This window comes from Ascaphus truei, chromosome 5 (genome assembly GCF_040206685.1).
Source record: "Ascaphus truei isolate aAscTru1 chromosome 5, aAscTru1.hap1, whole genome shotgun sequence".
NCBI lineage: Eukaryota > Metazoa > Chordata > Amphibia > Anura > Ascaphidae > Ascaphus > Ascaphus truei.
In genome coordinates this window covers 243,894,682-243,966,770 of record NC_134487.1, presented here as the reverse complement: position 1 = coordinate 243,966,770, position 72,089 = coordinate 243,894,682, and positions in this window count along the sequence as shown.

Sequence of the window (72,089 nt, the reverse complement as noted above, 5' to 3'; positions counted from 1 at the left end):
AAATAAGGGTACGGGGGGCCCACCTTCCATGGGTTACACCTGACCTTATAGCACTCTACCAGTTCAGGGATGCCTTGTGGAAAAGCTACAAAGTAACTGGCACTACCAAGGATCTCAATCACTACAGATGCATGCGGAACATGTGCACAAGGCAAACAAGGCATGCAAAAGCACAATATTACTCTGACAATCTCCACCAAAATACATCAAACCCAGCTAACTTCTGGAAGGTTATTAACAATATATTCCAGCCTCCTAACCATCAACAACCAAGTAATATCACTAAGGGGGATATTACTCTGACAAACCCCACTGACATTGCAAATGCATTCAATGAATACTTTGTGGGGTGTGCCACTAACTTATTAGCGAAACGCAGCACAAGTCCCAAACATATATCTCATCCTGGGAGTATCCCTACAGTCCCACCCCCTCCCAACACTGCCCACAATTTTCAATTTAGCCCAGTATCTGAAGAGGAGATTACACAAGCGCTCCTCAAAATAAAACTAAGCAGCCAATGTTGACCCGACTTACTACAATCTAGTTTCCTACGACTTGGTGCCCCAGCCATTGCCAAACCAATTGCGTCCATAGTCAACTCTATCCTGTCTGCAGGCCATATCCCTAAGACCTGGAAAACTGCCAGAGTTGTCCCAATCTTCAAAAGTGGGGACAAAAACACTGTCTCAAACTACAGGCCAATCTCACTTCTCCCAATTCTATCCAAAGTTATGGAAAAATGTGTCCACTCCCAATTAAGCGATTTCTACACCAAGACAAATTTCCCTAGCCAATTCCAGTCTGGGTTTCGTCCCAAACACTCCACCGTAACTACCCTGCTAAAAGTTTGCAATGAAATCCAGTGTGGAATGGAACGGGGACAACTCACTGGTGCAGTATTCCTAGATTTTGCAAAGGCTTTTGACATAGTTGATCATGTTATCCTGCTTAACAAACTCCAGAGCTCTGGAATAGGGAAACATGCTTTAAACTGGTTTTAGTCCTACCTATCAGGAAGATCCCAACATGTGTCCATCTCAGGCTCTAACTCCAACCCCCTGGATATCACCTGTGGTGTCCCGCAAGGCTCTGTTCTGGGGCCCCTACTCTTCTCAGTGTTCATTAATGATCTTCCCACACCTTGTAAGGAAGCCTCAATACACATGTATGCAGATGACACAATCCTATATGCACACAGCCATAGCCTCTCTGACCTTCAACACATACTTCAGTCTGACTTTTTGAGACTTGAAAACTGGATTTCCCAAAACAAACTGTTTTTAAACACTGACAAGACTGTAACAATGGTATCTGGGACAGAGACTAAATTTGTAAAGCTTCCAGTGACTGAGCTCCTGATTAGAACCAACGCTAACACCACCCTAACACCTGTCACTAGTTTTAAATACCTGGGCTTATGGTTTGACTCAAACTTAACATTCGGGATGCACATTGATACCCTGACAACCAAGACCTATGCCAAACTAGGGGTACTTTACAGGAACAAATCCTCCCTAAGTCTCCTGGTCAGAAAGCGTATTGCACAGCAGATGCTAATGCCAATTATTGACTATGGAGACATAGTATATGGCTCGGCTCCTCAAACCCACCTTAGCAAACCTGACACCCTCTACAATTCAATTTGTCATTTTGTTCTCCAATGCAACTACAACACACATCACTGCGAAATGCTCAAAGAACTAGATTGGTCATCACTAGAGTCTAGGCGCAAAGTTCACCTTTCCTGTCTCACCCTCAAATACTTTCTGGGCAAGCTACCCAGCTACCTGAACAAGCTCCTCACCCCTACCACATGAAGCACCTATCACCTGAGATCAGACTCCAAAAGACTATTCATGGTCCCAAGGCTCAACAAAGTATCCGGACGTTCCTCCTTCTCCTTCCGTGCACCCCAAAACTGGAACAACCTACCAGAGACTCTCACATCCACCACCAGCTTAAGTTCTTTCAAATCTAAGGCTGTCTCACACTTTAATCTGGTCTGTAACTGTTTAATACGCTCATAATATATATTTTCTTTAACTGTGCACGCAATGTCTTGTATATAATGTATACCTTGTTCATTTATGTGACTGTACTTGTAACCATGTATTATTTGTTTTACTCTGTGCCCAGGACATACTTGAAAACGATAGGTAACTCTCAATGTATTACTTCCTGGTAAAATATTTTATAAATATATTTATTTATCTTGCCTTTCGCTGTATCCTCCCCTCCAAATTCCGTCAACATGGCTGCGCGACGTCACGTAATACACATTGCCATAACAACGAGCTGCTCCGTGACATCACGCGGCATCTAGTTGACATGACAATGTGATGCATTATGGTGACGAGGCATCACGTGATGCCACATTGTCATGGCAACATGTCACCGCCTGACGTTAGTGTCTTGTTGTCATGGCAACGAGGAGGGGGGGGGGCATGACGTGATGTACATTGTTTTATAAATAATGTTTTAAAGAGTCCCGGTTTTTCATTTTGAAAATCTGGTCACCCTACCTAGCATGCCCTGGTGACACCTCGCTTCCTGGCTCATAGCATACTGTGATGCGTCAGCCGGCAGGGGATACAACTGGATTGTGTTCCGTGTGGACATGGTGCGCCAGGGGGACAATCAGAGAGGCGGGTCGCTCCTGCCCTGCCCCTTCCATCACCTCATCCACTTGCTGTCCACTTTGAAACTTTTAAACCCATTCACATGCTTGATAACCTCCCTGCTCCTCCTCGTCAGCTTCTTGAGCCGGGTGATCTCTATGATGCAGTGGCTTTTTCACGCCCCTAGTGCAGCATTTGCAGGTTTTTCATTTCTGGGGGGGGGGGGGGGAGACAAAAGTCTGCACAAGGGGTTAAAAAAATAAAATGATAATGGATAAGCTGCTAGTGCACTTCTGCTATACTGCGCTGTGCAGCTGCAATGAGGAGTGTGTGACCCCTGAGCAGTCAAAATGTCACCTAAAGTCCCTACCATATTACCAGCATTTTTGGTGAATGCTCGCTGAGCTCCATATACACAGAAGCCCCTGTCAGTGAGATCAATCAGTGAGCCGCCTGTTACAAGGAGACTGCCTCACATAGCCAAAAAAGACTTTCCAGCCTCTAACCACACAGATGATCTCTTTTAAAGAAACAGGAAGTGTCTCTCTCTCTCTCTCTCTCTGACACATAGATGAGTTTTAAAACGATATTCTTCCTTTCGACAGTAAGAAGCAATAAGATTCACTAAAGGGCACTGCCACAGACTGCAGTGCTGTGAGCTGCTGAGCTGTGCTTGTAGCCCCCATGCCTCAGAACGTAGCCTGCAGATCGCGGTTTTGCGCTGTGCACACACAGCCAGGACGTCTGCGCATGCATGGCGCCTTGATGCTTGCCGAAGCAAGCAAATTTGATTGTGCCGCTCGCTGGCGCGTCACATGGTTCGCTCAACTGGCCAGGAAAAGCACAGTCAGGCAGAGCGTGTGACGTCTCCGTGCACGAGCACCAGCATGCTCGCTCCCTGCCTGGCCGCAGCCTGAGGCCTCGTTCAGGGTGCCAGAAGCAGGAGTTGGAGGGCGGGCGTTCGGGAGGGAGGGCGGCAGTCTGCTGGGTGATGTGTGTTCATCCCCAGCAAACGTTTTCAGGAGTTGAGGAGGGGGCGGGGCTACAGACGTGAGGTTAGGTATCGAGGCTGCAGTCTTGAAATCATTCTCAAGAATGATTTCATTGGCTGCCGATGTCCCAGTGACGCTGCTGCAGCTTCAAAAAATAAATTTTTTGTTTATTGAAACTGTAGCCAGCGTCAACTCCGGGCTTCGGAGACAGGGCAGCTGCTACCCTGACAACCAGTATTCAATTTGAATACTTTGTGTCCCACGGCAGCTCGTATGGCAGCACACCCTCCCTCCAAAGCCTGCACCCTGAACGATGCCTAATGCTCCTTACAGGAAATGTCCACTGCCCAATGATGGTATCCGCTTGATATGCGAGCCGCTTGGGCGTATGGTTACTAGGGATCGGACCAGATTTAAAGTAAAGAGGGTTCCAGCGGCAGATAAGCTGCAGCAGAGGGTCCGCCAGTGGCATTTGGTCACCATGTAACAGCCGCAACCAAATGTCCCATTCAGCCCCCCGTGATGTAAATGGAAGTGGGGCGGGAAAAATAGCATACCTGGTAAAGCACATGCCAGCTCCCAGGGCAACCGACACAGATTTCCTGACAGTAACTGTGGGGTCTGATCTCCCAGTAAGTAGCAATGTGGGTTATCTCTTCTCTCTCAGTCTTCCCCCTCTCTCACTCCCTCCCCCCTATTTCTCCTTCTCTCTTTCCCCCTCTCTCCGCCTCTCACTCACTCTGGCTCTCTCCCTCCCCTTACTCTCACACACACCCACTTTCTTATGACCTTCCTCTCCCACTCCTCCCTTCTCTCTTTCACCTCTTCCTCTGTCCCCCCTCTCTCTCTCTCACCCATTCTAATCGTATTCCCCCTCTCTCTCTCTCTTTACCCCTTTCTCTCTTACTCTTTCCTTCTCTCTGTCCCTCTTTCACTCCTCTATCACCCTCTCCCCCCTCCCTCTCTCACTTTCCCCCTTTACACGCCCACTCTATTCCTCTCACTCGTCGACTTCTCTCTCATCCCACCTCTGTCTCTCCCTCCATAGTATTTCACACACATCTCCCTCCCTGTATTTCTCCCCTTCTGTTCATCTAGGTAGAGGTCCGTCCAATTGGCCGTTAGTAGAAATTGGGCTCAACTTCAAGCCGGACCTAACTTCCTGATTCAGTGCATAAGGATGGGCCCCCAGCAACTCTGCTGTACCGTACCTGGTATGGTTAAAATTAGCCTTTAATTATTGAAAAAGATGCCCAAAATAAAAACTACTGAAGGATTTCAAAATAAGTATATCATCAGGATAAAAAAAGGAAAATTATAGTCAAAACTACCTTGCAAAATATTTAACATTTAAATATGGTCAAACAAACAAGAGAAAAATGTATCACCAATAGCAAGGTCCAAAACCACACTAATGAAGACACTCAAGGGTATACACTGGCGACACACTTTATTCGAGCTCGGCTAGTCCCGCGAATTCGGGTATACTCGGGTGTATTCAGGTTTCTGATCGTTTTCTGCCAGAGTGCATTGCGTTATTTTCCGGCAGGGATTTAAGCTTTTTATTCTGGCGTGCTGAAATACTGCAATGCCGTGAAAATACACATGGTGGCGCTTGCGAGCTGTTCTCTGTGAAGCCGTCGCCTATAATGAATTGTAATGCAGTATATATACTGTATACATTATATATATACTGTATAACAACCCCTATCAGCCCTAACATACAGTACTGTACACATACAGTACTGTATATGCATATACAGTACATAAATGATTCTTTACTACTGTATGGGCGGCGGGGGCGTGATGTGTTTGCAGCAGAGAGAGATCCGCTGCTCTCTCTCTGCGCAAACATCCGCACAATAAAAATCATTTGAAATACATTTTTATTGATAGTGTACATGTGCAGGGGGTCTCCGGAGCTGAATCGCGTTGGTTTTAGGTCTGGGGACCCCGTGCCCCCCGAAATACAGGCCCCTTTAGGGGATACCGGCACCCCCTAAAGGGGCCTGTATCTCGGGGGGCAGGAGGTCCCCCGACCTGAAACCAGTGCGGTTCAGCTCCCGAGACCCTCTGCACATCTACACTATAAATAAAAATGTATTTCAAATGTATTTATTTGTATTTATTTATTTATTTATTGCGGGGATGCTGTGTGTGATTATTTTTTATTGTGTGTAGCGGGGGTGGGTGACGGGGTTTATAAATGTGAGTTTATAAATAAAATAAAGAACATTATTTCTAGGGGCCTTAGAACAGAAGTTCCCACGCCAATTGCGCGCTCATTGCTCTTTTGTTACAATGTTGCTGGTCTTGCGGGTTTGCAGTCTGGCAGCAAAAAGCAGTTTGTACAGTAGTACTGAGTGTGAGATAAATTAACCAGTTCTTTTATTGCTGAAGTCGCCACCAAAAACTTTTATTTACAATTACAGTACAAAAACCGTGCAACACACAACAACATACAGTATCCTTTGTTTAAGTACAGCAGGTACTGTAGGGTAAAACATGTACTGTACAGTACAGCACAATATTACAGTATGGTCTCACTGAAAGTCCTCCCCATTTTCCATCCATGGCCGATGCCTTGCATGGCGCAAAACGCCATTAATGCAGTCTCTAACGCCTCTCATTACAGGATCTGTAACAGGATAATAGCGCTGCATTTCTTCCACAATCTTTTTCCTTAAATTAGCAGGAAGGGCCTTTTTATGGCGATTCCCATCGTAATTTACTTTGAACACCCACTCGCAGTACAATGTGTAGGGAATATGGTGTTTAAATATGATCAAGGCATACTTGTGTGGTATACCAGCACTCCTCACCCTATACTTCTCCCTCAGCGCCGGTGGCAGATCGCACAGGGAGATGTCGGGCACTGTTTCTATGCGAGCGGGTGTAGGAGGTCTTTTGGGAGCGGGTGTACTTGAGGCGACGGGCAATGGTAGGGTGTCTGGGAGGAAGCTTTCCTCCGGTAGTGGTCGCCGGGTTGTCTCCTGGCGTGGTCTTGACGGGGTTGTCATGTCCTCCTCAATAGCATAGTACACTGCATCTTCTGGTGGAGGGGGTGTGCTTGGTGATGGAAGGGGGTCGAAGGTACCATGCATCACATCCATGTCACCCCCCTGCTCCAGCGTCGGGGAAACAGGGGCATTAACACCAAGCAAATAATGTATGCCCGCTATGTCAGCCTCTATCTTGTCCATCCGTTGATCCATCCGTTGCTCCATATGTAGCATCCGTTGATCCATCCGTTGCTCCATTTGTAGCATCCGTTGCTCCATATGTAGCACCGACTCCAGAAGCAGATCTAGCTTTGCCAGCACAATAGAATTCCCGGGGAGATCCACAGTTAGCCCATTCAGGATCCGGTCTAACGAGCTGCTTGTGCATGGCATCTGGAGATCTGGGGGGATGGGTGCAACGGAGGATGAGATGGGGGTTCCCTGGAGAGAAGCGGCATCGATGGAGAGTGGAGGAGGTGACCTGGGGATGCCCGGTACAGGAGAAGCTGCAGCGTCGTCGAAGAGGGATGGAGAAGGTGACCGCTGGATTTCCGGGAGAGAAGCAGAGTCGTCCAAGAGCAAAGGAGACAGTGACCCGTGGATTTCAGAGGCAGCAGCATCTTCAGATGGAACCGGAGAAGATGGGGGTGGAGAAGCCGGGCTGAAGATTTCCGGGAAAGCTACAGCAGAGTCGTCGAAGCTTATGGGAGCAAGTGGTCTGCGGATTCGGTGAGTTGGCTGCCATTCGTCTTGCGTACCGAGCACAGTACCGTATTTCTTCTTCACATTATAAGGCTGACGTGTTTTAAAACCCTTAGCCTTTGGGGTCAGCAGAAGGTTTTCTTTGTTGGCCTTAGCCTGTCGCTTTGCCTTTGGCTTGGAAACGGTAACTGCCTTTCTCTTTTTCAGTGTGGCAGGCACAGCAGAGGTGAGATGGTTCTTTCGTCCATAGAACCGGGGATGCTCCATGTAAGCGGGAGGCACAATGCAGTATCTGGACAATGGCTCAGATAAAGATCAGCAAGTGGTGGGCTATGCAACGTGTACAACCTTTTATGCATGGCGGCCAGGTACAGGTGTTGAAAGTGGGTGGTCTGTAATGTGAGTCATTAACATATAAATACACCATCCATTTTGTGGATTCACTGCACATTGAATACACATCGACTAAACATCGAATATACATTCTTGTGTTTGTATTTCTTTCTACTCGCAGCAATGCCTGTTAAGAAGATTTCAAAGGATCTCAGCATGAGAATGAAGGATATGTACACGAGCGGAAAACGAATTGCAGATATCCAGCGCTGGTTAACTGCTTCTGGCCTCGTTGTGCCATCAAGCACCGTGTGCTATCATGCACAAGGAAAAAACAGAGACCGGAAAAAGGCACCAAAGGTAACAAATGCGTAAGTATACTGTATTTATAAAACTTAACCAAAAAAAATATAGAAAACTGTAGTGTACATCTACAGTATACCGTATTTATATAGTATATTTATATCACAACAGTATATACTGTAGTGTACTGTATGTGTGGTCAATTTATATTTTTTGTGCAGCAGTATACACTTTTGGTATATTGCAATTCATCTTACAACGGAATATACAGTATATGATGTGTATTTATTATGATATAACAACAGTATACCGTATTTATATAGTATATTTATTATATTACAACAGTATATAGTGTATGTGTGGTCAATTTATATTTTTTGTGCAGCAGTACTGTATACACTTTTGGTATATTGCAATTCATCTTACAACGGAATATACAGAATATGATGTGTATTTATTATGATATAACAACACTATATTTATATAGTATATTTATATTACAACAGTACTGTATACTGTATATTTTGTCTATTTATATTTATAGTACAGCAGTATACATTTTTTGTATATTTATATTTACTGTATATTACAACATTACATGTACAGTATACAGTATACATTTTATATTGCTGCATATTAATAACACAATATAATTTCTTTGCATTGTAGGGAGACTACTCTTCTGGTGGACAGAATAAGTGAGGAGAATGATGAGAGGAGCGCATTAAGGGTTAAAAACACTCTGCAGGAAAACCACAATCTGACTGTATCCGAGAGCAGCATAAAGAAGATGAGACGCAGAATTGGATGGAAATATGGACGTGTGAGGTTAGTACTGGACAGTACAGGAGGTACTGTAAAGTAAAAGTGTTGTTTTGCAAACTGTACTGCGCTGTGACGCTAACATTTTTTATTCATTGTCATTACAGAGCGTACCCCATGATACGGGACGCAAACAAAATCAAAAGAGTGCTACAGGCCCAAGCATGGATCGACAGCGGTGAGACTTTCCAGGATTGCATCTTCACTGATGAGTCTACTGTGTCGCCGGAGAGATTTGCAAGATTTGCGTTCCACAAAAAAGGCCGCATAACTTTGAAGCCGCGGCCAAAACACCCTGTGAAGCTGCATGTGTGGGGTGCCATCTCTAGGCGTGGACCGGGATGCATTGTCGTCTTTGAAGGTACAATTTCTCAAATATAATGCCGCCTAATGCACTGTACTTGACTAGTGTTGCCTTACCGTATGCACTGTACTGTACTATTGAGCACTTTTCTTTTCTTGCTATAGGAATCATGAATAAAGATTTCTTCCAAGACAACATTGTGCCCGTGATAGTGCGATACATCACACGAGACTTTCCCAATGGTCATCGCTTTTACCAGGACAATGATCCCAAGCACACCGCGTCGACGCCGTATATCCTTGAGCGCGGCATCAACTGGGTGAAGACCCCAGCGGAGTAAGTGCAGTAGACCGTGTCCCATTTATGTTCCCCACTGTTTTTACTGTGTACTGTATCTCTTAAACTAATTGTCCTTTCTTTCCAATCACAGATCGCCAGACTTCAATCCGATCGAAATGGTCTTGCATCAGCTGAAGGACCACATCCGTAAAGTGGCGAAACCCTCCAAGAAGGACGAGTTGTATAAAGCCATAATGAGTTTTTGGAACGATGTACTCACCGTGGAACGATGCAATAAATATATAGACCATATTGCCACTGTGTTGCCCATTGTCATTGCGCGCAATGGGCAAGCATCAGGAAAGTAGTACAGTGCTGTAGTATTGTACAGTAAGTACAGTATGATACAGGTAAGTATGGCACAGATTTTTTCTTTCCCAATAGTCAGAGTATACAGTAGTTCCAGTATACAGTATAGTAGACTAGTTTGACAGTACTACAGTAACTGCCTACTAACTGCTCCATTTTTTTCTTTCCAGAGAAAGCTGCACCAGCCACCTACTGTACAGTAGTTCTACCATAATACAGTACGCACATACAGTACAGTACAGTAACTGAACAACGTTTTTGTTTTCTTGTCGTTCCAGGAAAAAGGATGCCCAAGGTGGAGGGGGGGCGTTGTGTTCCGTCAAATCTGCTTGTGCAGTCAAATGTACAGTATATAAACAGCAGTAATGATGTACACAAAACCTCTCCTCTCTCAATGAACTACTGTACCGCAGACACAATGAGGATACTGTTACAGTATGAAGGGAAAAAGAACAGGATGGGTTATTTAACATTATACTGTACTGTGCAATATTTACAGTATACTGTATATTTATATATACTGTATTTTTATTCTAAAGGTATTCGAGAATGTACTGTACTGTATGAGGACCTGGTGACTTTCAACCCTCTCAGACCCACAGAACGGATTATTTCACATTACTGTATATTTATCCTGTATATTTTCAGTAATTTAGAAGCAGTGGCTGTTCTGAACAGAACAGTTACTGTAAGCAAACGGATGCACATCAGATTTACATTTCCAATTCGAGAGGGGATTTTTCCAAAGCAGGCAGGCCTCCCTCTAAGGGAGGGGGATGGTGGGATGATACGCTGGCTGGCCTCCTGGTGAATCTTGTTACCGTAGCCAGCCCAGGGCCAGATTAACAAGACAATGGCTTGGATTGGATTAGCCAGACGATTGATGCTTGGCCAGGGAGGGATTAAAAACTCTAAGGGAGGGGGTGGGTGGTGTAGCTGTAGGATTGTACTGTATCAGTATTTCCAACGGCAGGTCACCCTAATAATTGCATGAATAAACCCCCAAAGACAAGGCCCAAATATAGTACAGTATACTGTATACTGCTTATACAGTACAGAGCTGTATACTGTATTATAAATAAATAATCATACAGTACTGTACAGTATGTGTTATTGTGTGTTGAGGTTTTGAATTGCTGTTAACTTGAAATGTTTCACCATTGTATTGTACTGTATTTGTAAATAAAAGTTTTTTGTGGCGACTTCAGCAATAAAAGAACTGGTTAATTTATCGCACATAAAGTACGTGAATACGACCGCAATCACCATTGTACAGTAAATGGGTGCATAGGATGGAACGACAGGTGCTAAAGGGGTATAAATATGATATTTATCAGTGTTGATCAAAGAGAGTTGATCAGAAGGATTCCCCTTATAAAGTATACAGCACTCTATTGTCATTCATACAGTATAGTAAAGGGTAGACAACAAATGGTCTTGCAGTATACTGTATTACTACAAATCTGTCAGGTTGACCAGAATCACTGCGGATATCGGAAAATAATACAATTTTATTAATTCTACATAGAATTAATAAAATTGTATTATTTTCCGATATCCGCAGTGATTCTGGTCAACCTGACAGATTTGTAGTAATATACTGCAAGACCATTTGTTGTCTACCCTTTACTATACTGTACTGTATGAATGACAATAGAGTGCTGTATATAAGGGGAATCCTTCTGATCAACTGTCTTTGATCAACACTGATAAATAATTTATCTCACACTCAGTACTACAAACTGCTTTTTGCTTGCAGACTGCAAAGCCGCAAGACCAGCAACATTGTAAAAAAAGAGCAATGAGCGCGAAATTGGCGTGGGAACTTCTGTTCTAGGGCCCCTAGAAATAATATTCTTTATTTTATTTATAAACTCACATTTATAAACCCCGTCACCCACACCCACTACACACAATAAAGCGGGCACTTACAGTACAGTATATATTTATTTCTCTTCATGTATTTATTTATTTATTTAGATTTATTTATTAATTGTGGAGCTGCTGTGCGTGAGGGGCCATGGCCAGGATGGGGGGGGAGGGTAACGGTACAGTATGTGGGTAGGGGGTGAGGGTGGTTAGACCTCACAGTATGCACATTGGGTCCCTCCCCCCCCCTCCCCACATTTACATACACTGCACGACATCAATGCAGGGAGGGAGATTTACTGGTAAGGCTTTAGGCCTTTATATCTCTCTCCCTTCATTGTAATCTGTTTAACAGAAACATTAGGGGGGAAGGGGCTTTAGGCCTTTATATCTCTCTCCCTTCATTGTAATCTGTTTAACAGAAACATTAGGGGGAAGGGGCTTTAGGCCTTTATATCTCTCTCCCTTCAGTGTAATCTGTTTAACAGAAACATTAGGGGGGAGGGGGCTTTAAACAATGCTGTGTATAATGTATAAGGTTTTTTTACAATTAGATAGATGTAATCCTTGGTATTGTAAGGGTTAGCTTTGGTTTTAAATTGTGTTTTCTGGTTGGGACTTACAGTATATATTGATTTTTGTTTACTTGATTGGTTAAAGTGTTTGTTTGGAAGTGTTTGTATTTACTGGTAGAGTAGCTTGCAATTATATTGTTAACATTCATTTGCAGAATGTACAGTATATGGTGCATAGATTTTATGCTATGCATCATTTACAGTATACAATGTAAATGCAATGTACTGTGTGGATTGGAATGTTATGTTTTATATTGTAAAATAAGTTAGGATTATTAAATGGATTATTATTATTATTGTCTGTACTGTATAAAGAAGCGTTATTTGTAGGACAGTATGATTTTGATAACCATTCTACATGTATTTGTATATTGGTTCATCATCTGTGTGTATATACTGTATAATATATATATATATATATATATATATATATATATATATATATATATATATATATATTATACAGTATATACACACAGATGATATATATATATATATATATATATATATATATATATATATATATATATATACAGTATATATATATATATATGTATATATATGTATACAGTATATATATACACAGTATATACTGTATATGTACTGTATAGGGATTATTATATATACTGTATACTGTATATATATATATCCAGTATATATACAGTATATACTGTACAGTATATATTTATTTCTCTTCATGTATTTATTTATTTATTTAGATTTATTTATTAATTGTGGGGCTGCTGTGCGTGAATTTTTTTTATTGGGGGTGAGGGGGGTGTTTGGCCCTTGGTGTGAGTTTAGGACTTGCAGCAGCAGCACAATTAATAAATAAATCTAAATAAATAAATAAATAAATGACAATAAATACATTTGAAATACATTTTTATTGATAGTGTAGATGTGCAGGGGGTCTCCGGAGCTGAAGCGCACAGGTTTTAGGTCTGGGGACCCCCTGCCCCCCGAGATACAGGCCCCTTTAGGGGGTGCCGGTATCCCTCTGCTCTGCTTGGTTTACAGGCCGCGATCACGTGATCGGGGCCTTTAAACGCAGAGGGATACCGGCACCCCCTAAAGGGGCCTGTACCTCGGGGGGCACGGGGTCCCCAGACCTAAAACCAACGCGATTCAGCTCTGGAGACCCCCTGCACATGTACACTATCAATAAAAATGTATTTCAAATGTATTTATTGTCATTTATTTATTTATTTATTTAGATTTATTTATTTTTTGGCGGCTGCTGTGTGTGTGTATTTTTTTTATTGTGGGTAGCGGGAGGGTGGGCGAATGGGGTATTAGCCCCAACGATGGTTGTTTAGGGCTTGCGGGGGGGGAGCGGGAGGGCTTAACCCCTTCATGACCGTAGCGGTATTAACTGCCACGGTCGTGAAGGGGTTAAGTGCACCCGCAACCCCCCCCCCTCCCGCAAGTCCTAAACTCACACCAACGGCCAAATACCCCCCTCACCCATCCCCACTACACACAATAAAGCGGGCACGGTGGGTTAACCCCTTCATTGCCTTAGCGGCTATCCGCTATGGTAATGACGCAGCATTTCTGTATTTTTAATAATATTGAGCAGGAGCAGGGGGGGTCCCTGAGCATTAATTTCTGGCTCAGGGAACCCCCTGCTCACTGTACAATATTATTAAAATACAGAAATGATGCTTCTTTACCATAGCGCATAGCCGCTAAGGTAAAGAACGAGTGTTTATTTATACTGTATATTGTATGTGTTTTATTGATACTGTACATGTGCAGAGGGTCTCCAGAGCAGAAGCGCACAGGTTTCAGGTCTGGGGACCCCTGCCCCCCGAGATACAGGCCCCTTTAGGGGGTGCCGGTATCCCTCTGCTCTGCTTGGTTTACAGGCCGCGATCACGTGATCGGGGTCTTTAAACGCAGAGGGATACCGGCACCCCCTAAAGGGGCCTGTATCTCGGGGGGCACGGGGTCCCCAGACCTAAAACCAACGCGATTCAGCTCCGGAGACCCCCTGCACATGTACACTATCAATAAAAATGTATTTCAAATGTATTTATTGTCATTTATTTATTTAGATTTATTTATTTATTTTTTGGCGGCTGCTGTGTGTGTGTATTTTTTTATTGTGGGTAGCGGGAGGGTGGGTGAATGGGGTATTAGCCCCAACGATGGTTGTTTAGGGCTTGCGGGGGGGGGGGAGCGGGAGGGCTTAACCCCTTCATGACCGTAGCGGTGTTAACTGCCACGGTCGTGAAGGGGTTAAGTGCACCCGCAACCACCCCCCCCCCCCTCCCGCAAGTCCTAAACTCACACCAAGGGCCAAATACCCCCCTCACCCATCCCCACTACACACAATAAAGCGGGCACGGTGGGTTAACCCCTTCATTGCCTTAGCGGCTATCCGCTATGGTAATGACGCAGCATTTCTGTATTTTTAATAATATTGAGCAGGAGCAGGGGGGGTCCCTGAGCATTAATTTCTGGCTCAGGGAACCCCCTGCTCACTGTACAATATTATTAAATCTCTCTCTCTGCTGCAAACACATCTCGCCCCCAGTACAGTATGTGCAGTAATTTACTGAACATGTACTGTAGAATAAATGCATAGTTTTATTTATTCGGGTTTATTACACAGTATACTGTTCGGCCGGAAAACATCAGCATACTGTACAGCACAATATTATCCATCGAAATCCCCCCATTAGCCGTTTTCTTTTCTGAGGAAAAACAAAATGAAAAGTTTTAATGTACAGTAATGGTCAGCCCCCTAAAGAAGTACCCAGCCAGCCCCACCAAAATAATACGGCAACAATACAGTACTCACCATACTGTACTACTGTATTTCCCATTCAGCTGGCGCCAGCGCCGGTCCACCACTGCCAGTACAGCTTTCTTCATCACCCACGTCGATAGTTTGCAGCGGGACTAGCCCACCTGTAGTCAGCAGGTGAGGCGGGAAATCGCTTAGGTACATGCAAGCTTCATCAAAACTGGCCGCGAAATCCGTCTCTGTCTCAGGATTGTCACTGACAGTGGGACCATCATTGGAAGCCGGTGCTGGTGCATTGCTTGGCAGGGACTGTCGCTTCTTAGTTGGTTTTAACACGACCCTTCGCCCTCCATGATCATAGATACGGGAAAAACCCTGTGACACACACCAATACCCTCCAACAAATTGGGGCTCAATACGGTGAAAACAGGGGTCACTACATAACTTTTTCCTTATTGCACGCTTCCACAAATGAGGAGTTGGCGAAAATTTGTAAAAGTCATAGTTTTCGATAAAATACTGATAAATTTGAACAACTGTTGCTATCTTATCCTCTGTTGCATTAATAGCGGCCCATATCAAATAAGCATAACTTCTGTCAGGTTTTTGGAACACGGGCTGCTGCACTTGAACACTCATGGTGGGTCTCTGAAGAATAGTGTACAGTAACTGAAACTACGTACACTGGTCTTTGTCTTTATTTAATACTGGTATGTAAAGCCTAAATTGATACATTTTTGCAACGTCTTCCTTCAGTCTCAAGGCCAAGTTACAATGGCACACTGTGGTACAGTATCTTTTTTAAACGAAACAACTGCAAGCCCACACATTACTGATTCGGCGCTTTACAAGTCATGAATTTATGCCATCTGGTGGACATGCGAAGCATTGCAGCCTAGTAAATCCTGATCATTATCATTTAACAGATCAGGCCCCCGTCAGCCAGGCATGAACCGTGGCTGGGAAGGCAAACGCAACGAAGCATGCAAGAGGTGAGCAGCGGCGGATTCCAGGTATCTGCCAGGTACAAACTGGGCATTTGCTCGAATAAAGTGTGTCGGTGTAGTATATCTAAAAATATCATATCATTTAATGCATAGCAAAATACAATAACAAAGTCAACACTCTTAAAATAATTTAAAAACAAACATCAGCACTAAAATCCAACACCATACCACATATTTTTTTTAACATAATGAAAGCCGGTGAAATAATCACAGCCTATACGAGAATTCCCATGTCAGTATTCCGGAATGGAATCCCTGAACACAGTACCATACCCAGGTACTGATCTATATAAATAACTCTTAATGTCATGGTATTGTTCAGAACACGACACATATCAAATACAGTGAAAAGTATATAGAAAAATCACTTGCCTTATCACGTGTAAATAAGAGTTCCCATATCATGTACTCCATATCCAAAAAAACAGCGTGTTCTGCCCATGGAAGGCTATGGGATGGCTTGCTGGTGTGCTGATGCGCCCGATGCACGTAGCTTCACCTCTCCCTTTGTACCTCAGAAGTGCAGCACATTTACATAAACATATTCAATAGATTTACAATTAGGATATTAGTTCATTGCAAATAATTATACTGATGCAGGTCTGTTTTTGTATAATTTATAAATATGGATTAGATTAAAAGTAATCCAGTTCCATTAAACAAATGTACTTCATAAATCCCTGCATAGCCACAAAGAATATCAATGTTAGTGCCGCTTTAATCCCCAGCATTTAAATAGTTATTTACAGAAGTCTCATTGCCGCAAAACCGGTAAAAAATAATTGCACCAGATTTATTAAAGGAAACATTCAAATTATACATAAGATTCATACAATATTCCTTTTACTTCATGAAACTGGTGCTGTTTTTGCACTGGTCCTAATTTTGCCAAACAGACTTTAGTCAGGGTCCATTTATTATCTAATCCATGAATTGGTCAGGATCTTTCAGACAATCACAGAGGAGAAGAAACCAATTGATATATTTTCAAGATATTCTTATCAGAGGTAGAAAAATTCTGGGGATCACCACGAAATGTGACAAGATTAGTTTTTCATTACTAGAACAACCATTCCCATACAATTCCTGCTGCTATGTATGTACATTGTAATCTCATAGACTTCTCCTGGTCAACATTTCACAGGGCAGAGGGATGACAAGGATGAATGGGGTTATTTATAAGTATGGTAGGTACTGTAGTAGTAATATATGTTTGGGGACTTAGAGGGGAAAAAGTATAAGCAATGTGGAGCAAAGATTTATAATTCATGTGTCCCTGGGTGTTTACAGAGTTAAGTCCAGTTGAGCTATTAACCATTGTTGATTCACATGCCCAGAGGGGTTAAATCATCCATTTTATTGCTTCAGCAATATATCATCAGTCAAGCACGGTGGTGGTACAGTACAGTATATTACAGTGTGTGATTCATAGAGATGGATGAGAGAGTAGTATATAATTTCCTCTCTACAGCTTGAAATTAATTTAAATGATCCATGGGGATCCTGGCAGCAATGATAATAACGACATTGATCATAAAGCATGATGTACTCACTCATAACTGATTAGCACCAATACCAACTTTAATTTATTTTAGATAAATTGATTTCGAATGGATTTTGCCAGATATATCATATTTTACATTTTCTTTGGTGTCTGTATTCCTATAAAACATATACAGTAATCAAAAAAGGTAAATAAGGAATTATTTAAATTTCATTGCAAGTTGAGCATGTATTCATCCGTGGGACAGCATCATTAATTCTGATACCTGGGTCTTGGCAACAAACAATTAATTCAATATGTTATATGTAAATATTGTCTAGAGTTCTTTGCAATTAGAAGCACCCTTGAGGAAGCTCATCACACAAGTGAACCGCATAGGGTGGTTTTACGCATGCAGCCACTGCTGCCCCTGCACCTTTGGAGAACATTACCGAAGCCGTATGACCTTCCCGTCCGCAAACGTCAGCAACCCGGAAGTGGGACTGCCAGCTAACAGAGGAGGATCAGGTGAGCATTCGAGAAGGCACGACTTTTAGACCCTGAGTGATCACAATAGGGTCTAGTTCACCTGGAGCATGTAAGTTGAATGTATCTGTCACGAGAGCTTGCGACAGGCTGTAATTGTACACCAAAAAAACTATATATATAAATATATATATATATACCTGGGTTTGAACTGGGACGAGACTTAGATATGATAAATAGAATTTATTCCTTGATAAAGGTGAACACAACAGATTATACAATAACAGGCAAAATATAGACACTTACGTAAAAGATGAAAATAATTAAAACAGTCCCATCTGAACTGGCAGTTTCATCCAGCAATCAGCCCAAGACATTGCATGGCGACCAAAAATGAAGACAAAGGATAGATGGGAAACAGCAGGTTATAAACCCTTTGTCCCTCTATCTGTAACATTAAGACCCTGGGATTGGTTTGCAATTATCTCCAGCCAATCTTTGGTGGGGGAACACATTTTAGGACAGGCCCCCCTGCTAGCTGGCACATCTGCAGTAGAACTCTGGGGGGTCTCAGACTTAACCAAAAGTTCATATTTACTGCAAATCATTGCATAACTCCCGCTCCGTAATACATACAGTCAGGTGAGATATATTACTGCATTCTGGGACACCTGACGCTCGTAGGAAGACCAAAAATTACATTGTAATATGAACATTAATAGAGATATTAATATCTGGCATTTAGCAGCAGTTACATATTCAATGTTTAGACTTCCCAAGATTGGCTTACTCTCGCCAATACACTTATGTAATTCTTAGCCAGTTCAGCCAAGGACATCTCATAGTATCCTTATATTTAATAAAGTTACTCACTTTTGATATCCTGTTGGGGAATACCTTTTGCTGGAAGGTGTGAATAACAAACCCTTCCCTTCCTTTTGCCTGCTTCCCGCATAAACAATTCCCCTGGGAAGCCAGGCTCAAATCTAGCAGGATATCCTATTTAGCATCCTACTGGCCACGTCAATAAACCTTTTGAAGTGGGCTTTTGCTTTTCGCATAACCAATTAGGTCAGTTACCTATTGATCAGGGCGATGTATCACACCTCTCTGTTGATATACACTTCCAGTGAATACTCATATGAGGCACCATTTGGCTCCTCATGCATTACAAAGACAGGCATTCTGCCTGTGTATTTCAAAAACTACAAAAAGTCACTTTATCAAAAATATATGTTTCTCTTATGACACCGTTATATTTTTAATATGTGTGTACTTGGGGGGTGACCCGGAGGCTGTACCCCAAGGCTCAGGGTCCTGGCTTACTCCGTTACCAAAATACCAGTTTTCAGGTAACTGTTTATTCAGCACTGCCTTTTGTCACCAACCTGGGTTTAAATCCCAGGACAAAATCAACTGCAGGGCAGTTTTAAAACACAGAGAACCAATATTTAGGCAAAAGCTTGCATTCCCCCATCTGCATCTATCATGTGGGGTTCTAAAACCTTCTCTGTTCACATTCAACTTCAATTAACCCTTTGAAGTCCAGATTTCCTTAAAGGACATAATACAGTGGGATTTCCTTAAACTGTAGCTCATTAACCCCTTAAGTCCCAGTGGGTGGGTTATGCAGACCCTGATCCAGCAACAACATCATTTACACAGGGGAATAAGCATTTTCATGTTATTTAGCAAGGGTTAAGTCACAGTTCTGGGCCTCAGCCCAGTTAACCCCTTGTCTCCCTGGCGAGGTTAGAGGGGGGCCCTTGGGGGGTAACCCCGTTAATCCCGGGCCAAACCCTCCCTACCGCCACAGTATCCACTGCTCAAATGTATTTTATTATATAAACATTATTGCACTATGTCTACCTCCTTTTCTTTTACATCATCCTGGGGAGGTTAATATACTACCACGTTCCTAAAGACCAGAACCTGACAATATTCAAAAATGCCACATGAGTGGGCATTCACATGAATTTTTGGATCACCAAATTGTTACATTAGCAAAGTTGCACTATATGTCTCTTTTTTATTTTATATGATCGTGGAGAGGCTTGTGCTTTTATGTTGTTGCTGTCTTGCCATATATAGATATTGGGAAGTATCTTCCTAAAAAAACTGCATTTCTCTCCTAGGATGATATTAATTTATACATTTTAGACTGAGCTTAAAGCTGCAGACAAAGCAATTCCCTACGTGTGTTTTTAAAAAAAAAATAGTTCTGTACTATGAGAAAATATTTATAGCATTTGTTTTAAAAATAACTCCGAATTACTTTTTAATGTAACGAGCATTTTCTTATTTCTATAGAAACCATTGACAAAGTCACATCCCCTTCCTCTTCTGAAACAGGCTCTGGCACACCCCTTTTTGAGCCCTGCCCTCTCTCTACCAGTGCACCAATTGTATCTAGTGATTGCCAGGTCACATGATCATCCCCACAGATCTTTGCATCTTTGGTTCTCTTCTGCTGCACTGACAGCCATTTAAGTGAAGCCCCGAGCCGAATTTCCGCCGATTGATTACAAGAGAACGGATCTATCGGCAACTTTGCTAATTACTTATCATTGTGTATTGTATTGATGCACATGTACTAAAGGGAACATTTTTTTTCTCATTTATAACGGCAGCTTGGACTGTTGCTTTAAAGTCTTTATTCACTTATGTATAGCTGGTTTTTTTACAGCTTTTTTTATTAACTATCGGTGTTTTTGGTTTGCTCTGGTTGTCTGTTTCACAAATTTTTTGAACCATGCAAGATATATTTTTGCATAGCATTATTTCTAAAAACATTATAGATGATGTATCAAGGCGAATTTGAAGCAAAACAGACCCAAATTGCATCATATTTATCTTGCGTCCTTTGCATTAATGTATCCAGGTCTTTGCTCCAAGTTTTGCACAGTGTGTGCTTTGGGAGTGTCAATAGGAGCAGTTAGGGAGAAGCTACATGATGCACAGATTCTAATGAGATGTACTGTATCAAACTTTGCATCTCCCTGTCACTTTTTTATCTTGTATCTGCATCAAACAAATCAGTCAGTTTCATTGGCAAAAAAATTTCTAATACTTTTTGTCAAATACGAGAAACACTTTCCATTTTCCGTTTGGGTCAAATGTAGGACAGTGTGTTAAAGTAAACTTCTATTCATGCTTTCTTTACGTTGTTATATATTGGGAGCATGAACCTACAGTGACTGTAATCTTGAATCCAATCCAAGTCATTTAATTATCCTGTTTTTTCTTAGTGCAAGTACAGTGACCCCAATTTGGTATCATCAGAATGTAGTGGCATATCTATAAGTGATTTTGTCGTAGAACAGATGCACAGAAGAATGGCAGGTTAGTGGCTCCAAACATGTGTCAATGTGGAAAAAATGTTTTATATGTTTTGGATGTGTGTTCTTTAACACAAAAAAATAATCATCCTAGAGGGTGGGATTACAGGCGTAGTTTGGATGTTCTCTGTGGGGCACATGTATAATATTAAACTCCAGTATGCACAACTTTTGTGACCCATCAATGCATATACAGTATGTATGTATGTATGTCTTTATTTATATAGCGCCATTAATGTACATAGCGCGTCACAGCATTAATACACGAGACAATAATATAAATAACAAATAATACAAATGATAGATCATGGGAATAAGTGCTTCAGACATAAAAGTAACATTTCGGAAGAAGAGTCCCTGCTGCGAAAAACTTACAATCTAATTGGTAGGAAGAACGTACAGAGACAGTAGAAGGACGTTCTGGTAAGTGTGTCTGCAGGAGGCAAAGCTTTATGTATCATGTGTATAGTATTAGCCACGTTGCTACTCATATGCTTCTTTAAGCAAGTGTGTCTTAAGATATATAGATAGGGTGCAAGTCGGGTATTGAGGGGAAGGGGATTCCAGAGGTGTGGGGCAGTCAGTGAGAAAGGTTTAAGGCAGGAGAGGGCTATAGATACAAAGGGGTAGAGAGAAAACATCCTTGAGCAGAACGCAAGGTTCGGGATGGTGCATAGCGAGAAATTAGGGCTGAGATGTAAGGAGGGGCAGAAGAGTGTAAAGCTTTAAAATTGAGGAGAATTGAGCATGAGATGCAGGATTTGATAGGAAGCCAGGAGAGTGATTTCAGCAGAAGAGACAATGAGACAAATTTAGGAAACAGTAGAGTGGTTCTGTCAGCAGCGATTAGGATAGATTGTAGGGGGAGACATGTGAGGGGCAGGAAGGCCGGAAAGATGCAGGTTACAGTAATCGAGACGGGAGAGAATGAGGGCCTGGGTCAAAGTTTTAGCAGTGGAGCAACATGGGAAAGGGCGTATCTTTGTAACATTGTGGAGGAAAAAGCAACAGGTTTTAGATACGTTTTGAATGTGAGAGGAGAATGTGAGAGAGGAGTCGAGTGTAACCCCTAGGCAGTGGGCTTGGGCTACTGGGTGAATGATTGTACTTCCAACAGTAATATGGAAGGAGGTAGTAGGGCCAGGTTTGGGAGGAAGTATGAGGAGCTCTGTTTTTGCCATGTTAAGTTTAAGTCAGCCGAGGGCCATCCAGGATGATATCGCAGAGAGACATTCAGAAACTTTGTACTGTACAGCAGGTGTAAGGTCAGAGGTTGAAAAGTAAACTTGTGTGTCATCAGCAGAGAGGTGATATTTAAACCCAAGAGATGTGATTACTGTAGGTCACCTAGAGAAAGTGAGCACAGAGAAAAAAGAAGAGGTCCCAGGACAGAGCCCTTGGGTAACCCCAAAGAGAGATTGATAGAGGAGGAGGAGGTGTTAGCAGAAGAGACACTGAAAGTACGATGGGAGAGGTAAGAGGAGATCCAGGATAAGCTTTGTTCCGAATACCAGGAGTATGGAGTATGTGAAGGAGAAGAGGGTGGTCCACGGTGTCAAATGCTGCAGAGAGGTTGAGTAATGTGAGCAGAGTATAATGACCTCTGTCTTTGGCAGCATGGAGGTCATTAGTTATTTTAGTGAGGGCTGTTTCAGTGGAGTGAGCAGTGAGGAAGCCAGACTATAGAGGGTCTAGGAGAGAATAGGTGCTGAGAAACTGAAGCAAGCGAGATAATACAAGACGTTCAAGGAGTTTAGAGGCAAAAGGCATGAGGGAGACATGTCGATAGTTAGAAAGACAGGTAGGGTCAATGTTGTTGTTTTTGAGTAATGGTATAACTGTTGCATGTTTGAAGGGGGAGGGAAAGGTACCAGAGTAGAGGGAGGAGTTAAACATGCGTGTGAGAATAGGGCTTATAGTAGGAGCAAGAGGTTTTAGGAGATGGGAGGGAATGGGGTCAAGACGGAGGTAGCGGGGAGCAACCCAATCTGATGAAATCAGCATTTTATGTGTCTTATTTCTTATGACACTGTGTAAGTGTTCATTTTTTAATTGTTTCTATAAAATAATTTCTTGTACTGGATTACGCTATGGATGTCTTTTCTCTCTTACCCTGATTGGCGAATATCCCTTAGTGACACCGTATACTATCCTATCTGATTGAAGTTCCTGCATATTCCATACACCAGAGTCAAGCTCATTGCCACTGATCTCTGAAACACCTTTATTTGATTGATACCACGTGAGTCTCCATTTGATCGAGTATCCAATATAATCGATGGTTACAAACTATATTTGTACTATGTTTTATTCATCTTTTATTACATATTGAACCTGCGCTCCCCCCCACCTTGAGATACTCCAAAGCCAGATAGTATAAATGGAATGGAGGGCTTCTACATCCAAGGGAGAATCACTCCCAAACTATCACTATAAAAAAAAAAAAAAAAAAAAAAAAAAAAAAAAGCGCACTCCCCTAGTGCATTATCTTCACAGAAGTGGATAATTAAAATGTATTATAACAGATGTAAGGTGGGCAATGCACACTTACAAGAATAAGAAGATTAAAATTCACATAAAGGTTTCTTTGTACTCAAGAGGATTAACCTTGTGATGATAAAGGGAAGGACCTCCAGATCAACTCACTTTGACCCATCTGGGTTTTTTTTGCTTCATTCATTGTAACATCGCCGGAAGAAGAGATCAGTGTATCTCGAAAGCTCGCACAAATAAAAGCATTTAGTTAGCCACAGAACGGTATCGTCTATTCATTTTTGATTATATACAGTATATATTGAGTGCCATTCTTACCTGTATCATACTTACTGTACCTGTTCTTACCTTTCTACAGTACAGTACATTACTACATTTTGGTGGCCTGCCCATTATGCTGTAAAAGTACGGGCAAGACGCTAGCTATATGATCTATATATTTATTGCATCGTTGTATGGTGAGTATGTTGTTCCAGAAACTCAGTATTCCTTTGGCCTTTTTGGATGGTTTCACAACTTTTCTGATATGATCCTTCATCTGATGCCATACCAATTCGATGGGATTCAAATCTGGTGATCTGGAATTGGAGGGGGAAAAAAAGGTGAATTAGTTAAAGAAATATAAACAGTGTAAAACAATGAGAAACAGTTACCATACAGAACACTGGAGAACTGGTGAACTTACTCTGGAGGCGTCTTTACCCAGTTGATACCGCTCGCAAGAATATGGGCAGAAGATGCTGTGTGTTTCGGGTCATTGTCCTGGAAGAAACGGGGACGAGATGGGAATTCATGCCTAATGTATTCAACAATCTCGGGGACTATTTGCTCTTGGAAAAATACTTTATCCATGATTCATAGAACAAGAAAAAGAAAAGAAAAATGTACCAAATACACTACAGTTGTACAGTGCATAAGGCTACAGCATGTGGCTTTGTGCATTATTCTATCCTCAAAGATGATGATGCATACCGGTCCACATCTAGAGATTGCACCCCACAAATGCATCTTCCCTGGGTGTTTGGGATGCGGCTTCAGAGATAGGCGTCCTGTTTTGTGGAATGCAAAAGTGGCAAATCTCAATAGCTACAGTTGTCTCGTCAGTCAAGGTGACATCCTGAAAAGTCTCGCCACTTTTGATCTTTGCCCGTGCCTGGTCCACTCTTTTGATCTTGTTGGCGTCCCTTATCATAGGATACGCTCTGTAATGACAAGGAATAATTTTACAGGTACAGTAAAACCACACTTGTACCTACTTTGTCACAGCAGACACTTACTTTACATGTCCATATTTCCATCACAATTTGCGTCTCATCTGCCTGATGCTGGTCTCAGATGCTCTTATATTGTGGGTTTTCTCCAGAGCAGTCATGACCCTTGCTGCGCACCTCTCATCATTCTCTTCACTTATTTGGTCCACCAGAAGCGTTGTCGTCCTACAGTGTAAAGGAAAACAGAACAATTTGTTACAGTAGGCCCCAAATTTTCTATAAAATAAATTTAATAATGACAAACCTTAAAAACTTGCCCGACAGATCAAGCATCCCAATAGCCTGCACGGATGGTACTGTCCCACACTCAGTCACTCCTACCACCCATTGTGACCAAGCACTGCCATCTACAGCACTTATACCCTCTTATAACCTCTTATGTTGTAAGTTCTTCATTGAGGTATTTCCTTTTCAATTATCTGATTTTGCTGCCCTTATTGCTTATTTGCTGCACTTATTGTATTATTATAATTCCCTGTACTGTATTCTTTGTGAAGCGCTGAGTACACTTTTGGCACTATATAAATAAAAACATACGGTACAGTACAAAACAATATGCAATGCAGTCCTTCTTCTACAGAATGCTTTTTTAGGGGGGAAGGTGCAACTTTGCCAGTTCGAGTGTGCAGGATAATACACTGCACAGTAGTTCAAAGACATCATTTGAATGGTTTTACAATAAAGGTTCACTGCAGTACATGCTGTCAATAACCCCCCCCAAAAAATGTTTAAAGCTATGCCACCTCATACAGTACATGTACAGTATACAGTCGAAATAAAAAGTAAGGGATGTTAAGAATTAAAAAATTGATAAAATATTAAAAACATGCATACAAGACGTTATTAGAGGAATAGGACAATTTTTTTTCACTAAATTAATTACTAGGAAAAAAGTAATGTAAAACACACTAATGCATTTTACGAGTAATACTGTAATTACAGTTCATACTGTACAGTAAAGAAAACAAAAATACTTACTCTGTAGTGACTGTGGGATTCCACTTTACACTTTTTGCCTTACCACAGGCATGATGACCGACTGCGCTTGTTGTTAAATCGAGGCCCGAAGCAACTAGCCAGTGTTGGATCTGTAAAATTCCGTGTGCATTCTTGTACATATCCGGTATTCTCATGCTGAGATCCTTTGAAATCTTTTTCCTCGGCATCGCTGCTTTTAGAAAAAAAATCAAGCACAGAGGAATGTATATTCTATGTGCATTGAATCAACAAAATGGATGGTGTATTTATACTTTAATTTAATGGGCCTCAGCCTCGCTCAACAGGTTTAGTACACAGTACACCCACTTTTAACACCTGCAGCTCGTGTCCATGCCCGCGAAAAAATTCAAATGCACAGTGTATAAAAGGTGACACAAATTGCATAGCCTCACACACGCTGATCTCTACCTGAACGTGCTCTTGTCCAGATACTTCATTGTGCATTCTTCCATCTGCATCCATGGATCAACCCCGATTCTACGGACGCAGAAACCTGCTTGCTTCTGCTGTGCCGACCACGAGAAAGTGAAAGGCGGAAGCTGTTTCTTAGCCAAAGCCAAAGCAAAAGGAGAATAAAGAAAATGTTCTGAAGACTCCAAAGGCTAAGAAACCTGGGCATTATTATGTGAAGAAGAAAATGGCTGCCATATACTTAAAGCAAAGGCTTTGATCGCCTGCAATTGACCCGGCAACCATCCACGACACTGCTCTGCTGGGAACTCCCCCTAGCTCACCTGCTCCAGCACCCATTCCCGACACTGCTCTGCTGGGAACCCCCAGCTAACTTGCTCCAGCACCCATCCCCAATGCTGCTCTGCTGGGAACCCCCAGCTCACCTGCTCCAGCACCCATCCCGATGCTGCTCTGCTGGGAAACCCCAGCTCACTTGCTCCAGCACCCACCCAAGATGCTGCTCTGCTGGGAACCCCTAGCTCATAGCTCCAGCACCCATACACACAGATTTCAACAGCACTTCTCGCACCAGATCAGCTCATTCGCCCGCATGCTGAAGTTGTGTCGAAATCCCTGACAACTCATCGGTGCAAAAGATGTTTTAAGAATAAGGGGACCAACTGAGAAAGTTGAGAAAATTACATTAGGGAGGGGTTTGAAGTAAACAGCACTAAAATCTCAGCATCCATTTTGGCAGACTATTCTTGTCAGCCATTTTGCCTTGTTTGCTATAAGTATTGTCTGTCGTTCATTTTTTATAGGCTGTGTTTGTCTTCCATTTTGTAAGGTGCTCTTTTCTTGTACATGTTTGAACATGTGAAGAGGAGATTGGAATGTTGCGCTCTCAGCTAATTCTCTTGATCCTTGGAATCTAACACCAGCTGCAAACAAATGAGTTCGAAGGGAGTATGATACACAGGCCAAAAAATAATGAGAGGTCTCATTAGGAGTTTGAGATAAGCACAGCTTCTCACAATTTTAACTGTTTCTCACACATTTTAACTACTATTGTCAGGTGAGAGGGCAGATAAAGCATACATTCTCAAGATTCACCCCCAAAAGAATGCATAAACATTGAACCCCAGGGTATGTAGAGGAAAGATTACTGATCTGGTATAATGATTTTTGGCTGACGTACACATATTCATTTTGTTTTTTTATTATGCATATATGTTATTTTTAGTGACGTGCAAGCTACCCCATAAAGGGGCGTGTGCTTTAGTTTTTAGGGTATAAATGTATCTCATACCGTATTACCTATCAGAGCGCTTGTTATTAAGCTGTCTCCTGTGTGCATCTGAATGCCTAATAAACTCATTTGATAACTGAATGTTTGTTGTAACATTTTTACAGCTTTCACAGTTTGGTAGCAGAGGATGGTTCCCAACATCTCGGATACAGAGCACCTGGACAGGCCACTCCTCTGTCACTCAAACCTGAGCGTCCATAAGAATCAAGGTTAGGGCACCTTTTTGCAAAAGCCAATGGGTATCATGCAGTAAGCAGCGAAAAAATGCATTAGCCAGTTTAGCAATTAGCCATGTTTTTGGCGTGTTAAACTGGCTGTATGCTGTAAGGGGCGAATCCCTGGGGAATGAATGCGCCACCACCATTTGATGAAATGGCGTGTAACCGGTGGTGGGACGGCTGCCTGGCGAGAAACTGCAGAGAAGCCGTCACCTGCCGAGTTGCGTTTGCAGCAGAGAGAGATCCGCTGCTCTCTCGGCGCAAACATCAGCACAATAAAAATTATTTTTAAAACAACTTTTATTCACGACTAGACCACGTGGATCCGTGAGACGCTGTGAGGGACGGAGACGTGAGGCACAGATTCTCTCAACTGTACTCGAGAGCCCTCATCCTGTAAGTAGGATTTCAGGGTTCTAGACAGGGGGGTGATTGAGAAAAGCCTTACCACGCCATGTGCGTGCCCTGTTGCCTTTTTTCTCTATGATTTCAGAGACATCATAACACCAGATCAGACAAAACCCTACCTGTCCACCAACTATCAGGATCATCTATCTGGCATAGGAAGCCTTACCAAAGACTGCCCAATTGGTTCACGGTATTGGGGTTCATTGGACTTTATTCACAGCGCCTGGGACAATTTATTTGTATGTTTATTTGGCTTATACAGGTTTGGAATAGCCTGTTGATTTTTTTGTTCCATTGGCTGCTTTTATTTTGATCACTTTAGGGCTATTCACCTTAATTTGTTACCACTTCCTATTCACATTTTTGTAGATTAGAGGGTTTATAATTGTTTGTTTGTAACTTTTATTCATAGTGTACATGTGCAGGGGGTCTCTGGAGCTGAACCGCATTGGTTTCAGGTCCGGGGACCCCCTGCTTCCCGAGATACAGACCCCTTTATGAGGTGCCGGTATCCCTCTGCATTTAAAGGTCCCGATCACGTGACCGCGGAATGTAAACAAAGCAGAGGGATACCGGCACCTTTATCTCGGGAAGCAGGGGGTCCCCGGACCTAAAACCAAAGCGCTTCAGCTCCGGAGACCCTCTGCACATCTACACTATGAGTAAAACACACATATCAATAAAGACTCGTTCCTTACCTTACAGGGTATCTGCTATGGTAGCGAAGCAGCATTAATATTTATTTAATAATACTGTTCAGTGAGCAGGGAGTCCCCCGAGCTGAACCGCATCACTTTGTGGACCAGGGACCCCCTGCTTCCCGAGTTACAGGCCCCGGTATGTGTGATCGGATGGGCAGTGTCGCCGCCATGTTTATAGCGTCCCATACGCTACGTGCCCGCAATAAACATGGCGTCCACACTGTAACCGATGACCCAAACCGGGGCCTGTAACTCGGGAAGCAGGGGGTCTCTGAGCCACAAATAAATGCGGTTCAGCTCAGGGGGCCCCCTGCTCCCGCACAATATTATTAAAATACATTAATGCTGCTTCATTACCATAGCGGATAGCCGCGAAGGCAATGAAGGGGTTAACGCACAATAGCATGTTTATTGGGGACAAATGCCCCCAATAAACATAGCAGCAATACACAACATACAATACAGTAATGGGCAACATTACTATTATCCACAAATGGATAATAGTGCAGGTGTCCATTTAAAATACATCCAGAACAATAAAGACATTAAATACATATAGCACTCACCCATGTGCGGCTGCCACGATGAAGGCCATCCTCATCTTCATCCTGCCCATGCCCCATCCGCTTCTGCAAAACAGACACAAGAATAAAAACATCCAATGTAATGTCCCCTAACCCCTTAATCACCATAGCGGTTATTAACCGCTACAGTCATTAAGGGGTTAACCCACCATCACCCGCATACCCTCCCCCACTAACTCCCCCACCCCCTGAGGCTTAACCACCCTCAACCACTACCCACAAGGGAGTCCTACCACATACCCATGGGGCCAATACCCCCGTTCCCCCAACACATACAGTACAATAATGTGGCAAATAACTATTATCCACATAGGGATAATACATTATTTGGCCATTATTAAACACATTAAATACCGTAGTAAAATAAAGAAAATTCTACTAACCTCATCAATAAGAAGGCTCCGTCGCCAGCATCGTCCTTGGGGTCCGTTGCCAAAATAATAAATAGCTTTTTCATGTGTTAATTTTTTTTATGCATATCATTTCTTGCCACTGTATGTATGTATGTATGTATGTATGTATGTCTAGAGAGATATATACATACAGGGTAAGAAATGATATTGTTGTAAAAGCTATGCTGCTATGCATAGATGTGTGTTAAATGTATTTTATTATTAGAGAGATGTAAGTTTTGGGCTTCTATGCTGTACTGTAGGTTATGGAGAGGCTTGCTTTAGTATATTGTAAATTTTGGTGTCCTTTTTTGTATGTTTTGAACTTGTTCTCTGTAACGATAGCTATAGTTAATTGTGTAATTGGTATGGATGGTATTTTAATTGTTTAGGGATGTAATTCATGTCTGGTAATTCATTGATGGTGACTTTATTGGATGACATAATATACTTCTTGTGATGTCAGGCTATTTTAGTTGGATTATTGTATTGTTAACATTGATTTGCAGCGTGTACATGTAGCTTAAATGTTATGCTACATGTATACACTGTAAATGCAATGTTTTAAATGGCATTTGAGGCTTCAGATTGAATGATTATATGAGATTTGTGTAGGAAATTGCTTTTTAATTCATTGAGGATGTTATGCATAAGTGGTGTTGCCATTGCAGGATGGCTTCACCCCTTAATTACCTTTGAGGTTAGTACCCGATAAGGTGATTAAGGGGTTCATTGGTATGGGAATGTCATTGATACTGCTGCGGCACAGTTTATTCGAGCATTTGCCCGTTCTGTGCCGCAGCAGTAGCCTGGCGCGCGCCCGAGTGTGACGGGCGCACGCTGAAGCAGCGGAAGAGCGCCCTCCGATCGGGGCGCTCTCCCTACCGCTGCCGGGTCCGCCGGGTCCCCCGGAACCCCCTGCCGCTGTCCCGCGATCGCGGGACACCAGGGCTCCCTCGGGGAGCCCCTGGACACGCGTGCAGCGGGCGCACGCTCCCGATGACGCGTGACTGCGCGTCTATGACGCGCGGCACGCCGAGGGGCGGCCACTAGCAAGCCGGGAGATTTCCCGGCTTGCGGTACCGACCACACTTCAATAAAGTGTGTCGGTAGTGTATATATTGGCTATTTATTATTTTGGCAACGGACCCCAAGGATTATACTGGCGATGGAGCCTTCTTATTGATGAGGTTAGTAGAATTTTCTTTATTTTACTACGGTATTTAATGTGTTTAATAATGGCCAAATAATGTATTATCCCTATGTGGATAATAGTTATTTGGCACATTATTGTACTGTATGTGCTGGGGGGATAGGGGGTTTTGGCCCCAAGGGTATGTGGTAGGACTCCCTTGTGGGTAGTGGGTGAGGGTGGTTAGGCCTCAGGGGGTGGGGTGGTTTGTGGGGGAGGGTATGAGGGTGATGGTGGGTTAACCCCTTAATGACTGTAGCGGTTAATAACCGCTATGGTGATTAAGGGGTTAGGGGACATTACATTGGATGTTTTTATTCTTGTGTCTGTTTTGCAGAAGCGGATGGGGCATGGGCAGGATGAAGATGAGGATGGCCTTCATCGTGGCAGCCGCACATGGGTGAGTGCTATATGTATTTAATGTCTTTATTGTTCTGGATGTATTTTAAATGGACACCTGCACTATTATCCATTTGTGGATAATAGTCATTGTGCCCATTACTGTTTTGTATGTTAGGGGGGTATAGGTGTTGTTGGGGTCATATATATTTATTTATATATATATATATATATATTTATTTAGTTAGTGTGGGGCTATTGTGTGTATTTTTTTTTATTGTGGGTAGCGGGTGTGGGTGAAGGGGGTATTAGCCCCAAAGGTGGTTGTTTAGGGCTTGCGGGTGGGTAGCGGGAGGCCTTAACCCCTTCATGACCGTAGCGGTATTAACCGCTATGGTCCTGAAGGGGTTAAGTGCACCCGCAACCCCCCCCGCAAGCCCTAAACAAACAACAAGGGCCAAATACCCCCTTCACCCACCCCCGCTACCCACAATAAAGCTGGCACGGCTGTCTAACCCCTTCATTACCTTAGCGGTTAACCGCTAAGTTAATGAAGTGGGCTTTAAATGCATTTTTCCTGCCTCGGATGCATGCCGGGGGGGTCCGGTGCTGATATTAATGGTATCAGCTCCGGAGACCCCCGGCATCAATCCCAGCCAGGAAAAAGGCCTGAATTTTTTGTAAGTTCCGATCCGCCACTCATCCGCTGCCTCTCAGCAGCAACTTGCCATCTTTTTCTTGCGTGGCTGATCCGCCTGCAAAATGCCATTCTAGAGTGGCGAATAGCTCCGCTTAGCTACTCGCCTCTACTAGAATACAGCATGGCGGAAAAAGTTGGATTTTTAGGCGGAAAGTGCCTTCTCGCCTCGCCACCGGCAGAAGAAAAAAAACCGCCAGCCAAACTGGCGGTTTTTTTTTAATCTCGCCACTTTCTGGCCCCTTTCTGAATACGGATAGGCTTTTTAGGCGGGAAAGTGGCGAGAATTGCCTTTCCGCTGCTTACTGCATAGAGCCCTAAGTCTAAATTGTTTTGAGTGATGTGTAGAGAGCTCGGTCTGGAAGGATGACTCCTCTGAGTCATGGGTAAACCTGCAGTTTCAAGTGAGTTTATTAATCTCTGTTCCTGTATCCATTTTAAAGTGTCAGAGTTGTTAGGTGTTGTTAGGGGCTAAAGAGAGAGTCCCGTTAAAAGCTTTGGTGTTTTGGTGATGAGAGGGAGTGTTTGTATGCTTATGGGATTGTCTTCAGACCGTATCTGGTTTGTGATACATCGTTTGTTGTCTGAGAAGGACAGGTCCCTGACTGTATATCTGCTCTGTATGTATCCATTTTATAAAAGTATAAGGTTTCTCAGGACTGGGTTGGACCCGCTGAAGTAATTCAAGTTTTTTCTTTGGTATAGTTACTGTATGATGAGAAAATAGGATTGGGAAACAGTCTCACGACAGGTCCTTAATTGTATATTTATTCTATTCAGATCAATAACATACCAAAAGAATTGTACATGATCAATTACATTTGATTATTGTAACAGGAGAATAATGGGAAAACAAAATTCTCAAAAGGTTGCCGTTTGATGTTATGTGTCTGCAGACAAAAATAATAAAGAATGAATTCAGAGAACAAAAAGAGACAATGTAAATATATTTTTGGCCAGTGAATGGCACTGTTTGTATTATCAACTATTTGCGCAAATGTTTAAATGAAAGAGGGGTCTTTTTCTGTGAGATTGAGAAGCTCAGGGAGCGCCGCCTCATGTATTTTTGAATCCCAGAGGGAAACATAGCTTACGTTAATATGGACCAAAAGAATTCTGTTGATGCTGCATTTATTTTAACCATTGACTGGACAAAAGTTAATATAATAACAAGTGAAATAGAAAGTGAATTGGAAAGAAATAGCAAGTGAATTTGCCGATAGATTATGGTAATTAATCAAGGCATAGGAAGGTATTGAGAAAGTAGGAATTGAGGTTTATGCGAGTAGAGACTGTGTATATTGTTTGGAAGCATAAAAGATGTTAGAAAATTATTACAGGATAGGGATCAAGAGAGGGACAGAAAGTGTTATAATTGTAAAAAGTCAGGACATTTTGCCAGTAATTGCAGAGCAGCTCTAAGAGAGAGAACTAGAGAAACCAAGGTTATTTTCAAACAGATTGTTTTTTGTCTAAACCAAAACAGGTCTTCCCCACCAGTGAAAAACATGCACGTCCCAATGAAAAAACATGCAAATCCCAGCGAAAAATATGCCACCTCATGTAAAAAGTTTGTTTGAATCCCTGTGTGTGTCTGTGGTAGTATAAATTTTCAGATTTTATGAGGTTTTTGTGGCTAAAGTTAGGCATGGCATGCCCGGCTGACTGAAGCGGCAGAAATCAGGTATGCGAGAATAAGCCTTAGCCTCCATTTCCCCACAGCAATAAGTGGTTATAAGCCACGTCCTGATACAAACAAGTCTCGGTGCCGTCAATTAAATTGTTGCACACTTGACGAAGAGCTGTACAATGGATTTGAATACTCTAATGATTTTTTCCTGAATGATTCCCTGTGTGAAAGATACTGTAAACCATGCTAATTATGACATGTGTACATAAATCACCATCCAAGAATTTGCAAGTGCTTACAAAAACATGAATATTATTAATTGCTCACAATGAAGTTTAAAAGTCTAAAACACCCATTAAAATACGAAGAGAACAACACTGAAAAAGACGAGAGTTTGAGTGTACTTAGAAGAAAAAAAAAAACGAAAAAGAATGGGCATACTGCACCGACACACTTTATTCGAGCAAATACCCGGTATGTACCTGGCAGATACCTGGAATGCGCCGCTCCTCACCTCTGACAAGCCCCGTTGCATTTGCCTTCCCAGCCTGGGTTCATGCCTGGCTGATGGGCGGCTGATCTGTTAAATGATAATGATTAGGATTTAATAGGCTGCAATGCTTCGCGTGTCTACCAGATGGCATAAATTCATGAATTGTAATGCAGTTTATATATATATACTGTGCAGTATTGCAGCCAGCGGGAATAAAATGCTTCAATCCCTGCTTGGAAAATAACTCAATGTACTCGGGCAGAAAACAGTCACAAACCTCAATACACCCGGGTATACCCGAATTCGTGGGACTAGCCAAGCTCGAATAAAGTGTGTCGCCAGTGTATGATAAATTAGCCCGGTCACTGGTAAAAATTAAAAAAGTTTATTCGTTCTGGCCAGACGGATGAGTTTTTAAAACCAGGAGATAATTATTTTCCTTCTGCTAAAATGTCAACAAGAAAGAGAATCAGAAAAGCAGCAGCACAGACCACGCCCCCTTCTCCAGCTTGAGGAATGTGCAAAGATACATTCCAGATACGAAAGTTAACTCAAAACTCAGGAGCATCAAATTAGTTTTAAGAGCCGGTTATTTATGAGAATAAAGAAAGAGAAGGACATTTTAAATTAATTAATATTTTGATTATGGAGAAGCCATTATCTGCTATCTGTCTGGCAGCACAAGGTCATTTGGCGTTATGCCCAGAAGTTAGATGGCTTAGTGCCCAGGATGAACAAACTCTGAAATAATTTTTTTAATCAAATGGAATAATGCTGAGTATCTATAAAGGTATAAAGCTGGCAGTGTGCTCAGCACTTTACAAAGAGATTATATTACAAGAAATTAGTGTGGAGTCCTATACAAAATCATTTGTCTATTAACTGAATGTAGTGTATTTTATAACTTGGTTATTGTCAAATTCGCTATGTAATATATATAATACGAATTCTTCTGCAGATCAAGCAACCAACATCCTAGTTGCTAATTTATTTAGTTTATCTTATCTTCTGTTATCTTAGGAATCAAAGTTGTGTCTGTGTATAGGAGGTCTATTCTTGTATACATAGTACTGATCCAAGTAGGATCAAAATGAAAATTTGCACTCAATGTAATTACAGAAATATACAGGACATCAGTGGTCCAGCAGATTAATTGTCTGCAACGGCTGTCAAATTGACATCAGAATCAGTAGTAAAAGAAAACAATAACATTGTATTACATCATGGTATAAAGTGACAATGTGATGGTAACTATATACAGTGAAAAAGTGTATAATAAAATCCCCGTAGTGGAGTTGAATAGTAGATGGAATATTGGGCTAGTAAAATATGTTGGACCTATTATAGACACTTCCAATAGCGTATAATACTTTATTTTCACGGCACTATCACGTTTTATTTATGATATCATAACTTCATACTGTGACTCTAATTTGGGAAGCGCCCCAGTTCTTTTCTTCTGACTTCCAATAGCGTGTCTACACATATACACCCCGAATTTCTACTCAGACATCTAAAATACAAATGGTGTATGTATGCTGTGATCAATATTTGTGATCAATAGACTCTCTGTATAATACTCCATATATAGGTGAAACCTGTGTATATTTGTAAGTGTAAATATCCAAAGATGTCATGGATAGATGCGTACTAGAAATATATACATAAAGATCTCAATTTGATGGTACAGTCATACCCCGCAATAACGTACGCAATGGGACCGGAGCATGTATGTAAAGCGAAAATTTACTTAAAGTGAAGCACTACATTTTATCCACTTATTGATGCATGTACTGTACTGCAATCGTCATATACGTGCATAACTGGTGTAAATAATGCATTTGTAACAGGCTCTATAGTCTCCCGGCTTGTGCACAGCTTTGGTACAGGTAGGGAGCTGGTATTGCTGTTCAGGACGTGCTGACAGGCGCATGTGCGAGCTGCTGTTTGACTATTGGGCGATATGTCCTTACTCGCGAGTGTACTTAAAGTGAGTGTCCTTAAAGCGGGGTATGCCTGTATAGTGTACCCTGCTATTGCATAAGTGGCCGTCCAAATATGTGGGACTTAGAGACCAAGACATATAAAAAATATGTAATACTGAGAAACAATTGTATCAATAGACATGGGTATACATCTATCCACTAGAGTGTATATAACACAGTTACTGAATAGCAAGATAGCATATTCAAACTCTTCAAAGGAGGATAAATGGTCAGGGAAGACCTCTGATTATCTCAAAGAGAAAAGAAACACCATGATACAAGTCGTGTAGTTGAGGCTTGATGTCGCCACTCCAATGACGTCACTGCCGTGACACCCTACTTCGTCGATGCACGTTTCACGTGAGAGCCATGCTTCTTCCCGGGGGAGAAGCAGTAAAAATTGCACGCTAATTTAGAAAGAAGCACAGGATTTTTATATTTGTTTTCCAAGTTTTATGTTACTTATTTAAAGCTGTTGCACATTTCTTCAGTTATGAAGCAGCCATTACATAAGATAGAAAAGGGGTTGCATGGTTTTCACTTTACTTCTATCCCCACTTAAGTTTCTAAGTTGTAACACAATGAATCTGTCATGGGCTTCCCATCTTGATATCGTCCAGTTTATGGTTGGCTTATTTCAAATCTGTCATACACACAGATCTTTTAACGCTCTGTCTATAATCATATCAAGATTTTATGCCTTCTAGAAAATAATTAGACCTTGGAGTGTTTAAGAAATCAGTCTAAGCCATATATTGTACATTTTCATAAAATCACTATATGTGGACTAAATTCATATACTGTACATACCAATGGAATTTCTTAATGACCAAAGGCTGCTGGCACCGTTTCTATGTATCATGTAAAGCAGCAGAGATACTGTATTTACACAGCTGACTATAGTTGAGTGTTGAGTGAACTGGACTACCTTTGCTCATTACTAGGTAGGCTGAGGTTCCAAGAGAAAGCCCTTGTAAACAGTTAGGACTATCAAAATACAAGAGATCCCACCTCCCATGGGATAATAATTAGCTGAAATGGTTTAAATTGTATATTTGTTATCTTTGACACATACTGTGACACAACTCTAAAACAAGCCTTTTTTAAACGGGCAGTGCCTGCTAGGAACAAAGTGAACCAATGGCTATGCCATCTTAAATATAGATGATTCCCACCTTAAAACAAATAATTGTTTACATTTTTAATGTCTCCATATACCCAAATGCTTTGTGGGTGTTTTTAAGACCCAATATTTTTTGTGATAGACTGTTGGATGTTCGGTGGATGGATACATTGTTGATCCTCACTTTTAGTGTTTGGTTTTTGACAATAATTACCAAATAAGATTAAAAGCAAAAAGACACAAAAAGGTGTACATTTTTACACAGGAAGCAAACAAGAAAAATTAACACTAAGGGTGATTGAATCTATTTTAGAAGCCAAATGTAATCCAATTATTAACTAAGAAATGTAAAAGGCAGAGCCAGGATAACTCCTAAAAAAAGAAAATATTTTCAAAACAATGAATACAATCACTCTGAACGAGTAGTTCGGTCATGTTGATGCCTTTGAAGGCTGTACTGTAAACACAGTCCCAGTACTGGCTCTCCTTGAGAAGTTGGGCAAGTTACTTTATCACCAACATTAGATTGTTAACCTTCCAAGTCAACGACTCCTTGTGACTTCAAAATTCCATGTACAACTATGCTTACATTATCAGTACTGTGAAAGAAAAACCAATATGTTGAAATACATTTTGGGGTACAGTATGTGTCAGTTGGATGTTGACTTCCTAATAAAAATCCAAATTGATGGAATAAGTCTTCCAGTATTATGCAATCTGCATTGTAGTATTTACTAAATAACAACATTTTAAAATATATGCGTTGGATGAAAGATGAGTCGGTAGCACACACCCTGAAAATGGTTTCTAAATTAATTCCACTATGTCTCTAAACAATCATGTTGTCTTCTCCCATCATATTAAATACATCACCAGCTACAGTATGTTGATGGTATGGAAGACACTTTCGAACCTCCTGTGTGAAAATAAAACTGCCTTATGAGAAACAGTATAGATAAAGCATAATCAAAACTTGTTGGCCATTTGTTATTGTTGAACTTTACATTTTACGAAGTATATTTCTACACTTCGGTTATTAACATTATCTACATTTGGCAGTGTTCCACCAAATATGTTTTGTATCATTCATCATTGGGTGAAAATAGGTAGTTTTTCAATGATAAACCACAGGTGTTTTTCATACATTTGAAAAACATTTAATTTGCTCTTAAGATAACTAAAGACTTCTGGTTCTATGCTATGACCTTCTGGTTATTACACGCATTTGACTTGGACATAACTCAGAAAAAAGATGTGTGGTCTTGAAATATTCCCAGATATAAAGTACTGTATATTTGGAACAAACTCTAAAGAATGAAACCTTCACACTTTCATAATAAAGAGCCTTAGCTAGCATGGCAGTTTTTGGATCTTACTTATTATACGAGTTTGCACTAGTTGAGAGCTGTAGCTAGTCATTTTTCTGATGAAAAGAAGTGATGAGAAACAATTTACATATATGGAGTATTTGACAAATTCTACAGGCTTTCACAGTGTTGATGAAATTTCCCTCACCTTGCACTCGTTGTCTATTAATCTGGTCATTATAGCCATCATATCTACAGTACATGTAGGTAGATGAGATCACATGGTGACTTAGCCAGGCAGACTACAACCTTTCTAACCTGAAAAAAGTTTTGATATTCATAGTTTCTTCTCAAGTATAAGGAGGCAGCCATCTTGGATTTGTGATGCAATTTATGACACTGGACTGCTAAACTACATTGATATGTATTGGTCGCTATTGTGCACTTAGGCCCATATTTATTAAACAGAGCTTTGTCATGACAATTTTCTGTGCCAGAAGGCACTTTACAGCCCATTCATCTAAATAAGCCACACAATGTTTTTCTGGAGCTGTAGAAGTGGACTCAGCAGTCAGCACGGCTTAAAAAGGTTTGGTTCGCACAGTGTATTGTGGGTAATATTTAATCAGGTCCTAAGTGCTTAGAGATTCCTCATTTCTCCTATTCAGTATTTAGGGACAAAGGGGACTATGCACTAAGCAGTGAGCTTTTGCATTCGCATAGGCATTTTGTGATCGTACTTAAAAAATTAAGCCAGAGGCGGGATTCACTAACAAGTGAAGGGCACCTTGTTAAGGCCGATCACAAAACTGTGTATTGCGCGAGCTGTTTTTGCCCCCCCCCCTCTATTGTGCATAAACTTGTAAAGCACAATAGTTGATTTGAAAAAAAAGCAGCCTGTAAGAGCTGCATGGAGATCGTACTGTAAAAATCTACATTTTAATACTAGTGTACATGAGCAGGGGGTCTCGAGCTGAACCGGATTGGTTTCAGCCTCAGGGACCCCCTACTTCCTGAGATACAGGCCCCATTATGGGGTGCCGGTATCCCCTGTGCTTTTAAAGTTCCCACGTCAAGTGACCGGGGGATTTAAATCCTGCAGGGGGATACTGGCAACCCATAACGGGGTCTCATGAGCTGAACTTCATTGATTTTAGCCTTGGGCACACCCTACTTCCTGAGTTACAGGCCCAGATATGGGGTGCCGGTATCTACATTATTTACATGTCGCACGTCACGTGACATGGACGCTTTAAAGATGGCGGCGACACTGGCATCCTATGCCCCATACAGGGGCAGAAATCTAAGTGGTTCAGCTCAGGAGACACCCTGCTCCTGCATACTATTAAAAAAATACATTAAAGCCGCTTCATTACCTTAGCGGCTAACCGCTAAGGCAATGAAGGGGTTAAGACACCATAGCATGTTTATTGGGCACAATTGCCCCCAATAAACATTGCAATACACAACCCGCCCACCCACTGTGCCCTCAACAAACCCTATATCCCCTAACATACATAAAATATCTTTTTTTTTATGCACAGGAATTATACTATAGGCTGATGGTGGCCCTCAGGTGGTCCCTGCAGGTTTCCAGGGGTCCCTGCTTGCTTGCGGTACCAATACTGTGCCCCCCCCAATACTTTTAAAGCCCCCCTCCCTCCCCCACCCCCTAACACATACAGTACAATAATGGGCAACATTAATATTATCCAGATATGGATAATAGAGCATTTGCCCATTTAAAATACAACATTAACCAGCTGAAAAAAAGTAAATAACATTTACACTCACCCCTGCCCGGCTGCCACGATGAAGGCCGTCCTCATCCTCATGACAGTCCATGTCCTCCGTTGCCACAAAAAATACAGTACAATAAAAAAAATACAATCTAATGTCCCCTAACTCCTTAATCACCTTAGCGATTAGTAACCGCTATAGTTATTAAGGGGTTAACCCACCCTCTCTGACTACACACCCAGGAGGCCTAACCACCATCCCTAGGCAACTACCCCCACCCTTCACCCATCCATTGATACAGTGGGTACATCATTCTCATATAATATGGGCATGATTGACCACTATAGCAAGAAATGGTGAAGGAATTAAAAAACAGGCCCAAATAAAACACATTACAAAATATAACACATTACATAGCCAACTAAATAGATAACAAAGGCCAATAAAACAATTGAATGGCACAGTGGGTACATCTTGACGATATAATATGGGCATCATTTAAAACTATACCAGTCAATGGTCAACCTAAAAAAAACAATCACAAACAAGATCCAATGCAATCATAACAATCAGAAAATAAAAACAAATAAAGAAGTAAACAGAACAAAATTACCACCAATCAATTAATCCAATCCAAAATAAATACCAGAATTAACAATTAAAACACCAAAACAAAACCATGAGTAAATAAAATAAATCTCTAAATAAACACAATCATTCAAATTCAAAACAGCAAATGAACCACTATTAAAAAGCAAACACCAAACAAAACACATGAATAAATAAATGGAAGCTGAAATTAAACACCACCAGACAAAATCAAAATATCAAAAAGAAGCCACTATTAAAAAGCAAACAGCAATGCCCCCTGAAATAAACATTTTAAAACACCACTAAAAATGCCATCGTACTAAATAAAAATAAAAAATCCAATACCAATAAAAATACACTGAAAGAAACTGTAAAAGAAAAATAACATACATTCCATTTTTTTCCCTTACCTTTAGATGTCTTCACCCACTGATACCCGTGGTAACCGCAAGCTTTCAAAACAATCCATGATCCCAAACAGCAACGGGCCACAATTTAAAAAAAAATACAAAATCCTTTTCTTCTTTCTTTTTCTTCATCTGTAAATTGTACTCCAAATTTGGGTTATTTCGTAATCTTCAGTGGTCTTCTATCTTCTTCTTCATCTGTATCTTCTTTTTCTTCATCCGGCACACCCTTGCATTCTAATTGGAGGAGGAGGTCCACCCTCCTCGACTTCTTGTCATCAAATGAGGCTGCACAGTCTTTTATAGGCCAGTGACGTCACATTTGAGTGCAAATGGTACACACGCCTCTGATTGGCTGTGAAAACCGTGTGTTTTTTTTTTTTGGAGTGACGTCATGTAAAGTAAATTAAGACAGCCAATCAGAATGGCTGTGCTTCCTTTCCTTTTAACATGACGTCACTAAATCCAAAATGGCTGGTGTCACATGATACTTCATCCAATCAGATTATGGGAACTATAGCCCCATTCTGATTGGTTGGTGTAGACCATGTGACATAGGTTTTTTGGGGAAAGGATGTGATGTCATTCAAAAGGAGTTACATGGTCTACAACAACCAATCAGATTGGGGATATAGTTCCCACAATCTGATTGGCTGAAATACCATGTGACGCCAGCCATTTTGGATTTGGATTTAGTTACGTCATGTTAAAGGGAAAGGAAACAAGGGCGTGCTGGAGGAAGAAGAAGATACAGATAAAGAAGAAGATAGAAGACCCCAGAAGACCTCGAAAGACCCCAAAATGGATTACAATTTACAGATGAAGAAAAAGAAAGAAGAAAAGGGACTTTGGATTTTTTTACCTGTGGCCCGTTGCTGTTTGGGATTGTGGATTGGTTTGAGAGCTTGCGGTAACCACGTGAATCGGAGGGGGAAGACATCTAAAGGTAAGGAAAAAAAACAGAATGTATGTTATTTTTCCTTTAATGTATTTTAAATGTATTTTTCTTATTTGTTTAGAAATGTTTGGCATATTTATTTTTTATTTTTATTTTGTACGATGGCATTTTTAGTGGTGTTTTACATTTTTGATTTCAGGGGTAGGGTTGCTGTTTGCTTTTTAATAGTGGCTTCTTTTTGGTATTTTGATTTTGTCTGATGGTGTTTACTTTCAGCTTTCATTTATTTATTGATGTGTTTTGTTTAGTGTTTGCTTTTTTAAGTGGTTAAATGCTATTTTGAATTTGAATGATTATGTTTATTTGGAGATTTATTTTATGTATTCATGGTTTTGTTTTGGTGTTTTAATTGTTAATTCTGGTATTTATTTTGGATTGGATTAATTGATTGGTAGTAATTTTGTTCTGTTTACTTCTTTATTCGTTTTTATTTTCTGATTGTTTTGATTGCATTGGATCTTGTTTGTGATTGTGTATTTTAGGTTGACCATTGACCGACAGTGTTAAATGGGCATGATGAACCCACTGTGCCATTCAATTGTTTCATTGGCCTTTGTTATCTATTTAGTTTGCTATGCAATGTGTTTTATTTTACAATGTAATGTGTTTAATTTTGCAATGTAATGTGTTTTATTTGTGCCTGTTTTTTAATTCCTTCACCATTTCTTGCTATAGTGGTCAATCATGCCCATATTATATGAGCATGATGTAACAACTGTTCCAATGACTGGGTGAAGGGTGGGGATAGTTGCCTTGGTTAGGCCTCCTGGGTGGGTAGTGGCAAAGGGTGGGTTAACCCCTTAATTACTTAAGCAGTTACGAACCACTAAGGTGATTAAGGGGTTAGGGGAAATTAGATTGTTTTTTTTATGTACTGAATTGTTTGTGGCAACGGAGGACATGGATGGAGATGAGGATTAGGACGGCCTTCATCGTGGCAGCCTGGCAGGGTTGAGTGCAAAATTAATTTACTTTATTTATGCTGCTTAATGTTTATTTTAAATGGACAAATGCACTCTAATCCATATCTGGATAATACTGTAGTCATTTTGGCCATTATTGTACTGTATGTGTTAGGGGGTGGGGGTAGGGGGATATATTTATTTAAAAGTATTGGGTTTTTTTTTGGACACACGATTGGTACCGCAGGCCAGTGGGGACACCAGGACACCCATGGGGATCACCTGAGGGCCCCGGACTCCCGCAGGGCTCACCCGAGAGCCCCGGACTCCTGCGGGGATCACCCGGGGACACCCTCCAGCCTGTTGTATTAATGGTGTGCTGAAAAAAAGGTAAACAATGCTTTTCTAACTGTCTCTAACTCTTTTGCACCAGCCTTTATCTGGTGCAAAAATCTAGCATGCTTTAAAAGTACGATTCACTTATCACTGCTTAGTGAATCACGCGGACTGACAAAATACGGCATGTCTGCCATTTTTTGCCTGATCTGTTGTATTTTTTTTCCATGGCTGAAAAAATGCCCTTTAAGGCTGATAAAGTACTGTTATTACTGTTTAGGGAATCGCGCAGCAGGCAGTATCGGTCTTAAAAGCCATTTACCGGTTTTAAAAGCAATTATCACTGCTTAGTGCATAGCCCCCGGAGTGCTGAAAATTATCTTTGCTTCCAGTTGTAACAAAAGTGTATCTCTATTCCTCCTCTACAGATTTTAGGGATATGCTTTCTAGTGCTTTTCTAAATGCAGATCCGTGTAAATTCATGCACTCATCAAACTGATTTTCCCAATATAGTGAAGTCCACAAGGGGATTTAATATAATAAATAACATATTTAGATTCGCAGTTCATAAAGTCCTTGCTTCTAAAGTTGTTGCACACAGGAGAAGGAACAGACAGTATTGCTGGCCCAGCCCCCTTCTGCAAAGTAATTTATCTGCAGGGTAGTCCCCTGAGCTGCAGGAAGCACAGAGAGGGAAATCCTGCTGAGCATGGAATGGGTGTAACCTCAGAGAGGAGAGAAGGGCAGGGCCGAAGCATGTGGTTGAGAAAGGTAAGTGAGAAAGTCCAAATCTAGGGGAGAAAGACAGGCATGAAAGGGGGAGAAAAGATATAGAAAGGAAGAAGAATAAAAAAAAAACAAGAGAAAATGGTATGGAGAATAGTATGGTATACTATTCTTCACCCCTGAAGAAGTCCGGGCAACCGGATGAAATGCGTAGGGTTACCTGTGTGCTTTGACCTTTGAAGCAGTACGGACTTTCTGCAGACTCTCTATCGTGCCGTCAGCTGTTTTTCTTTGCGTCTCCCCACCTGTACAACTCGCGCTGATACTGACAACTACTTGGCCAGACGATCCTTCCCTTGCCAGCGGATGATTGGAGGAACTGGTCTGTGACGTCAGACGCCGCCCGACTGTGGAAGTAAAGGACGATTGAAGCTGATTAGAGCCAAGCAGAGCTGCGTTTCTACTGAACCCAGAGTGGTTACACTCCCTTATTTTATTCTGGAGCATGTGAGTGTATTGGAGCTCCTTGCTCTAGTATTATTTGTTAATTAAATCTGTGTTGCACTATATTCTAATTTTTTCCTTCCTATATATGTTGCCTACATCGTTATCTGATTCCATGTGATAATTCCCACCCTTGAGAGGAAGTTTTGCGCTTTGTGTCCTCCCCCAGATGTTACCTTGAGAGATTGAGAAATCTCTCACACCAGCTGCATCTCCTCTTGGTGATATTTATTTCTATTTATTATTTATATATATATATTTTTTAAGGTTTGCGCTTACTTTCCTTGCAACAAGATGCACGGTGTGCTAATGAAGAAAAATGAAGTTAATGAGGCTGGTGAAAATAATTCAAACCGGGTGATAAGGGGTCAAGACCTCCTGGGAGGCTTAGTCCAGGGGGTTAGGCTCTCAAGAACAATCTTTAAAAGGAAAAAAACGTTTTAAAAAATATGTATGAACTAATATGTGAAAATAAAAGAAATGCAAGGCACAAAGAAAAAGTCGATGCTTTTGGGAGTAGCATAATGAACAAACACAAATGGGCCTATTCTATAAGCCTCGATAAGACACTTTTTGTCCAAAATGCCTACTGCTATTCTGTAAGCCTCGATAACTGGGCGATAAAGGCATGGATCGCGAATTTTTTTAGCCGTCAAAAAAAGATTGCAGACAATGAAGGGGTTAACTGCCAGCGCCATGTTTATTGTGGGCAACGGGGGTGGGTGAAGGTGGTATTTGGCCCTTGGTGGGTGTTTCGGCCCTGCGGGGGGTTGCGGGTTGAGTTAACCCCGTCATTACCTTAGCAGTTCATACCTCCCGCTACCTACACGGTAGGTATAAACACACACCAAGGGCCAAATACCAACTTCACCTATCCTCGCTACCCACAATAAACATTCAAAAACACAACAACACTACTACCCACTTCTTCTATACCCAACATCCCCTCCTCCCCCATCCAAAACATACAGTACAATAATGGGCAAAATAACTATTATCTAGATACGGCTCATTTGCCAATTCCAAATAAAAAATTAGCCAGCCAGCATAAATAAAGTAAATAAAATGTTCTACTTACCACTGCCATCATGAAGGGCATCCTCATCAGCATACTGCAGGTCCATGTCCTCTGTTGCCAGCAAGAGTGCATAAAAAAAATACAATCTAATGGCCGCTAACCCCTTAATCATTTGAGCAATTAATAGCTGCTATAGTAATTAAGGGGTTAACCCCTGTCTCCCGCTACCCACCGGGAGGCCTAACCACATACCCCAGACCCACTATACCCACCCTCTACCCATTGATTGGCACAGTGGTACTGTATTTCATACCCATATAATATGGCATGATAAGCCACTATAGCACTCAATGGTCAACCTAATAAAAATCAATAAGGCCAAAAATACACAATAATAAAAGAAATACACAAGCACCTAAACACCCCAACAATAAAATAATTAAAAAGCCTAATAGTACACATGAATAAAAAGATCTATCACCAAAACAGCAAAATAATAAAAAAAATTATGTTATTCCAAAACATAAGAATTAAATTAAAATTAATAAAACCACTAGCCAACAAAACAATTCATTTAAAATGTTAACCAATCCTAAAATGTACTAAAAACAAGCCATCCAAATTGAAAACAATTTAATCGTAACAATAAACAGAAATAGAAAAAAATAACAATCAATTGAAAACAAGCATTTGCCAAAAAATGCATTTCTTGTCACTGTCTTTATCTGTACCCTAAATGGACAGAGATTAATACATTAGCAGTCAATGGGCAATCACAACATAAAATAAATACAATAATACAACCTGAAAAAAGACATTTACATACATTCAATATTTTACTTACATTTAGAAGTCTTCACCCTCCGAAACCCGGCGTATAAGGAAGCTCTCGACCCGAAACGTCCTCACCCGCAATACGTCTTAACCTTGAAGAACAGCATCAGGTAAAAAAAAAAAACTTTTTTCTTTGATCTTCTGTCACCTTCTTCGATCTTCATCTGTCATTATTTTCTTCTTTTCTTTAATCTTCTTTCTTTCAATCCAAAACCCCATGTTATATCCACAACAAATGTTGTCCCATCATCTTCTTGAGCTAAAATGAGACGGAACAGGCCTTATATAGGGCCTGTGATGTCACATTTTAGGGTCAGATGGCACAGCTCCAATCCGATTGAACGCTGCATCATGTGTCCGCCTTTTTTTTAAAGGGTGTGATGTCATCTATAAGTGAGGTACGTCACATCCTTAAAACCACATGTCTCATATCACATGTTATTACAGCCAATGGGATTGAAGACAATCCCATTGGTTCATGTACCATGTGTTACAGTATGTTACATTAGTTTAAAGGACATGATATCATCCCTAGAAAGTGATGTCACATCCTTGTAATACCATATAATATGAAACATGTGGTTTTAAGGATGTGACGTACCTCCCTTGGAGTTGAAGTCACATACTTAAAAAAATAAACAAAAAGGAGGTGTGCACATGATACAGCGTCCAATCCGATTGGAGCTGTACCATCTGACCCTAAAATGTGATGTAAAGTATTTAATTTTAGAAATGATAAGAGGCATGAGGTTAAAGATTATTATATAGAAAGTAGGCCTGCAGGGGGTCATTTTAGCAATTGTTTACAGGCCTTTTCAATGTTGCCAAGTGTAATACAGGAACGTTTTCCTCAAAAATGCTCATCGCTATTGAAGTATTTAGATACAATTTTGGGGTCATGCAGATCATACGGGCTGTAGTTTGGCTGCAGCATGGCAAGGCATTTCAATAGAAAAGATGCTCTGTGGTACACACAAACATTACTGCAGATTACTGTTTTCAGGAGCGCAAATTTTTTATTTTGCAGAAAAACAAGACAGCACATCACACAACATTTCAGGGGTGTAACCACCTTCATCAGGTGACCAGAGGTGCCACGAGGCACATGAAGTAGACAAGGGACTGCTTCCAGCTCCAGTTTCTGCACTGCTATCAAACACAACAATATCTACAGAACAGAGAGAGTGCATTTGTTCCTAAAACAATTTTTCTGATTAATGATCAGGCATTTCATCAGAGGATGGTAGTAAGGAAAAAATAATAATTGGAATATCAAAGATTTGGATCTTTGGGTTAGGTTTAATGTTTCCTCAGAAGCTGGAGCGGATTGTACATACCTGCCAGCCCAGGTGATTCTTTGAAGATCGGCCTTCCTCCTGCAGCATTGTGGTGTCATGACATCACAGCATCATGTCACATTGCGTTGTCATAGCAATGAGTCATCATGTGCCGTCATGTTGTCATAGCAAAGTGTCCCCATGTGATGTTGTGGCGTCATTTGACATCAAGATACCATGACAATGTGACACTGCAGGAAAGACCACTCCGGAGCAGGTAAGACTCCCCCTCTCACCACTTACACATGCAATTTTGGGCACTCTGCAGCTCCCTCGTCAAGCTCCCTCCTCCGGTCGGGTGGAAGTTGGATCCCAGCACCAGCAGGAGGGCAGTATTGCAGGTGGTCAGCGAGCTAGGAAGCTGCTGGGGAGCCGCAGCACTGGCCCACAGCCCTGACCCATCACACTGACTGACCCACCGGGGCAGCCCCAATCGCCCGATAGGGCAATCCACCCATGGTCAGAAGTCTCCTTCCTTTCACATGATGTGAGGGTTTTCAAAAGTGAAAATGATATTATTACAGTCAACATAAAGATCCAAGATCGCGTGCACTCATTGCTATGAGAATAGAAAGTAGTGGGACTGCTGGTCCCATATCAGAAGTGGCACTTCCGATGACAATAATGTGTAAAGGTCCACAGTGAATGGGACAGGAGGTCCCAAGTACTTTATCATGAATGTATAACAAAACCAATGTATTCATAATAAAAATTAAAATATTAGGGACCACATATAAGCAGTCTGACATCAATGTGTACTCATAAGCATGTAAAATAGCCAAATTTAATGGCTGGCAGGTAAGTCCAAAACAGCTATGAGTAGGACCCGTGTATGGAAGTCCGGTGGGAACCGGCTAAAACAAGTAATCTTAGATACATACCCCTATAAACAGGGGAAAAGGAGAGCAATGCAGACATATGGGGAGAGGTACCCTGTAATCTAGATCTCCACTGTCCTTATCACTGATTCCCAAGTAAAGGACACTAAAGAGCAGTGTGGATGATACAGTGTTACAGGGGTAATAGTGTAGCACCAGTCAGTGTATTGATTCTAGCTGGGGAGTGGAATAGTCCACTGTACCCTTATGCTGTTAGGCAAGTTAAACACGTGTCAAATCTAATGAGAGATACAGACAAGGGTCAGAAATGTCACATGGGTGAACTCAAAAAGGATCAAAAACATAAATAATTTGAACCAACAGATTGCCACAGAGTGTAGATGTGGATATGAGGGTAGTTAGCAGTCTCACCCTACATACATAACCCTACAAACATAGGATAGGGAGGGAAAGCTATAAAGATGTCCCTGCGCTTGTAGGCTAAGCTTTTCCTGTTTCAGAAAAAAAAAAAACCTATTTGTAGGTGACTCAAAATCCTAGTCACTAGGTTCCTCAGGTCGCTTCGAACTGGAAAGCTATTTGTAGCCTGCAACTTGTCTTTCATGGCATCTCGGCTCTTCTTCCTGACGTGCGTTTCGGATATTCTTTCAGCAGAGGGTAGTCAGTAACTAATAAAAAAGGATTCTGCTAATCATTTAATGAAGACTGGTATTGGATACAAGTTTTGACACAAATGTTCGTTATGTGCAGGATTTCACCCAGCAAGTCATTGCTTTAAAAAATCTAAAAAAAACCTGGATTCAAGGGAGCAGTTGGAGAAGCTATATCAAAGAGCAGCGACACAAATGAACATCGTCTTGATACAGCCTTGGTTAGACAAATATCCCAATAGAGTGGTGCCTCGATTAATTGAAAAAGATTTATCTAGTGGTTTTAAAATCTCATTTTCATGAAAATATAGTCAAGGTTTTGTAAAAAAAAAATTAAAAAAAATGATTTCAGCTATGCAACATAAGGAAGTGGTTAGGTCTAAGTTAATAAAATAAGTTAACTTGGGAAGAATGCCTGGTCCTTTTTTGGACCTACATTGCCTAATTTATGGATTTCACCTTTAGGAGCAGTTCCAATAAAGGATCCTGTGACTTTTAGTTTGATTCATCATCTGTGTTAAATCGGTAAATGATGGCATCAGCCTTGAATTGTACAAAGTCGAATATGCTTCTTTTGATGGGGCTGTATCTATTATTAAAAAAATGAGGTAAAATGTTTTATTAGCTAAAGCTTCTAAAACTTCAGTCTGCTTTTAGATTGCTTCCAGTTCATCATAATAGTTCTTAATTGTTGGGTTGTAGTTCTTAGAATTGTTTTTGTATAGATTTATGTTTGCCAATAGGTTGTTCATTGTCTTGTTCCTATTTTGAGGTATTTAGTTGTTTTTTTAGATTGGGTTATTTGAGTCTAAGTCAGTTAATATAGTTAATTATTATAACATGATTGTTTTATTTGTAGGCCCTGCTAGTTTGCAACATGTGTTCACATTCAAATGTGAGGCATTGTTGTTACTATTTAGTCAAATTGCAAAATGCTTTGGAATACCACGGTCATAAGAAAAGACCTAATATATGTTTCAAATTCTTAGGTATTGCCGCATGTGCAGCATTGAGCAAGATGGCAGCCTAAGGAAATAAGCTTTGCACCGAAAGAGCTTCCGAGAGCAGCTGATGGACAAGCAAAGAAAACGATTCCCCTCCAAAACGCAGCCACCAGCCAGGACAAACCCTCCAACATGCCTCCGAGGGCAAAAAAACTGGAGAAGATTGAGGTTACCCACTTTTTCCAAAATAAAAACAGGCGCTCTCACCTCCTCTGCAAGATGGCAGATCTTCATTTGAGCAAGAGAACTCCGGGTCTGAATCAGAGTCCCACACAGATGTAAAACCCACAACACAGAGACATGAGAGGTCTGATAAAAGACCTGAAACAAACCCTCAAAAATGACCTGCAGAAAACAATTGGGGACATTAGAGCAGACGTGGCAGGAAACAGGGACATGACACACGAACTGTAAAATAGAGTAGAAGAAGTCACAGAATTCCAGATAGATACTGTGGAGGAAATAAAGGCTCTCAAACATGTACAGTACCTAAGCGATGGATAATAAGAGGCAGACAACAAATCTCGACGTAACCACATCAGAATACGAAATGTTCTGTCATGTTCTCTTCTTGTCAATGGTCCCTGATATCCCCCCAAATAGACTCGAGCTGTGTAGAGCACACAGAGCAGTAAGATCCCGAGATGCAGGTGGCAGAAAACCCAGAGATATGATAATGAGGGTCCAGATAATAAACGCCTACCGCAAGCTAGCAAAAATAACCTTTGAGAACACCTAACTGCAAATATATTAGGACGTAGCATCAGTGACTTTGGCAAGAAGAAAAGAGCTCAAAGACATCACTGCAAAACTGAGAACTCAAGTACAGATGGGGCTTTCTGTTTCGACTAACAGTCTCACATAACAACCTCGGGCAAATATGCATTTTCCAGAAGAGAGATTGCAGTTCCTATGGGTCTGCTACCAAAAGATCCCCAAATTGAAGCAGGGAAGGTTCAATTTGGAACCACCGCTCCTGCATCTCTTTTTGGTGTTTCTCCGGTGTAAATTCCCCCTTAGCCCACCAGTAGTCCACTACATCTTCCCTTTGCAGAAGGAACCGAGTGCGGTCCATCCACCCCACATAACCCTCAAATAATGGGGCTCACCACCGGGTCTCCCTAACCTTTTCGGGCTCGGATTCTAAGGATTCTCCCTCCTCCGTGTCCCCCCAGGAAGACACTCCTGATGTCCCTGTAGATCGGGGCTTAGACCACCTCTCACTCTTTGGCCTTACTTCCAACTTAACTATGGCCACTTTAGGCCTCCAGCTGGACTCAGATGTCTCCCCCGAAAATCCTCCACCCACCGACCCATCGTCGGATGTGTAATTTGCCAGTCTCTCCCCAGTCCGTTCTACACCGGTTCCCTGGGACCCTCCCGACATCCCCAAACTGGACGTGGACCCACGGGAAAAAGTGACAGGGGCAGGGGTTTTAACTATGGCATGGGCTTTGGCGTAAGGACGGGCATATGGTATCCGCGGGGTTCCGACCCGCTCTCTACCTTGGGATTGTCCAGTATCACTGCGAGGACTCTCCGCTGGTTGAGCCTCACCCATTTCGGCTCTTCTCGCAGCCTGCCAGCTTTTGGTGGTCACAGGTGATCGGGACGCGCTGCCCGATCGCCGAGGCGTGGTGGTTCTCTCTCCGGTCGTTCCGCTACCTCCGCCGGAAGTGATGTCATCACCGGAACCGGATACACCGCCATCTTGCGATGGATCCCCATGCGGGATCTGTTCCTCCACGATAACATCCGGAAGCTCCGCCGCCTTCTCGTGAACCGCCTTGGCCTGACACCGCCTCTCCTCTACGGATGCCGTTACTGGAGCCTGGTAAGTACAAGGGCTGCTCTTACCGCTCCGCAGGGTGGGCGTGGATCGCCCGTCACCACTGGACCCGCCGGTCCCAGGAATGGAAGGGCTCCATCTCTCTGCCTCCCGCTCCACTGGCGACACCCGACTCCTCTCACCGATACTCCCGGTAAGTGGCACTCTCCTCCCGTTTTCTCCACAGGATACTGCCACAGGCCGGATCACCGCACCGGACGGCACTCTGGGTTCCTCATCGGAGGAATCCGCCTCCATTCTGCTCGGGGTCACGGTTCGTGGCGACCGTCTTTTTGTCTCTCGGTCGGTACACTGACCGACCGCTCCTCTCTCCGCGGGCTCGGCCTTAACAACCGGCCTGATGCCCATTCTCCGGGATCTGCACCTTCTTTCCACAGTGCACCGGGGGACCCGGCGGACAGCCTAGCCGTATCCCCCGCGGGTTCGATATTCGGAATAGGCACAAACGTGGGCATCGGCCACAGATACTGGGTGCCACATTGCGGACAGCACGCCGCCGTGCTCACGGTACCGCCGGGTAGCCTGCATTGTAGGCAGAGGCCCACTACAGTCTCTGTGCCCACCACCCGAATCACCAGTACGCCTCCTGGTATTGAGTATGGCTCGGTGGTTACCATGGCAGTCACTTCTTGTGGACAGGCCATTGTCTTTGTAGGAGTCACTTGCAGCAACGATCTGTTCTGTAAGCTGGCTTCGCGCAACTGACCATCAGGGGTTGAGTTGCCGGCCACTCCCTTGATCAGCTCCACCTTCCTCTGACACAGCTGGGAACCACCCCCACTAGTAGCAATTATGGGGGGGTCCCACAGCTCGATAGGATGTCCTTTAATTGAGGCCGCACCTTTCAGTCCTGGAGGGCGCGGCCACAGCTTTCGCGCCATTACCCCCCAAAGGGTGGGGTTCTTTCTTTGGCGCCAATCCCGGCCAACTGTCTGTAACTTTTGCAACTGCAGAATTTTCTGCAGCAAGCCCACGTGGTCTCCCAGGGAAGCGGGAGCCGCCATCTTTGTTTGCATGTCCAATTACTTCAGCTACCGAGGCAGCTCTTTGTATAGCGCTCACCGGTTGGCAAGCAAATACTTCTTTTTCACCATTTCCATCGCACACAATCACAATATCCTCTTCTATGTCCTCGGGGATCGTGCCCCTAGACCCTAGACAGGACAAAAACGGCGCAGCTACAGCTTTAGCGCCACTCCACAGCATGCTTGCAAAAGTTCCTTCTGCCGCTTGCTCTGCACCCGCACACACGCCATGTGCGCTCTCTTTATCATCCTCCGTCCACCATCTTGGACCTTCCGCACCGCGCGGATCCTCCATCCTAGCGGTCGCCATTCCTTCACTGTACTTAGAATTATTGTACATGGAGCTCCTCTCTGCGGGGCAGCTACCACACCGGTACAATAAAGATTACCTTGATGCACCACCATGTGTACCTAATGTAGGCTGGACTCGTGTATGCACTACCTCATGCTAGGCTCACTCTATCTGTGTCTGCTGTATCTCCTTCCTCCCAGTCTGTGCTCCCTTCGGTAAGTGGTCTGGAATGGGCTAGAGTACTCTGGCTCTTCCATGCAGTACTTGGGCGTCTACCTACTGTTGGCTAGCCTAGCGCAGACCCTCTCCAGAATTTCTGACCACGTTAACAGGCTATCCCTTTAGGCGTCCTACCAACTAGCACTGCCTCAAGGTGACTAGGACAGCTATAGCCCGGCTCCAAACCCCAACTCCTTTCAGGCCCCTAGGTCGTCCCTGCGAGCTGACTATTCTCCATCAGCCCCCTGACTACTCCTAGGTCCGTCCCAACGCAGCACAAAGTGGCAGCAGACACTCTCCCTGTTTCCAAGTGACCTAGCAAAAGCCTGTCCTGTTGACAGGTCTATCTCAGCAGCGCCTCCAAATGTAATGGATTTTCTGGCCTAGCCTGACCCACCCAATCTCACATTTGCCCCTGTGGTCTAACCAGTCCCCATTACAGTGTAGTGTCTGGTGGTGCACCTGTTGGCAACAGGACTCCTGAGTCTCCCGCATGATGTTGTGTGGGGATTGCCAACCCAGACAGGCAGCTGAGGTAGTGTGCTTGAGTCCTACCTATATCCAGTGCAGCGCCTTCACCTCATCAGGATCCCAGCGTCCGCTTGGGGATGGTCCTGGTGAGGAACTCCTCTGTGGTGCCCTCCTGTGTAATCACTCCACACTTACACACGAGGGTATGGTTTAACAGGATCATCTTTATTGACTTGCGGCGGCCAGCTGCCCCTCACAGTGGGTGTACTTAGCCTCTCATGTTCACCGCACTTCCCTTCGAAAGGTGTCTTTCCCTAATTAGTGGATTCCCTATCTCCCCTTAGGGAGATAGTCCCTGGTCCAGGTCCCTGGTCACAGTCTTATAAGCTGTCTCCTCCCAAGCCTGCACTCAGACTTGCTCCTTGTCTCATAGTCTCTTACATAACCTTCCAACAGCTTAGCAACTCCTCCTCTAACTACTAAGCAACTCCACAGAAGAACTAACTTTTGAACAGTGCTGTGCCTTATGTATCCTCTGGGGGCTGGCTCAACTCTGACATCAATAATCATGGATTCAGAGCATGTGACCACTCCCATCCATACATAGGGCACCTCACCAGGGTGTGAGGGCAAACCTCCATAATTACTGCTGGCATGCCCATAACTTACCAGGCCTTACTGTCAGCAGGAGAGATGACTGCAGCCATTTTACAGCATGGTTACATATGTATTACCAGTTCATTTTGAGCTGATTTTACTGCAGGATCTATTTTGTGTTTTGTTAATTTTAGTTTGTGTTTGTCATACAACAATCATATAACATATAAGTTAATATTATAAGTTTGTTAATATATATAGTTCATGATTATTCCTTTTATGGGATGTTTTAGCTAGTATCAGATGCCCAGAGGTTTTCAATAACATGCATATCTAAGTTTTATGCGCATGTGCAGATAGGTTTAATAGGTTAAAGATTGATTAAAGTGACTATTTAACAACGGAGCAAGCACATTGTCACATTATACCCCTGAAGAAGAGAGTGAACTCTCAAAACACATAGAGTTATGCCTTGTTGGACCTGCACAGCCCAATCTGTTCAGCATATTGATGCCGACACTGACAGTCTCCCGCTGATTTCCCGAATACCGGAACCGGCTTTCTTCCCTCTCGCGAGAGTGGAGAGGAGAGTCAGTGGAGTCAACAGGAGGCAGCAGGAGAGTGTTGCGCGGACACTGGCATCCTTCAGCTCCGTTCCTGTGGATTGACATCTTGCTGCCATCAGCTGGTCTGAGAGGTGGCACACCAGAGATGAGAGAGGATATTCTCTTAAATTATCCACCTTGCACATCCTAACTGTGTCTAGTAAGTAGGGCTACATAAATCCAGAGGGGGTTTTTAAGCCCGCAGTGGAGCAAGAAACCCTGGGCTGCACTCACGAGAGAGAGTATAGAAGGGAACACACAATATGTCCCGGGCCAATAGCCCTAAGCTACGCAACGCAAAAACAAAAAAGGTTTATTAAATATATATATACAAGGGAAAGGAACATCCGGGGGTGTAGGGTAAATGGGTAAAGAAAAGTGCGTTAAAACCTGAGGTGGGTAAATGACCAGGGTAGAAACTAAGTCTCATATATCAGGTGTACTGGAAGTACATGTGTATTTCCAGTATATATGATGCTGGAAGTACTGACTGATAAGAGACTTAAATGGCCAGGGGAGCAGAGAATGTACCTTAGTAGCAGCTAGCAAACAGGTAAGGTACAGGGGGATGATCTACTATACAAGATAATTATCCAATCTGCTAGAGTCCCCGGATGATGACAAGAGTGTACCTAGGTAGGTATTCGCACATGATGATCCAAAATTGCCATATAACATGCACATATATATACACAGTGTTGCCCCTACAATAGGGAACCAAAGATGTAGATGTCCTCCCACTGGTATACTGTGTTAAACAGCCTAGATAAAGCCTTGTGTCAGGCGCCTGCAGACATACACTATCCTATAGTGAGGAGCCGTGCGCATACACAGGCTTCCCGTAATGGGTATGAATAACAGTGTCCCGTCACCCAAACCTATGTATTAGGCATGAGAGGTGTATAAATGAAAAGACAGGGCTAATACAACCCGTTCCGCCGCATGGCTGATCGTAGACACGGTACAGCAACCTCTCCTGGCCACATCCTGGTCGCCCCCACCTAAGTCAAAGGAATGACGTCATCTAAAACCGACGGGCCGTTTCGCATAGGAACCTATGCTTCGTCAGGGTTGGTAAGGAGACTCACTTCATTAATGCCTTATATACCCGTTTTGTAACAAGAAGTGGGTAGTTCCCTAATTATTAACCCCTTGTTAGCATCCTCTCATGGATGCTTAATGGTATTTTCCCCACATTGAGGATTTTAACCAACTTTAATGTTATGCTGCGCTTTAAGGGTCATGCAGGTTGCTGCAGGAGTAATGATTATAGAATATCGTGGGAAGGACCTATTTTAGTCTCGGACCCTCAGTTATCCATAACATGATTGCATGAAATAAAAATATTACAACACCATTGTTGATTGTTTGTGTATTTGATGTAAAAAAACCTGTCCTGATGTGTCACATGCTAATCACATGATCGTATTCAGTGAACATCCTGAAAAACCGTGGCTGTTGGATGTATACTGGTTAATGATATCAACTCAAGGGAGTGTATGTGGCAAAAAGACAAAGGGGTATATATATATATATATATATATATATATATATGGGATGTAGGAGTGTAAGCCCCTGTATGGAACCACCTCTAAAGTCAATATGGCTCCGAACGAGTGTATTCCTCGTACATATATATCACAACCCTATAGTAGAAAAGTAAATAAACATACTGAAAACCATGGCTGTTGGTAGTGTATGGGTGATAGTGTAGGCTCAAGAAGTGGTAAATGGCTAAGGGAGGGACGGTGGAATAGATGTATGGGGTGTAGGAGTGTGAGTTCAAATAGGGAACCACCTCTAAAGTCAATATGGTTCCAAGAAATATCTGACTCATACATCTATGGAATGCAATCCGTATCCCTTAGCGCCACGTGATAGGCGTGTAAATTGGGGTCTCATTATGCAATATAACGTTGATATGTGTAGGTGGATCTAAGGGGTCTCATAAGTACAAAAGATGTTATAGTGTAGGAGTGTAAACCCTTACACGAAGCCACCTCTAGAAGTCAAAATGGTTCCAAAGAGTATATGACTCAATTAAAAAATATATCCCTGGATCCCCTGGCAGATTAATAAGCATGAGGGGTTCATAAGAATGGAGTGTATATGAAGCCCTCATTGAGACCATCTGGGTACAGTGTCTTAAGTGTGTAAATCCACCTGCACTCAGTTTGCATAAGATGGCGGTCCCAGTCACCTTTCCTTGGTCCCCGACTTACATGTTCGATGCCACAAAAAGTTAGAGCATTAAAATCACCATCATGGGCTATGTTCACATGTTTTGCCACAGGCAAATCCTTGCTGTTTCTAATAGACCCTATATGTTCAAGGATCCGTGTTTTCAGTTGTCTGTGGGTTTTGCCCACGTATCTCTTTCCACATTTACATGAGATGAGGTAAATCACTCCCGTAGTGAAGCAGTTGATGTATTCCCTAATGTAATAGGTTTTGGCTTTAGGGCCCAAAAAGGTCTTAGTCCTAGGCATGTATGAACACGCCTTGCATCTACCACAAGGGAAAGAGCCAATAGGCTTCGTATCTCCTAGCCAAGTTCTGGGTTGTTCCCCACGGTAATGGCTGTGTACTAAGGTGTCCTGAAGATTCCGGGCTCTTCTACATGTCATTGTGGACTCCCCTTAAGTACCTGTTTGAGGTCATCATCCTCCATGAGGACATGCCAATGTTTGGAAAAGATATTCCTAATGTTCTTCCATTGGTTGTTGTATGTACCAATGTACCTAATGACATGTTTGTCCATGTCATGATTGGTTCTTTGACCTGCCACTAGCAACTCATCTCTAGGTGTATGTCTAGCCCTTTTAAAGGCTTTTTTGACAACCGCTTTGCTGTATCACCTCTGTAGAAAGCGTGTGGTCATGTCTGCAGCCTGATGATCAAACTCCTCTAGATTGGAACAATTCCGCCGCAATCTTTGGAATTGTCCTGTAGGGATGCTATTAATCATATATCTGGGATGGTGGCTGTCAGCTACCAGGAGGCTATTGGTTGAGGTTGCCTTCCTAAAGATTGTGGTTTTTAAGGTCCCATCAGGATTCTTACTTATGGTTAGGTCTAGAAAGTATATTTTCTGACTATCTACTTCATAAGTAAGTTTCAAGTTGTGGTTATTTGTGTTGAGAACCTTAATGAATTCACCTAGAACTTTTTCTGTACCACTCCACAACAGTATGACGTCATCTATATAGCGGGCTCACAGAACTATGTGGCCCGTATATATGTCCAGAGCCTCGCTGAAGACCACAGTTTCTACCCACCAGCCTAGATATAAATTGGCATAGGTGGGGGCACATGTGGTCCCCATTGCGGTGCCCTGGATCTGGTGGTATATTTTGTGGTCAAACAAGAAAAAGTTCTTTGTGAGTACAAATTGTAGTAACCTCAGGGTGAATTCATTATGTAAGGCAAAGTTCCTGCCCCGTGATCGCAGGAAATGTGAGACTGACTGTATACCGTATTGGTGTGGAATGCTGGTATACAGTCCCTCCACATCCAGTCCCACTAGTAGAGTGTCTGTTTCTACTGTAATTCCCTCCAATCTTAGTAGTACGTCCTTCGTGTCCTTGAGAAAGGATGGAAGCGAAAGGACAAAAGGGCGCAATATCATATCCACGTACTGACTAGCATGTGATGTTAAATTCCCTATTCCCGAGACAATGGGTCTTCCCGGAGGGGGGGGATCTACCTTTGTGTAGCTTAGGTAAGTGGTAGAAAGTCGCTAGTTGGGGATTGGCGATAAATAGGAAATCATATTCCTGTTTAAAGATGACATCATTAGCTAATCCTTCTGATAGGATGGTTTTAAGCTCTGTGGAGAAAGAGAGTGTTGGATCATGAGGTAGGATAGTATAGCATGTTGCATCACTTAGAAGGCGGATACATTCAAGTTGGTATGCCCCTTTGTCAAGGATAACGATGTTGCCTCCTTTGTCAGAGGGCTTGATAATAATAGATGTATCACTTTGCAAATCTTTCAGGGCAACGCGTTCTAAGTTAGTCACATTGCTAGGACCCGTGCACTGCGACAGTTTTTCAATGTCTGCTGTGACTAATTTCGAAAAAAACGTCCATGTTAGTACTTGTCTCAATAGGTGGAGTAAATTTGGATTGATTTCTCAAATCAGAGAAGGGTCCTTTACCAGGTTCTCTATCATTTTCTTCCAAAAGGCTGTTCATGGCCCTCAGACAGGAAAAGTCTGCTACATCAAAGTTTTCTAATGGTGTGTTGCGATATTGGTGTCTATTACGTCTGGTGAAAAATTTGTGTAGTAATAGCTTGCGAGTAAATAAGTGTATATCTTTGATACATCCAAAAATATCTAGGTGGTTCGTGGGTGAAAAGGATAAACCTTTTGCCAGGATACTAGTGTGTGTAGGACTGAGGATTTTACTGGAGAGATTGACTATTTGGGTCGTCTTTTCCGTGATCTCTTGGGTCGATCTCCCCAAGGTCTCTGACCTCGGTACCCCCATACCTCCCTGTCCCTTAGATAGGCCTCCCTGTCCCCGCCTGGTTTTCCTCTTCCGTGTTGATCTAGTGGAAGGCTGGTCCCTTCTAAAAAACAGTCTGGATTATTGGTGGTAGGGTGACCGTCTCTCCCTGACCGGCTAGTGGAAGGGTTTGGTTCACTGTCACTGGCTGATGTTTCCCACTCCACCTCTGACTCATAAACAGGAGCCTTGGAGGTATTGGTTTTATTGTTTTTATACTTAAAAACTTTACCCTCCTTGAAGTCGGTGTAATCCCTTATAAATTTAGTTTGTTTCCTGCTTTTTATTTCTGATGTTAATTTGTCAATATTAGTTCTGGGATTTTACCTGCATTGTGATCAGGACATTTGTCATCTATTAACATCTAATGGCTGTATATATTGCATCTGTATGGTACTAGATATACCATACCAAGACTTAAATATCAGGCGCTGATTATATTCTTTTTGGTCTTTGCATAATATCTGGAGTGTAAAAATATTTTCAAAGCATCAAGAATGGGGAGGGGTGTGTATTTGTGGCCTGAGGAACTGTAATTCTGAGGTAAGGACTATTGTTCAGTTTAGACTCTGGGTCATCCATTTCCATAGGAGGTATCCAGCTGAAACTAAAACCTGAGGTCTGGGTCTAAGCCCCAACTGACTCAGGTCCTACTGGTTAGTTTGAAGTTCCCATGGTCCTGTTTGGACTATGTAGTTAAATCTTTTATTGGCCCACGTAGCATCCATGCTCTGATTGGTTGGCAGCCCACCTCCACAGTTTCAGGTGGAGGCCGAGATCTATGTAAAGAGCTGCCGATCTCACTTCCAGAGTTCATTTTGATCTTGATGTGGAGGTGAACTAAGCAGTGTGCTCCAAGGTTGTGCCAGAGATACCTGAAAATGAGGCTAGAAGTCTAACAAAGCGGGAACTTTGAAAGTGCTTTGTGCTACTTGACTGTGTGTTTCCGGAGAAGTGGAGAGCAGGACTTTTCAGCAGGAGATTTGAAAGTGCTCTGCTGCAAATTGCACCAGAGAGGTCTGGATGTTCCCTACCCCAACAGAATGTGGAAGCGAGCCCTGGGTAAGCCTTTAATGTGCCACTCAGGACTTAGCCAGCTAGGATTCTCCCTGTATGCCTGTTTTAGTGAGTATAGCTCTGATTTGTGTTTTTTGTGTTTTGCTTGCTGGCTCCAGCTGGAATAAAAATTATTTATTGAACTGCTTTGTCCTGTCTGATGCTTTGATCCCTCGGTTAAGTTTGGTCTGTGGTCTCCCGTACTAGTGTTGTATGAACTTCTACGGTCATTTATGATATATGTACAAGGCAGTACTGATCATTCTACTTTTGTAGTTATGGTCCGCCACTGTTTCTTTTTTAATTTGCATTAAGTATACAAGTATATATTAAGTATATGCATTTTTAAATAAATATAAGTATATTTAAGATTTACATTTTTTTATGTTAAACAAATACTTTGGAATGTTTTTACGACCTTACATAACTTATTTGGTAATACAGTTGTTTGTAAATCTGCAAATGTATATTTTGTCTATTAACAGGTAAACAAAAAGATCTAATAAACATGAGTGGAAAAATAGAAATAAACTGTGCGCTACTATCTATCTCCTTATTATAATTGAATACAGTGCAGTGACTAAACCATATATAAATAAAGTAAACCACAATACCACAGTGAATAAGTGATTAAATAATTAAATTATAACATAACCGTGTGGTTGATATGGGCGTCTGCTGCTATAAACATTAGGGTGGCTCAGCACCCCACACACTCTAAGAAATGGAAACAAAAGAAAACAGCGCACAACGCCAAATAGTGAAGTAAGTAATAGAATGTATTACAATATTAAAGGGGTAATAAATCTGCGTACATCAGATAGAAATAACATGTGCATTTAGTGCATATCACACTGGTTACCACTCTGTAGCTATAAAACAGGACGGTCTGGCACACAGCTGTCTCTGCAGGAGCCTCTATGATGGTTCTGGGGCATGGGATCCTTCATGCACTCCTCACACAGCAGGACGCTGCTCACAAGGGGATTCCTTTCAAGCAGCCTGGTAATAAGTCTCTTACCGGCGCAGAAATCGCTCAGTTAGCACGGTGGCAGCCAATATAAGCTGATAGTGATACAGATCCAAAGGATGAATATAGGCAAAATTATGGCATTAATACATCCAACATGTTTCGTAGATCTAACTACTTCCCCTTGTGAGCAGCGTCCTGCTGTGTGAGGAGTGCATGAAGGATCCCATGCCCCAGAACCATCATAGAGGCTCCTGCAGAGACAGCTGAGTGCCAGACCGTCCTGTTTTACAGCTACAGAGTGGTAACCAGTGTGATATGCACTAAATGCACATGTTATTTCTATCTGATGTACGCAGATTTATTACCCCTTTAATATTGTAATACATTCTATTACTTACTTCACTATTTGGCGTTGTGCGCTGTTTTCTTTTTGTTTCCAATAAACATGAGTGCATTGGGTCTGAAGAAAAGGGAATATATTTATTTTTTACAAGAAGCAAATAAATCCTATATTAACTTGAAGAGTGGTTAGTGAGTATTTGTATGGGAGCATTTTACACTAATACTGTAACTATTTTCTTGGTCCATTACCAAAGACTGTACTTTTGAAACTGTAGCATAAGCCAAATAAATTTGTTAAAACACAAAAAATTAAATAATGCTACAATTTTTTTTAATGAAATAAAAATACATAAAGCGCAACCCATACACCAAATCTGTGAATCATGTGCTGGTGATATAGAAATAAACCTTATTTGAAGGTTCCATTAAATGGGATTGGTGAGTGACAATAGTGAAATAACACCAGGTGCTGCCAGATACCTGAGGTTATTCAAGCCGCTTAAAACGTGATGCAATAATTAGGTATCTGTGGCGCACTCTCGTCAAACAAGTGAATATAAATAGTGACAAACTATGCAAAATGTGAAAAAAAAACATATCACTAGTCTCCTGCAGCAGTTTTCCTTGTGTCCTTACAGCTTGGAATAACCTGTTCTTGAGTGTAATGTAACCTCATGCATAAAAAAACACATGTAGAAAAGCAAATAGCATATTAACTTTTTAGTACAGGTCACAAAACAACACAGGGGGGAAAGGGGACACTCACACTACTGCACCGACACACTTTATTCGAGCAAATACCCAGTATGTACCTGGCAGATACCTGGAATGCGCCGCTCCTCACCTCTGACAAGCCCCGTTGTGTTTGCCTTCCCAGCCTGGGTTCATGCCTGGCTGACGGGCGGCTGATCTGTTAAATGATAATGATTAGGATTTAATAGGCTGCAATGCTTCGCATGTCTACCAGATGGCATAAATTCATGAATTGTAATGCAGTATATATATTTACTGTGCAGTATTGCAGCCAGCGGGAATAAAATGCTTCAATCCCTGCCTGGAAAATAACCCAATGCACTCGGGCAGAAAACAGTCACAAACCTCAATACACCCGGGTATACCCGAATTCGTGGGACTAGCCGAGCTCGAATAAAGTGTGTCGCCAGTGTATCTCCACTGGTACAGGCAGTGAGCGACTTGAGGGGCGCTCCAACCTGGCTCCGGTTTCTAAGGCAGCTGTTCGTCCTCCGTGTGCACTGTTACCCAAGAGAATTGTTTCTGGGGAACATAAATCATAAACTGCTTTTTGAAGTAGATACTGGATCTGCACCTGGATAAACATTCCAGTAAAATGCAAGAAGTGAGGGAAATTGACAAACAATAGGTTTATTTACTTCACACCCTGATAATAAACATTATCTTGTTGATTATCAGGACTTCGAAATAAAACTTGTGTTTCCTGAATTAACATTTAGACCCCAGGGGAAACAGCTGCTATTTTCCCAATCAGTATTTTTGACCTGTCCACCAGTTATTCCCATCATATAATAGATAAGGTATTGCTAGGAATTCCCATCAACTTAAAAAAGAAACACACATAATTTAGTTTGAACATATTTCCTCAATCAATCAGAACCTCCTGCATGTTCAGCTATGGGTTTAGAAACACATTTAAACCAGACAGAGTATTAGTTAACACACAGATACCCAGTAAGCTCAATTAAACCCCCAAAATTACCACTAATATATATATATATATATATATATATATATATATATATATATACACACTGGCGACACACTTTATTCGAGCTCGGCTAGTCCCACGGATTCGGATATACCCGGGTGTATTGAGGTTTGTGACTGTTTTCTGCCCGAGTGCGTTGGGTTATTTTCCAGGCAGGGATTGAAGCATTTTATTCCCGCTGGTTGCAATACTGCACAGTATATATATATATACTGCATTACAATTCATGAATTTATGCCATCTGGTAGACACGCGAAGCATTGCAGCCTATTAAATCCTAATCATTATCATTTAACAGATCAGCCGCCCGTCAGCCAGGCATGAACCCAGGCTGGGAAGGCAAACGCAACGGGGCTTGTCAGAGGTGAGGAGCGGCGCATTCCAGGTATCTGCCAGGTACATACTGGGTATTTGCTCGAATAAAGTGTGTCGGTGCAGTATATATATATATATATATATATATATATATATATATATATATATATATATATATATATATATATTTACGTGTCAAAAGGAGTGCTACTGGGCGTGGCACTGTATACTACAAAAAAACAAAACAAAAAGGGAGCCCAGAGCTACATCCATTATGACAAAAATACACAGTGAAATACATACATATATATATATATATATATATATATATATATATATATATATATATATATATATATATATATATATATATATATATATCTTGAAAAAGGGGTCATTTGTTTAACCCTTTGGCCAAAGCATTATAAGCCTGCAAGCCACTTCAAGGCATGACCAGATATCGCAGGTCCTAACACTAACTGATTAAAATTCTTATTTACCTCTATAATTACAGGAAGAATGATAAGCATTGGATCTGTCACAACCAGCTGCATGAAAAGACGCGTACATTTGGAAAGTGGGGAGGGGCGAGCTTAAAACCTGGGGACGAGGGGCCACTAACTTCCAAAACAGCTGAGACCATCTGGACAAAGAGTATTAGTTAGTTAGGAGAGAAGGGCAGAGGAGAAGGAGAGAAAAAGGTGAGAGTTTAAAAGCCTATTGGAATTCCAATAGATCAGAGAAGGTAATTATGATCATAATTCTTGTGTACTTGTAAATCTGTGTGTATATATATATATATATATATATATATATATATATATATATATATATATATAAATAAAAATAGGTTTTATATAAATGTATTGTTAGAAAGGATGAACTGTATTGTATTGTTGTGTTAGGCCTGTAATAAGTACAAACCTTATAAGGAAGTATAATTAGTACAACCGTGTAAATTGTTATATTCTGTTGCTGTTCTAATAAATTATTGTTTATCTAATTGGAGCCTCTCTATCGTGTCAGAAACTCTTATAAACCAGGGTGTGCATGTGTGGATGTGTTTCCTATTTGGAACACATATCTACACCTCTATTTCCTTAAAATAATAGTTCTGCCCATAGTAAATTAATTTTTATAAGCCAGCCATACTTTAATAGAAGAATACGTTATAAATCCATATATATTTCTATTGTTTGGATAAGGCTAAATATTATCAGTAACAGCATGGCTCCCGATCTTTCCCCATAGCTGCAGGGCTCTGGGATGGTGTGACGCCAGCTCTCCGAAGTCCAGGTATGGTGGCCTCTGAACGCCAAAAAAACCCTATGCGTTTTGCACGATTACTTGGCTTTGTCATTGTCCCACACTATTTAAACATGTTTGCTGAACAGTCTAACTTGCCCCAGCTAAAACCACATAGCAAAGGATTGTATAATTGCAAAGTGTGACCTTGCTCGTCGCAAATCAGGAAGCGGACCCACAGGGCTGAGGTAGGGATGCAAATAAACCAACCAGAGCCCAGGGACAAAATCCCATAAAAGAGTATCTGTAGTCGGTATGGAAGCAGGGAGCAGGGCTGGCAGCAGAGTTGAAAAGTCCAGGAAACAGGCAGAGGTCATGGCAGGTGCAAGGCAGCGAGGTCGGGGTCAGAAACAGGGAATCAAAACAGGCAAGAGGGTAAAGCGTAACTGCAAAGACAAACAGGAGCTGCAAAAGGTAGAACTTTGCTCGGCGACTCCCTATAGTAACTGCAGCCTTATAAAGCAGACTGCCAGTACCCAAAATGGCAACAACCCAAAATTCTAAGTGTAGATGTATTATGATGGTGGGCAAATATCAGGTCTGTAACTTGGCTCTATGTTCTGCCTACTCACAAGATGGAAATGATTTTCAGGCACATATGCTGTGGCCATGTGTAGTCTGTATATCAGGAAAAACTGTCTCTCCCAGTAGTATCAGGAAAGGTGTACCTCAATAGTAAAAGATAGATGGCTCCATAGCACAGATTGATTGAGTATAAAATATGTATATATAAAGTATAAAAAAATGCACTTACAAAAATGCATCAATAAAAAGGCACATCACCCTAACGAGTGTATTGAAGAAGCTGCACGTCATACAGCTCACCACCCCGCCTGCATTGGACGTATAGACCATTCATTAGACCAGGATAGAATCTGGATGGATCAGCACAGGAGCAGAAGAAAAGGCGGACTTAAGCTTCTCGAGAGTCAGAAGAGCCTCAGAGGGCCATATCTTAGGATTCACCCCTTTCTTAGTAAGAGCCATAATGGGTGCAACCACCTTGGAAAATTCCTGATGAATTGTTGTAGTAGTTGACGAACCCAAGAAATCGTTGTATCGGTTTGAGGCCTAATGGTAAGGGCCAGTCTAGCACTGTCAATACTTTTGCACGATCCATCTCGAACCCAAGGGAAGAGATGAAATACCCAAGGAAAGAAATCTTCTGTTCGAATTGACACTAAGCGAGCTTGGCAAAGAGGGAGTGGTCCCGAAGTCTTTGGAGGACCAATCTAAGCCGTGCCTGATGTTCAGTCTAAGAACTCGAAAAAATAAGGATATCGTCCAGATATAGCATGAGAAATTTGTCCAGTAGATCCCGGAAAATCTTGTTGATGACATTATGAAATACGGCCGGTGCGTTGCATAAGCCGAATAGCATGACTAGATATTTGTAGTGGCTGACATGGGTATTAAAGGCTGTTTTCCACTCATCTCCCTCTCTGATCCAGATCAATTTGTAGGCTCCTCAAAGATCCAGTTTGGTGAAGATCGCAGCCTTGTGTAAGTGGTCGGAATGAGGGGTAGCGGATATCGGGTCTTTACAAAGATTTTATTTAGGCTTCTGTAATCAATACATGGCCTGAGAGAACCGTCTTTTTTGGAAATGAAGAAGAAACTCGTACCAGCGGGAGAACATGATTTGCGAATAAACCCATGCTGAAATGTTTCCCGCATAGCCCTGGTTTCTGGTTCCGAAAGGGGGAAGGTGCGGCCTCGAGGAGGGATGGCCCCTGGGAGTAGATCAATAATGTCGGTGTGTCAGTAACTCCTCTGCTTGTTTTTTGTCGAATACGTCGGCAAACTCCTGATAAAAACCTGGAAGGCATGATGATGAAGTCTCAGTAAGTAGCCGAACCACGGAGATGGTGCGAGACACCGGAAGACAAGATCCATGGCAATGTTGTCCCCAGGCTATCACTTGGTTGATCGCCCAATCGATCATAGGGTTGTGGTGCAACAGCCAGGGAAGTCCTAGAACCACTGGAGTCGAGGGAGAGCAAATGACGTTGAATGATACTGACTCTTTGTGAAGTGCCCTAACGGTAACCAGCAAAGGATTATTCTCGAGAGTGATGGTCCCAGGTATCAGAGGTCTTCCATTAATTGCCACTACTACTAACGTGGTCAATAAAATTTCCTAAATTCACAAAAGCCTGAGTGAAAATGGAGTCTGGGTCCCAGGAGAGTGAAACCAGAAGGAGCAGCCATGAAGGTTGTGACGGAGTAGGAATAGAAGAAATGCCCAGAGAGTATTCCTCTATCTTCACTGGGTACTGGAGTTTCCTGATTTAGGACAATTTCGGGCAAGGTGACCTTTGAGCTACAGTACAGACACAGCCCCCTGACACGTTTCCTAGTTCTCTCCTGCTCAGGTAATTTGGTATCACCTAATTGCATCGGTTCCTCCACAGAGAGAGATGTAAAAAGAGAGGTCTGAAAATTGGGGGCAAGCCAGATTTTAGGGGTCCTTGGGACCGGTCTTGCTCAGTCTGTCGTTCTCGCTTCAGGTGATCCATTCTGAAGCAGAGAGCAATTAATTCCTCCAGATCTTTGGGTGTGTCCCGGAAAGTTAGTTTATCCTTTAACCCCTCAGAAAGGCCCAGTCAAAATGCTGCCAGCAAAGCTTCATTGTTCCAGCCCGTCTCTACGGCAAGGGTTCGGAATTCAATGGCATACTGGCCCACAGTACGGGTTCCTTGCCGGATTTGAAGGAGCAAAGCAGAAGCAGAAGAGACGCGACCGGGAGCATCAAGAACTTTTTTGAATGTTGGAAGTAAGGCAGCGGCATCATTAATCAGTGGTGATTCCTTTTCCCAGAGGGGGAGGCCAGGCCAAAGCCTCATCTGTCAGTAGAGACATGGCATGGGCTACCCTGGATCAATGAGTGCTGAACATGGAGGGCTGTAGTTCGAATTGAATAGAACATTGGTTCAAAAATCCTCTACAAGTCATAGGGTCCCCTCCATAACATAGAGGCATCTGGATCTGTGGTTCTCTGGGCATCGGGGATGATGGAACTGGCACTGGAGAAGCTGCCAGCAATGGCGGGGCAGGGGTAAAACCCACATGAAATGTATCCAGCCAGATGATAATGTCCTGAAGTCAACTGGAAATGAGTGCCATCTGCAGGTTTTGCTGTGCGAGGCGTGTCTCATGATGTCAGAGTAGTTACCCTTGGAGAGATATGGCTCACGCTACCTCAGTGGGGTCCATGTTTGGCCGCAAAAAATGTGACAGTGCTCGTATCAAAACAGGAAGCGGACCCGAAGGAATGAAGTAGAAATGCAAATAAACCGACCAGAGCCCAAGGACTGGGCTGACGGCAGAGTTGCAAACTCCAGAAGACTGGCAGAGGTCAGGGCTGGCGGCAGAGTTGCGAAGTCCAGGAGACAGGCGGAGGTCACAGCAGGCGGAAGGCAGCGAGGTCGGGGTCACGGTCCGGGGTCAGCAACAGGGAATCAAAACAGGCAAGAGGGTAAAGCGTAACTGCCAAGACCAACAAGAGCTGCAAACAGTAGAACTTTGCTTGACGACTCCCTATCGTAACTGCAGCCTTATAAAGCAGACTGCCAGTACCCAAAATTGCCACAGTGATCAAAAAGGTCAGAAGAGACAGAAAACCCGGACCGTAGTGGAAACCTTTGCACGAGCAGAATCCTTACACAAGGTGCATGCTTCTTCGGGGGACATATTGCCAGATTCAAAAGTGTTTATATTCCATGTTGACATTAGTTTAATACACATATATTTAATATAATAGAATTTTTTTAACATCATCATCATCATCAAATCATTGTACATCTTAAAATAAGAATTGTAATGGCTGGCCTGAGGGACAATTGCATAAGGAAAATTATGTGACTGCTCCTTTAAGAGAGTAAAATAGAATTATTTGAACCATTGTACAGCATTGCACAGCTGCAGGTCCCTCTAGCAGCAAAATTACTTATATTGCATCAGACTTCACGGAAATGTAATTGCTAGAAGTACAGTATATTGGCAACATCTTTACTACAAGTGTTTATTCAGTTCTATTACTCAGACTGAATCACTTGTCCCCACTCATTTTCCGAGACCTAACAATATTCTGACTCTACATTATTATGTCTTCCAGGACATGCTGTACACTTACTGCTTAAGGGCAGTGGAAACTCATGGCATCTGCCATTTTAGGTAAGGCATTGTGCTGGGTAACCCAGATAAAATAAACACAGCATGCATCTGCTCTGGCTTGTTCCAGGTATTTAACACTGTATTCAAGTGTAAAAACATTTCAAACAAACAATTAATTTTCTTTGATTTCAAACTGTTGAAGTAAAAGTGTTCAAGATAACAAGAGATAATATTGTAATTATAACAATATGATACAAACAATAATTCTAAGCAACTGTATCTTAACCATAAATCCATCATTTCAAGGTGAATTCAGTTTGACTTTCCTATTTAGCTACAGCCTAGTTTATAATACAAATAATGTTATTATTTATATTATTATTGTATAACCCCATTTTATATAATAATGTATCATATATTAATATTAATTAGATTTTAAGCTCCTCAGAGCAGGGACTTCTCTTCCAAAATGTTACTTTTATGTCTGAAGCACTTATTCCCATGATCTGTTATTTGTATTATTTGTTATTTACAGTATATGATTGTCACGTGTATTACCCCTGTGAAGCGCTATGTACAATAAACTAATGGCGCAATATAAATAAAGACATACATACATACAAATATTAATACAGGTAGTAATATTTTTCTGTTATAACTACTTCAAGGTAAGAAGTCAAATGGATTGACCACGAAAGTGTCCCAAATATATAAATGCAGATTTATAGGTTTCCTGTGTTTTTAATTAGATAACAAATAATTTCCTCTGATATCTGTGCATTTAAGAAGCTTATGGTAAGGGTATCACTCACTCTCTGTCTCCAGGTATGTCCATGCTGCTAGCATCCACCTAGAGCAGTGCTTTACAACCTTTTATTTGGTAAAGGACCCCTATAATTATATTGTGAAATTCTGCAGAACCCTAATCCTCTCTAATAGCACATCTAAAATCAGATGCATTGTAAGGAACCCCAACCCTTAGTAATATCACGTCAGAGATCAGATGCATGGTAAGGAACACCAACCCTCTCTAGTAGCATGTCTGAGATCAGATTCATTGTAAATTCTTCTGTATTTTATACAATTTTCAAATGACTTAAAAATTGCAAGGAACCCTTTAGGGATGCCTGCAGCACAGGCCCATCAGGGCAAACCTTAATGCTCGATACAGCAATCCACCCAGGGGTACATTTAATAGCCATGGCGGCATCGTCTTATGGACACACCCGGCATTTGCCCGGTGGCCCAACCCACCCCTGAATGTAACCGAGCTTTCCTGACTATAACCGGTATTTCTTCAGCTTCTGGTATCTTTGGGGATATAGACACTTTATTTGCTAAACAGGGACCACTAAGTTGCAGGGGGACATCCCCCAGATGGAAATGGACATGACATGGGTTCTGTGTGTGGTAGAAACAGTGATAAGTCTCTTGAAGGTCCCAGTTTCTTAGTCTTGTATTTTATCAGGAAGCTCATTCTTCCATCTCTGCTTGGACAAATCTTGAGAAGCAACTCTAAACTTGCCCTAATGTCTATCTGGGACATCCAAGGACAAGGATACAGCTACACCTCTCAGCCACGGTATCCCTACATGTAGGGTGACCAGATTTTCAAAAAAAAAAACCGGGACACATTAAAAAAATTATTTATAAAACAAATTACATCACGTGATGCACCCCGTTGCCATGACAACGAGACACTGACGTCAGGCGGTGACATGTTGCCATGACAATGGTGCATCACGTGATGCCTCGGCACCCTAATGCATCCCATTGTCATGTAAACTTGATGAGGCGGAGCGTCTCGTTGTTATGGCAATGTGCATTACGTGGCGTCGCGCAGCCATGTTGATGGAATTTGAAGGGGCATATACAGCTACACACAGACACACACACAGTAACACACACACAGTGACACACACACATACAGTGACACACACACACAGTGACACATACACAGACACACACACACAGTGACACACACAGTGACACTCATACACCCTCAGTGACACACACACACAGAAGGTGACAGTGACACACACACAGTG